This window comes from Cajanus cajan, chromosome 1, assembly GCF_000230855.2.
Source record: "Cajanus cajan strain Asha chromosome 1, NIPB_CcT2T_4, whole genome shotgun sequence".
Classification (NCBI taxonomy): Eukaryota; Viridiplantae; Streptophyta; class Magnoliopsida; order Fabales; family Fabaceae; genus Cajanus; species Cajanus cajan.
The window spans coordinates 85,832,832-85,904,920 of record NC_138517.1 but is presented as its reverse complement, the minus strand read 5'-3'; the positions used below and the strand labels follow the sequence as shown (position 1 = coordinate 85,904,920).

At 30.0% G+C, this 72,089-nt stretch overlaps 7 protein-coding genes across 8 annotated transcripts; all 7 read left to right on the top strand.

The window, feature by feature from the left end:
* Positions 1 to 5,130: 5,130 nt before the first annotated feature.
* Positions 5,131 to 12,558, top strand: LOC109812706 (AAA-type ATPase family protein). Its single transcript, XM_020376729.3, has 6 exons — positions 5,131 to 8,114; positions 8,249 to 8,468; positions 8,707 to 9,255; positions 9,988 to 10,549; positions 11,182 to 11,245; positions 12,181 to 12,558. The coding sequence occupies exons 1-6, from the start codon at positions 6,042 to 6,044 to the stop codon at positions 12,271 to 12,273; spliced, it is 3,561 nt and encodes a 1,186-aa protein (XP_020232318.1). The 5' UTR covers positions 5,131 to 6,041; the 3' UTR covers positions 12,274 to 12,558.
* A 5,729-nt stretch (positions 12,559 to 18,287) lies between these two features.
* On the top strand, positions 18,288 to 26,990 carry LOC114916796 (uncharacterized). 2 transcript variants are annotated; one of them, XM_029274263.2, is made up of 6 exons: positions 18,288 to 18,478; positions 23,569 to 23,616; positions 24,578 to 25,042; positions 25,339 to 25,431; positions 25,656 to 26,065; positions 26,151 to 26,990. In XM_029274263.2, exons 1-6 carry the CDS (start codon positions 18,439 to 18,441, stop codon positions 26,844 to 26,846), a joined length of 1,752 nt encoding a protein of 583 aa, XP_029130096.1. In that variant the 5' UTR covers positions 18,288 to 18,438; the 3' UTR covers positions 26,847 to 26,990. The 2 variants fall into 2 exon arrangements, with proteins under 2 accessions (XP_029130096.1, XP_029130095.1); XM_029274262.2 differs by having other exon boundaries at positions 23,533 to 23,616.
* Positions 26,991 to 33,410: 6,420 nt separating this feature from the next.
* On the top strand, positions 33,411 to 49,211 carry LOC109812698 (uncharacterized). The gene is made up of 6 exons (XM_029274255.2): positions 33,411 to 34,460; positions 38,140 to 38,202; positions 40,505 to 40,960; positions 42,985 to 43,077; positions 47,650 to 48,131; positions 48,213 to 49,211. The coding sequence occupies exons 1-6, from the start codon at positions 34,418 to 34,420 to the stop codon at positions 48,879 to 48,881; spliced, it is 1,806 nt and encodes a 601-aa protein (XP_029130088.1). The 5' UTR covers positions 33,411 to 34,417; the 3' UTR covers positions 48,882 to 49,211.
* Positions 49,212 to 49,657: 446 nt separating this feature from the next.
* LOC109812737 (fasciclin-like arabinogalactan protein 11) lies at positions 49,658 to 50,718 on the top strand. Its single transcript, XM_020376774.3, has one exon. The coding sequence runs from the start codon at positions 49,747 to 49,749 to the stop codon at positions 50,506 to 50,508; it is 762 nt and encodes a 253-aa protein (XP_020232363.1). The 5' UTR covers positions 49,658 to 49,746; the 3' UTR covers positions 50,509 to 50,718.
* Positions 50,719 to 56,900: 6,182 nt separating this feature from the next.
* Positions 56,901 to 60,195, top strand: LOC145955931 (uncharacterized). Its single transcript, XM_083071462.1, has 3 exons — positions 56,901 to 56,937; positions 58,542 to 58,631; positions 59,681 to 60,195. The coding sequence occupies exons 1-3, from the start codon at positions 56,901 to 56,903 to the stop codon at positions 60,193 to 60,195; spliced, it is 642 nt and encodes a 213-aa protein (XP_082927588.1).
* Positions 58,562 to 65,129, top strand: LOC145952896 (uncharacterized). The gene is made up of 4 exons (XM_083066004.1): positions 58,562 to 58,631; positions 59,681 to 60,518; positions 63,709 to 64,118; positions 64,321 to 65,129. The coding sequence occupies exons 2-4, from the start codon at positions 60,389 to 60,391 to the stop codon at positions 64,930 to 64,932; spliced, it is 1,152 nt and encodes a 383-aa protein (XP_082922130.1). The 5' UTR covers positions 58,562 to 58,631; positions 59,681 to 60,388; the 3' UTR covers positions 64,933 to 65,129.
* A 3,485-nt stretch (positions 65,130 to 68,614) lies between these two features.
* LOC109812721 (uncharacterized) lies at positions 68,615 to 69,742 on the top strand. The gene has a single exon (XM_020376751.3). The coding sequence runs from the start codon at positions 68,672 to 68,674 to the stop codon at positions 69,596 to 69,598; it is 927 nt and encodes a 308-aa protein (XP_020232340.2). The 5' UTR covers positions 68,615 to 68,671; the 3' UTR covers positions 69,599 to 69,742.
* Positions 69,743 to 72,089: the final 2,347 nt, after the last annotated feature.

The window sequence follows — 72,089 nt, the reverse complement described above, 5'->3', positions numbered from 1 at the left end:
TCTTAATGAATTTTTAGTTAAAAATAAATTATTTGAATGTTAACTTATAAATTCTTGTACTCAAATTTATTATTAAAAAATTTAATAAGTACTTTCTAAAGAAATTACAAATATATATTCTACGTATTTCAATTAATTATTATATTAAACATAAATTTATATATCAGGTAGTATGCACTTGTTTAAATAAAGTTATAAGCATTTTTAAGAATTTTTTTTACTGAAAATATTTCCAGTAGAGAAACTCTAAAAAACGTTCTAACTTGTATATAAAAAAAAACCTTATATCAATTTAAATATATTAATTATAGATAAATTTTAGTGTGGTCCACTATTATATGTGATTTACCATGGTGAATTGTTATCCATCATTAGATTGTGTGGTTATATCATATCTAAAAGTGGACCATATGTAGCAAAAACATTTTTCCATTTTTAGTTATTTTTTCCTTCTCCTTTCTTTGTTCTCACTAGCTAACTCTAAGAATAATTATTCACCCATCATCAAGGGCTTATGTTCAAAAGTTAAAAACAAAATATATATCTGAAAGGAATCGAAGGGCATGCATCTATCCCTCATCTGGCTATTTCAACCATTAAGGTTAGACACCAACACCATGAACAAAAGTAACATACCACACTACTATCCTCAGTCTTGGTCACTCTGAGAGTTGAGACAACCGATACACTCATGTTGCATAGTTTTGTTACGTCATTTACTAAACGCTAATGACAACCTAAATAGTTCACCATTACATGAGATGCCCATCTTGATGCAACCTTGGTCTTCTCGACCTCTAAGAAAGTTGAGATAAACCATTTGGGTTAACCTCGTCACTCTCTGTGGCTGAGCAAACTAAGATACTTAGTGCTATTAGGCCTCCAAGAACGTAATGAGAATCACGTAACGAGAATCATATAACTAATGAAGAAAGCAAACAAAATTAAGGAATAATCCATTATCAATAGTCATATTACCTAATTAGTAATTAGGAAACAAGGTCCACCAAACTCAAACCCATTATGATCAATATAAATAGTCATGCAAAATGAGGTAAAAATACTGTTTATTTATTACTCTTCAAGATATTTGAGTCCATCCTAACTTGAGCGTTGGAATGTCTTTTACAAGTGCCACAACCTTCGGAGTTCTTTGCCCGTGTAGAGAGCTTAGCGTCCAACATAGAGATTTGCTAGTGTGCTATCAGATTAGGTACAAAAACTAATGTTGCTAGATTATTTATTGTTATAAATTGATTTTGAACATCAAATTAAAGTAAAGAATATTGATGAGTTATATGGTGAATGAGTTCAGTAATTACGACAGGTTGGACAAACAAACGATAAATAACTTTTATATGGATGCGTGCATCAATATTGTACAAATGGAATAAGCTTAATGTTGGGAAGTGAATGAAGACATTACAATGATAAGTGTGTGACATTTCTGACAAGCCATTGGGGATCATGCTCAACATCACCACCTCCATGTTGTAATGATTCGTTATGATTTTTACACTTAACAGATCAACTACTAACAATAAAATTAGATACAACTACCTAAGGTTAACATATAAACAGTTCTTGAAAAACATAATAATAATATAAATATATGCGTAAGGATGAAACACACCTTAAATTAAAGTTTCTCAAAGGAACAACAACATATACATACACATATAATTACATATAGTGATCTAAAAGCAACCGTAAATATACACTTAAATTGTCAGTCAAACAACACTACAAAACTATACAAAAGTAGATTTTCAGTTATATCGCCATCCAACAGTATGACTCTCCATACGCTAGACTCCTCAAGTCTAACTTTGCTTAGCTCCCATGTAAACATGATCATTATAGTCCAATCACCAACAAACATATATGAGTTAACTAGTAAATAATAGAATAATCATTCTACAAGTACAAAAGTAAGACAACTATACTATCAACAATATCATGTAAATTACAAACACCTTATGACTATTACAACATTTTAACACCACAACAAATGTTACACATGACATTCAACAACTTAAAAAGATAACTAAGATCTCATCATACAAGATAATGTCATCCAACAACAAAATCAAGCAGCATATGAATAATACCAAAACCATTACATCATATACACAACACTTCAATTATATGCATCATCATCCATTTACCTTCTATAATAAAAAATTATTCTATAAAAGAAATAATTAATCCAATTTTAAAATATCTTACATCATAGTCACTTTAACATAGAATTCCGTATAGGATGGAATTCCGTATTTGAAGGGCCCGTCTACTCGCCAAAAAGAAAAAAGAATCATATATATTTGAAGTATTGAGTTACACTAATATAATTGATAATTAATGAATTAAGTGATTAACTCTTTTTGTTTTTTAGTATGCTGACAATCATGCTCCTTAGAAACACCAGCCACCATGATCAATTCGTTGAATGACAAGTGACGGGCGGCGTTGTTGTTAAATGCATGGTCAAATGTTGCTGAGAATCTCAGATACTCTTCTTTTTCTTTTCCAAATTATTCTATATCTCCTTTTCTCGGATAAACCTTAAATTGGGTCATTAGCTATCACAACCCTTGGACCACAAAAATGATGAACTTGTACAGAAAAACACTTAATTTTGTCATATCGATACGTTTCATATTAACGACGGGTAAATCTTTCTTGATTAGCAAAGCAACAACAAAAATTATGATAAAAATAATTAAAACTTTAAAAGGTTTTATTTACAAAACATTTTTAAAGTATAACGTTGATATATTATCAACATACTTTTTTATATTATCAATTAATTAAAAATAACTTCAAGTTATTATAAAAACTATCAGTTATCGAGTTGATTGAGTTACAGACGATACTAATCAATCCATTTTTTTCTTCTTCTTTTGATTTAGTTTGAATTGATTGAGTAATCAAGTTGACCCAAACTCACGATTACCCTACTCACATATTCTCCTCCTTTTTCTTCTTTCATTGATCTGCTTCATATTATTATTTGTAAAATAAGGACAATTGTGAAATTGTATTTTTCCAACTCAATAACCTTAATATAGCCCTCAAATACCATAGATTTTCCTTGATTAGTAGTGCGCTATTTGAGTATATTGCAATGAGATGCTTCAATGGTTTTCCTTGCCAATTTAATATATCTGGATCTAAACCAATTTATAAAGTGTTGCCTTTTTAATAAGATTTCTTACAATTTTTCTACTACTAAAAACAAAAGGGGGTAACTGGTCCCCTTTCTCTAATATTCTCCCATATTTTTAAAACAAGAGACATGATTGAATGAAATAGATACAAAATTATTAATTATGTAACTTTTCATCTTATTTCTCCTCCTCTCATAAAGGGTAAGATGTATATTCAAGAAAGTTCAAAATATTGAGCAACATGCTTAGTCAAAAACCACTTTGAATATTATTAGACAGTTACTCCTTTTTTCATGCTCCACCACCGCATTCATTATATTGAAAACATATAATCTAGGATTTGTCTATCTTTAGGGAAAGTGGATTGGGGTTGGTCAAGGATAATTATTGATCCTCTTACCAAAAACCTTAATATAATTTCATGAATGCAACAAATAAGAAAAACCAGTCTCTAGTACGTCCAAAACATTTTGTAAGCTATCTATCTCAAGTATAAAGGGAAAAAAATGTTCCTCCTAACACATGCTTAAGTTATCTCCTCCTTTTAATATTATTCCAGTTCACACAAACAACTGCGTGAGATTGTAGAAAGTTATGCTTTAGACATTTCGCATTAATTAATCTTCCTAAATAGTAAATCCTAATGGTGAAATTTTGTGTGTTTCGGTTTACGCAAAACAAAAAGAAATTAAAGAAAAATCTCTCTCCATGATTCCATGTATATTTTATATTATAAGGGTTGAAATGGGACAAAATGACATGTGCAGAAAAAGTATCCGATGCGTATAACGGTACAAGGATACACTACAATTTTTCTTATAAATAAAAAGACGATTTTTTTATGCGAAATTCGAAAAATGACAATGAGAGACGCAATAGCTTACCTATATTTTCGTTACGGCTAGTGATCAAAGTGCAATTAATGCAAACCTGCATAGTTCAGAAATCAGAAGCCACCCACCAATAATACATGCATGGAAATTGGCCAAATAGAAGAAAACAACTAAAGACATTTCATGTTATGATATGTTGGTTTGTTTGGATAGGGAGTTAAGGCATATAACTAGGGGCATTGAAAATCAATAAGAATCCTTTTAATACACGACATTTTCTTAGTGTACTGAGGTATAAATACTATTTATGATTTGAAATCAATTTCCTCCCCACTTAACTAATTTGCAATAGTTGTCGATATACTATTTGGTAATGTCACGATTTTAATTGATCTGTTTTTTTTTTTTAACACTTTTACCGTGTGTTTCACAAGAGAAATGAAATTGAAGGAAAAGAATAGAAGATAAAAGAAGGTAAGACAAGAAAAGTAGATAAAAGAAATAATTAGAAATTAAAAAAGAATGTTAATTTTAATAAATAAATAAATATAAATTATATATAAATAATTATGTAATATAATCAATTATATATGAACAAGACAAATAATGAAATGGGTGTCGCATTTGTGTGAATCATTTTATTTTATGAGGTGAGCTCAACCATAATTTAAGCACATTTCTACTCACTTATACCAAATATATTCTTAAAATTAACTTCTACTCTACCAAGTGAAGTGTTAAGATGACATTAAACATAAATAAAATTTAAAAATGTTAATAATAATAATATTATTATTATTATTAATTTATTAAAATTATAAATTTGCGTAGGAGTTAATGTGTAATAAAGAAGCGTGTGTTCCAGCCTAAATTATATGATAACAAACCCCAAATGCAAATAAAGTCCACTCTAAAAAAAATAGGTTTGGGAAAAATTGTCCAAGTGAAGCAAACAAGGGCATGGAATTTCAACGGGACGGGTTTGATCGGTCCCCTCATAATTCAAAATCCGGAAAAATCCAAGTATTATTTTCTTTTGAGATGAATAAGCAGTCAAAAATATTCAACGACCCCATCTATTTATTTTAAAAATAAATTCAAAATATATATAATCCTATTTGCATGCTTAGCTAATGGACACACCGCTTTATTGGCAGTGTGTCCTCTGTTCCCAGAATTGTGTCTGAATCTGTCTACAACGGATCTTACAACCCCATAACCTTTCTCTCTCCTTCTGCTATTTCAATACCTCTTTCTCTCTCTTCTACTCATCGGATGGAGTTTGGAGTTTGGACTATCGTTTTCCTGTTCTCGTGAAGTGCATGTGAAGCTTGCTGAGAGATCTGGGCCTTAATAATCCAAACGGGTCACCTTCCTTTTTCTGATTCAGGCGTTTGAGGTGTTTGCCTTCTACCTTTTCTTTTTCTCTCTCTTTTTACTCTCCCCTTTTCCAAGATGTTACATCATCCTCTTAATGCCTCTGCTTCATTAAACTCCCTCTCATTTTGTCACTCTGGGTGGTTGGTACTTTGAGTGAGTGCACTTGAGCTTTCAGATAATGCTCTTCTTTTTGCTTGGTTAGCGTCAAAATTGTGCCTTGTGGTGTTTAAAGTTATTGGGGTAGCAGCACTGTTGTGTGGGCCGCAAAAAGTTCCTTCCTTTTGCTCCTTTGGTGGGTTCAATGGGTTTGATTGAATGTTGGGTTGTATTTATGGTGTCTTGTGGGAGTTTCGGTGGTTGATGATTCCTCATGAAGGGTGTTTTATTACTGGCTCGAATCTTTGTAGGTTTTGTTCATGGGATAATTGACCATGAGAGTCGCGGTTTCCATTTTTGGCGAGTTTGAATTCTAGCCTTATTTTGGCATTTCCGGGGTGATTATTGGGGGTTGAGGGTTGAGCATTTTTCTTTTCCTTTTTTGTTTTTGATGCTATAATAGTGAAAGCTTGCCGCAGTTATAGACAAAAATGAGGGTTTTTATGATTTGTTTCATCAATTTGGAGGAGATTCTACTGTTAGAAGGGTTGCTGTTCTGATCATGACTAGGGCTGTCCGCAGTAGGATACTTAAAGATGCGAATGGTGATATTAGTGATCATCTACGCAACCACATCCACTTGACAAATTGTATTCACCTTAAGAACCATATGCACAAGAACAGCCCCATACTGGCTGATAGGTCAATCATGAGAGACCTAGTTGTGCTGCAGAGATCACGATCACTTAGAGACCCTTCTGCAAGTCCTCCATCATGGCACTCGCCTTCTGTAGTTGACTTGCTTTTCAGAAGAGTTGAAAATGATGCCGCGTCTCAAGGGGGAAGAAAATCTGTTGGTGTAGAGCGCAGGAAGGAAGGAAGAAGAAATTCTGGCACTTCACCACCCTTGGTGAGTATAGGTTCATCAAGAGTTGCTCCGGGTGAGGTTGGTAGGGGTAATGATGGGATGATGGTGCCTAGTGAACGTAGTAGCAGGAGTGGAATGGGAGATGGAAGGAGAGTTGGGAGGGAAGAATCCGGTAGGAAGAATGATAAGCCTGACCTTTTGGATGTTAATCATGGAGAGCCTCTCAATCAAGCTGGCAAAAGTTTGGCTGAAGATGTTATTTCAAGGCACTCTGAGTCTAAAGATAGAAAGAGCAAGCAGAGGGGGAAGAATGTTCGAGATGTTCAAGTTAAGACCCTTTCTCAGCAGCTAAATGATGTTCCATTGGATAGTGATGATTTAGCGTCATCGAACATTCATTTTCGAGGAAGGTTTCCTAGACAGGAGAAGATTATTGAGGAGGCAGAAGCCCGGATGCGCAGTCATGGTGGTGGAATGAATAGGGGGAAAAGGCGCAAGTTTCGAAGCACCCGAAGAACTCGGGTTGCTACAACATCAAGGGATATTGGAGCTGAGAATGAACTGTCTGTTGCTTCCAACTCATTAGCTCAGGCTTCAGCTCACCACAAATATCACTTGGAGGAGGCTGAGGAGTTTGCCGATGACAATGTTACTAGGGCTCCAAAAAATGGGTGTGGCATTCCTTGGAATTGGTCCAGAATTCATCATAGAGGTAAAACATTCCTTGACATGGCTGGAAGAAGTTTCTCTTGTGGTTTATCTGACTCAAGGTTGAAGAAAGGGATATTTGCTGCCAATGGAAGAAATATTTCTGAGATGCCGATGGCATCTGAGCGCTCAAGCTCTTGTACAAAGTCTGATGCAGAGGCACTGCCTTTACTAGTTGAGGCATCTGGATCTCACGCAAGCACTGAAAATGCTTGTTGGGATCATGACTATTCTGGGGAACTAGGTCTTTTTGGTGATAATTTATTCAAGCATGATATTGATTCTGATCTCGCTTCTGAAGCTAGATCTGGTGATCAGCGTAAGTTGAGAGGGAATCGTCATGGTAGACACCAAAGTTTAACACAAAAGTATATGCCTCGAACCTTCAGAGATATGGTTGGGCAGAATTTAGTGGCACAAGCTCTTTCCAACGCAGTTGTCAAAAGGAAAGTTGGATTGTTGTATGTGTTTTATGGTCCCCATGGCACTGGAAAAACTTCCTGTGCTCGCATATTTGCCAGAGCTCTGAATTGTAATTCTTCAGAACACCCAAAACCTTGTGGATTTTGCAATTATTGCATAGCACATGATATGGGGAAGAGTAGAAATATACGGGAAGTAGGTCCAGTTAGTAATTTTGATTTTGAGGGCATCATGGACCTACTTGACAATATGGTTGTTTCCCAGCTTCCGTCACATTACAGAGTTTTTATTTTTGATGACTGTGATACTCTGTCAATGGATTGTTGGAATGCCATATCAAAGGTCATTGATCGAGCACCTAGACGTGTGGTTTTTATCCTTGTCAGTTCTAGTCTTGATGTCTTGCCTCATATAATAATATCCAGGTGTCAAAAATTCTTTTTTCCAAAGCTGAAGGATGCAGATATTATATATACACTGCAGTGGATTGCAACCAAAGAAGGTCTAGAAATTGAGAAGGATGCCCTGAAACTCATTGCATCAAGGTCAGACGGATCACTGAGAGATGCTGAGATGACCCTTGAACAACTTAGCTTGCTTGGGCAGAGAATATCAGTTCCTCTTGTTCAGGAACTGGTAAGCTGTTTATATATTAGTGTGTTTCTTCCTCACTGCTTTTCTTACATTAGAGTCTATTGTTATTGTAAACTGGTGTTAATATTGTTAATTTGCAATGCATGAATTGCTCTGAAGTTAAATCCTTTCTTCAGGTAGGGCTAATCTCTGATGAGAAATTGGTGGATCTGCTTGATTTGGCATTATCTGCTGACACAGTTAACACCGTGAAGAATTTGAGAGTGATTATGGAAACTGGTGTTGAGCCATTGGCTTTAATGTCACAACTTGCTACAGTAATTACTGATATACTTGCTGGGACTTATGATTTCACAAAAGAAAGGCGAAGAAGGAAATTCTTCCGAAGACAGCCATGTGAGTCAAATAACCTCATTTTCAGTGATAGCATTCTAAGTTATCAATTTATTTCAAATTCTTGTCACTTTTTAAACACACACATCACACACCCAGATATCGTTTGGATCCTATAATTGGCTGTCTTAATAAATATTTTATCTAGCAAATTACTTGAGGTTTTACATTTCTGTCATTGTCATTGAGACTGGAAAGTCTTATTCTGGTTTAATATTGGATTTTTTTTTTTTTTTTTCAGTGTCCAAAGAAGACATGGAAAAGCTGCGCCAAGCTCTGAAAACCTTATCCGAGGCTGAGAAGCAGTTGAGGATGTCCAATGACAAGTTAACATGGTTGACAGCTGCGTTGCTTCAACTTGCTCCAGACCAGCAATATGTGTTGCCTACTTCATCTGATAATAGTTTCAACCATAGTCCCTTTGCTCTAAAAGATACAGATGTGAGAGAAGCAGCTAGACTGACTGGTAACCCTGTTGACATTTCTAACAAAGGGAGACGATTATCGATGGATGCTAGAATTGAAAATTTCCATGCTGGAAGCTCAGCAGATGGTATGACCAAAGGTCTTGGTTCTGAGAAAAAACGACATAGTGTGTCTGGTTTTACCCCTCAACAAGCGCATTTGCAAGCTGCTGATAAGATTAGGATGAGTGAGAGGCAGATTTTGGGTAAAAACCGTAGAGACATCGAAGAGATATGGTTAGAGGTGCTTGAGAGGATACAAGTTTCTGGTCTGAAAGAGTTTCTGTTTAAAGAAGGCAAGCTGATCTCTGTTAGTTTTGGGGCAGGTGAGTGTCAAATCTGCGATGCTTATTCATTATTCAATAATGCAATTAATGATGTTTTATATTTATATGTTTGAAATCTTTCCCTTGAAATTTAATTTTCTGTGTTAATATGATATCATGCTTTTTCGATGCATTTTAGATTTAGAAAAACTAGGGGATGAATTAGTCTTTGTATTTGATTGCACTAGCTGTTGTATCACGCAAAAAAGTCAGCAAATTCTGATCTTGTGACCTTGTTTAATGTTATTAGAGTTTATCATAAAGTTAAAATGGTAAAACAATCCTGTGACGCTGAGCTCTTAGTCATGTCATTATCAGTGTTAATATAACATGCATAAGTTTTCCATGAATTTCAGTTCAGGTCAGCAAGAATTAGGGGATAAACTGATCTTTTAGTAGTATCAACCAGATGGCCTTGTATTGCTATTATAGTGGATTGAAAAATCAGTCCTGGCATCATTGTTTATGTTTTAGAATTTACCTTTGCTAAAAATAACTACCGGCTTTCTATTTTGAGTGCTTTTATTTCACGCCATTCTCGTGTATATTTGATGATTTATCTCATTAATCATTATTTTGCTATTTTACTGGTTGACCTTTCCCTAAATTAAATTTGCATCTTGCTTAATGTTGTTATTATGATAGTTTTGCTTCTTTGTCTCTTCAACGTTCAATTTACTCATTGACATTCACCATTTATCTAATGATATAGTTTGATTCTTTATTTTACAGCTCCAACTGTGCAGCTAATGTTTAGTTCTCAACTGACCAAATCTACGGCTGAGAAGTTTAGGGGCCATATCTTGCAAGCATTTGAATCTGTACTTGGATCTTCTATAACAATAGAAATTAGATGCGAGTCAAGTAAAGATGCAGGCTCAGCTGTTCAACTGCCTCTCAATGATAGTTTGTCTCAGATTGGCGACTTTAATGGTGTTGGTACTCTAGCTCATCCATCACTAACTGGTTCTGTTGAAAATAGAATGGGTGAAATTGTAGAAGAAGCAACTTCTCAAGTGGAGCACAAGAAAAACGAGCAGCAGGTTGATGCTTGTGGAACATCTTATAAAAGTTTAGAAGGTACAGGTGTAGGACAAGCATCAACATCGCAAAAAAAGCCAATTGTTAAGTCACATTTAGACCAAAGAAAGCTTATGGAGCAAGGTCAAAGTCGAAGTCTTGTAAGAAGCAAAGTATCTCTTGCTCATGTAATCCAGCAGGCAGAAGGTCAGAGAAGTGGGTGGTCAAAACGTAAAGCAGTTTCTATTGCTGAGAAGCTAGAACAAGAGAATCTGTATGTTGATATTCCATCCTTTTCTCTTTTTACATTATGGCCCATAATTTGCATAGTATGAATGGTACGGGGATGGGAATCTCAATTTCAATTAGCCTGTGTTGGGAAACTGCCTTAATTGTGGCCACTCCCTACCCTTTGTTATAGCCTCTAATCTCTATGGAGCTACCTTAATTGCATCCTCAAGGGTGGTGTGTAGTTCCACATTGATTAGAGACATGACTTAAATTAAGCTTATAGAGTTTGGAAGTTCTTGCTGTACAAGTAGATTTTGTAGTGTTGAGTTAGATTCTAAGTTCAAATTCTAAGACTGCATTAGTAGTATGTTGATTTTATGGGGTTGAATTAGTCCCAAGTCTAGCTATATTACTATTTCACCTTCGGTAACAGAGTTGGAAGTTTTATAAATATCAGGTTTTGCATGCATGTAGAATTGAATAATTATTGAATAGTAGTTTTGTAGAATTATATTCTTGGTTAAGAATAAGATTATCCCTCCTTTTCAATTATGAGGCAGTAGGGGATAGAGATTGTTAATGCGAAAATTTTGGATATCTTTTTCAGTAATACGATAATGTCTAGAACTTATAAGCTATAACTGCCTATTAATTCTAAAATCATTTACTCCTTAGGAGACTGGAGCCAAGATCAAGGAGCTTACTATGCTGGAAAGCATCAAGAGTGACCCGGCGAAAGGTAACTCAATTTATTGTGATTCTAAAATTTATTTTTATAAAGAATAAATAATTAGAAAAATGAGTGATCTAAAATTTATTTTTATAAAAAATAAATAATTAGAAAAATGAGTGTTAGTTTTTTGTATTCCTATTTTTTTCATAAGTCATGCCACAATGAATGCACAACATTAATGTTTTGCTTCATTGAGACAGTATTTTGATACAATTTGAAATCTTATGGAAATCAGAACTGTGTTTTCTCTAGATCATTAGATCTAGAAGGGGCATCCTTAATATAGAGGGTTCTGTTCCGCATCATAAACTACATCAATCTATGCTTAGACACATAAGATTCTGGGTTGACGTGCCTAACATCTTAAAAGAAAGCTAAGAACCAAACATGCTATTAATCTAATCCTTTTCTTTTTTCCTTTGGAGATATTTGGGTTTTCTAACTTTAAGTTTCTGGCTTTCAGAGCTCTAGCTAAAATTGGTTTCTATTGTAACTGACTGTCTTCTTATTGACTTTGTAAACTGTTCATAAAGGCATGCATTGTGTAGCTTGATGCAGCAATGCCCTTAAGATTGCAAGCTCTAGTTAAGTTCCATTATAGGGCCGATATTTTGGAACCTGTTGTGATTGCTCGCCTTTGAGTCCCTTCGATAATGAGTATCATATGGCCAGTGGTTGTTTTTCACTTTATTTTTTTGTTTGCCATGAATAAAAGATTTGATTGGGTGTATGTGGGCATGCAAGTTCATCTTTGTTCATTTTATTAGTTTGGTAGTGATGCAGTGATGATATATCCTGATATCCATTACTTTCATGGTTTAGCGATGAGAAATCTTCGAAGTTCTTTATGTTAAATATAATGTTAGTTTGGCAATTTATTTATTTATTATTATTATTATAATATATGAGGACATTATTGATGTATTTAATTGCATTGGCAGCTGTCACGCTTGAAAATTCGAACCCGAAAATCACGTGCACTGCTGAATCTTGTCTCATGTGGGAAATGTTTGTCTACAAAATCTCCAAGGTAGTTTTGGGAATGTTTAGGGTTCATTCAATAGCCAATTTGTATTTGCCTGTATTTAGGCTTTTTCCTGACGTGTTATAGGGTCTAATTTTACAGGGTCAAGCCTTTTCTTTCTTCTTCTTTCATTTAATTAAATAAAAGCATGTAGTTATATATCAGGTGAAGAAAATGTAGGAAAGTAATTAAACTAGTAAACTCCATTTTAGTGATAAGATATTGTATATTTTTCCTTCGTAGCATAAATTTGATGGAAATTTCAAATTAAGATACAGTTGACATTTTTTAGTCACTACTATTGAAACTCTAATGTTAAATTATTTGTGGCAATACTCCAAATGCAGTAAATATGTATGGATAAAGTTAGTGTAAAGTGAAGAGTGCACTTTGCACATAAGGGAGTTGATGAGCGTGTACGTGTTTTAAAATTCCAAGTAACCATCAATTGATTCATTAATGTGATCAATATCCTGCGTCCGAGCATCTTTCTGCTTAGTGCTATTGGGTAATTAATAGGTCGGTGCAGGTGCAGCATCACATACTGTTTTCTAAAGGGTTTGTTTGTGTAGAAGAGAGAAAATAAATAAATAAATAAATAAACAAACTTTTTATAAATTAAAAGTAATTTATACGAAAGTTAAATTTTTTAGAGAAATTATATAAGAGAATTTTTATAAATTAGTTTATATTTAGAAGTTAATTTTAATTTATGAATTATTTTTAAAAGTATTTTTAGAGAAATTTATTTAGACAGGTTTTTACTCGAACCAGTAGTTTTGTAAAATTGAATGTCAAATTTTGTCATTTCATAAATATACAAGACTGTCATAAGAGTTATTTTTGTTTTGTAGTCATGTGGTAATTAAAGTTTGTTTAGTTGGTATGAATGAGACTATTTCACATGGACACGAGTTTAAATTTCGTTGTCAATATTAGGAGTCTTTTTAGTAAATAATTGAAAGTACTTTTTTAAGTGTTTTTTTATTTTTTATTTTTTATTTAGCCTTGATATTTATCCCCATGTTGGTGAGATCTCGGAAGCTAATCTACTTTAAAAAAAAATATCACTAAAAAACTTCCATTTACCCCAAAAATGTAGTCCTTCAACTAGGTGTACCATTGGTCCTGTTCCAAATAATATGCAGAATCAGCAAATGGGTACACAATAGAGGGAATGGAGGCTGTTCTTATATACATTACTGAAAAAGTGAGATTTTATGAAATGTGATATTAGGGTTTAAAGAGGGGAAATTACTTATTTGTTGAAATTAGATGTTTTAGCTTGTGAATTTTTTTAATAGAAAAAAGTTCAAAACAATTTGATCAATTCAATTTATGTAGATTTTGCTTCTTAAAAAAAATATGAAGATTTTAAGTACATAATAAGAATTTGAAGTCCAGGTAGAATCAAATTGACAAAGAAATCAAATTTAGAACTTCATCATCCAATGAACTTAAAAGGTTGTCTATGCTAAATTTATAGGTGAAATTAACATTGTTTGATAAACGTCGTCTAAATAAGCTAAAAAAAAGTTGTTAGGAAAGAGTACGAATAGTATTTAATAGATATTTTCAATTTTTTTGGTCTATTTAGATGCTTATATTTTCAGTTATGTAAAATTATTTCTTTGTTGGAATTAAATCAAATTTTGAAAACTTTATTTTATAAAATGAAATGTATTTTTTTTTCATTTTTTAACTCATAAAATTCATAATTATATCAATTAATTTAATTTTAACTAGAATAATTTCATGATTTGAGCATTTAATTATTTTTTATTAATCAGAATTACAAGGATAGCTTCAAAATTAAGATTATATATTTACTATTTTAACTTCCTACACTAGGTCGATTTTAATAGTGGTTTGATTTGAGCATTTTAAATTGATAACCATTATAAATTCTATTTTCTTAATACACCACTAGGTCAATCTTATGATAACAAAATTCAAACATAAAATTTTGTGCATCCTTACTTCAATAATTTATTTATTACTTATTTATTATGTTTCAAATTTATAGTGAATTCAAATTAATAATTGTCACAATATTTATTTTAATTGCATAATACAGATATATAATTAGAAATTTAATATATATACATATATATGTTTTGTTTATAAATTTTAGAAACTATAATTTTAAAACTTTATAAATTGACGTAAAAAAGTGAAAATTGTGGCACAACAAATTTCAACTTAATTATATTACTTACTTGTTTTGGCCATTTCAACTTTTCTTTTATACTATGATAAATGAGGATGAACATGAACATTCTGCTATGGAGAATCCAACATAGTAGGGTCACCAGCTGGGATTGGACCAAAATTGCAATTTTGGAGAAGAGATAAGCCCAACAATTATGGTTTCCTGTTGGGCTCTGATTTTGGGTTATAATCATTCCATATTTTTTTACTGATTTCTGTCTGTCGTTACCATAATATATTTATATATATTAGTGGAAAAGGGGATCGTGTCTTTATATATTTATTTTTTAAAAATTCTATAAAAAAAAAGGGAAAAAACAAAACTGTATATAATTAAAAAGTGGTAGTGATTAGTTAAGTGAATTGTGTCCCAAAAAAGGGTTTGTATGAAAAGTAAAAATGACTAATTTTTTTTTTTTAAAGATAGATACATCCTCTAATTTGCTTAAAGAAAACTTATTTAATTAATGTATATAAATATACCTTATAGGAATGTTATTGTTAATTTGATATTTTTTACATGCATGCAATTGTTGTTTCAAACTTATATCAATTTTCAATTAAGGATCCCATTAGTACAAAGATTTAATAATATGTTTTATTTCTCTTTGTTTCAAGATCCCACATACATTTGTAATGAATACGAAAACTACTTTAAAAGATATGTTTATAATTGCGCATACAAAATTTTAAGCATATTATAATGTTCTTTTATATACATGTTAAACATTTTCTTATTACATTCGATGTTAGATTTCTTATATTTGTCTTTATAATTGTGTTCATTTTAAAATTTATATTTGTTTAATAAGACATAAACAAATATATTAATTGTCCAGACTCTTAACAATCCATTGTCTTACATATGCAAATAAGAAGTTAGGTGTCCTTTAGTTTAACTATCTTAATTTTATTTTATAATAAAATATAAAATTGTTAGAAATAAAAAGTTTTTTAATAGTATTTAAAAATACAAGACATATTTTCCACTCAAAAATATATAATTAGAGATTATTTTTTAAAATATAAAAATTATCAAAATAAATTTCATTTCTTTGGACAATATATCTTTTTTGTACAAGTGACTAGTATCTAATCTTGGACAACATGCAAGACCTTGTTGGCTGGAAAAAAAAAATGCAAGACATGATAAAAATAAAGCAATATTTTTATAATGAAAAGTAAAATTCAACACAGAATATTTTTTTCAAATCAAAACATCTAGAAACGCTTTTTTAATAATAAAATCCCCTTGTTCGACACTAAGCATCATGAATCATGTGGGTTGAATTATTAATGGTAGGTAGAGTTTAATATTTGGAGTTTTGCTGTTTCATCCCTAATCTCAGTGATGTGGGTCCCACGTTTCATTTTTCTCTCAACTTTTGCATCTGCCCATAAATTCTTTTCCCCTTCGTTCGGATTCCAAATTTCAGACAACAGAAAGGATAACGATTAAGGAACAAAGGATTAGTGTATCTTAATTAAAAAATATATCTCAGTCAAAAAAAATTAAAAAAACTTAAATAAGATATTTGAGTTTTAATTATATTTTTATTCATTGTCACAATTTAATTGGTTATATTAAATAATAAATTAAAATTTTAATTAAACATATAACTGGGAATTAATTCAGAAAATATTTAAGGTATTTTAAATGTGATTATAAAGCATTACAATTTTAACATAATAACTTTATTAAATATAATTACACTAATTAATTCTAACCATTAAATTATAATATATTACTTAATTCTTTTTCTCAGATTTTATTTAAATTGAACAACATATATATATATACTTAAAGAGTTCTTATTATATATTTTAAAAATATATATCATGTCAATTTTTATGTATATTGATAAAGTATTAAATCATTTTAAATTAATAAGATTTTGTAAAATGGTTTATAAGACAATATCTTTTAATTTAATGATAAGTTTTAATATTAAATTATATAATAAAATATTAAACAATGTAATACTTGGTTCCAGAAGTTTAATTTAATTAATCTCCTTATAATATTTTTCATGAACAAATTCATATATGTATAATGTATGTATGCAAATAGGTACCAAGATAGTGATGGTCGCACTTAGGAATATTTGCAGCATGGTTTGGTGTTTTTCTTGTATATATATCAAAGCACCGGAAACAATTTTGTTTAAGGAGGGTAACAACAATATGGTTTTGTTTGACTTTTGATGGTAAAGTTACTTATTTGAATTAAATATAAAATTAACACGCATATTACTTTTTGCTTAATACTTGTTCTGAGTATCATAAAAATAATTAAATTGTGGAACTCAACTATAAAGTAAAGAACATTATAAATCAGTTTAATTGTTGCTAATTGAACATGCAAGAAAAATTACATATTACAAACCAATTATATAAAAATACATTATGGATCACATAATATTACTATTAAAACTTTAAAGTAATACGGTATATATAATATAATGATAAACATTAGTTAAGTAAAATCAATACAAGTACAATATATGGTTTGATTTGGCTTTTTTAAGAATCAAAATTTGAGAATCAAACCAAAATTTATAAATATTCAACATGTCATTTTATTTAATACAACGCAGTTACAATATAATAAAATTAAATTATTAATGTTTAATAATCCTAGAGTTAATAATTCTAAATAGTTAATACAATTTTATATATATCTAAGGATAGAAGAGGAAAACAGTTCTTGTATATATGAATGAAAAGATAAACCCTCTTATGAGGTTACAGATAATATATATCCTAGACACATATTTAGATCTACTCAAACTATATAACTATATACAAAATAATCATAGTCGTCAATCAAACATCTAACTAACATGTTATATTAGAATAACATCACCAAAACTAGGCCACCACTAGAGTGACCCTCCACCAGCTAATCAAGTCATCTTGCTAATCATGCTGTACTCTCGTATTTGATATGATCATTGCAATTTCAACCACAAAAAAATATAATACAGGACAAACTTGTGAAAGAATCAACATATACACAACATAAGATTACATATCAATACAACTTAGACATCATAATTGAGATTCATGTTTGAAAGCTTTTGAAGCTTGGGATTAATTCTTAGCTTCGGAAACTTTGAACTACCACTACTTAAATCTACTTGGTTATGGGGGAAGGGTTTGAGGTCTTACAAAATTAGAAGGTTAGAAGGGGAAGAAGTTATTCTTCAATTTTAAGAGACTTTTCTCTAACTTCTTCCTACTTTTCTTAGAACATAAACTTATAAAATTCACGTTTTAAGAAAACTTTATATTCCATAAGCTAAATTAACTTATAACTCTTATTCAAATTACTTCAAAGACAACTTAACTCTTAAAGATTCTCTTTAATTCTTGGAGATTTATAACAATAATAGTAATAATAAAACAATAATTAATCATATATAATATGTAATTAATTAAAACACCTAAAGTATATAATGTTATAATTTTTATAAAAAAAATGTTTAATTTTTTAATTTTCAATTTAATTGATTTTTTTTATAACTTTCGCAGTTGTAACAGATTGAGTTGATTCTGAATACTCTTTCCAAATGGCAAGTAATCATTCGTTGATTTTCAATGTTAAACAAATAAAAAAATTATTTAATAGAAATATTTATTATACTAAATTATAAAATAGCATTTAACATATGTTTAAATATTTATTTGTCATAGAATAATTGATGTGTTGCAAATACTTTGGACCGAAGTGTTTAGTGAGTCGCACTATCTTTTCTTTTTATTATCTTAAAGAAAGTGGTGTTTCTCACTTTAAAAAAGGAGGGAATTAAATAAATTTTATGCACTGTCCCATATCTTGAGCTGCGTGCTTTAGTCCAAATTTATAGGAGATTAAGTTGATAAAGCATGACAAGCAGCTGCAATTAAGGAATTTCTTCCCATCAGAAAGAGAAGAAGGAAGAAGGCACAAGACTCAGATGCAATGACATCCTCAGCTGCAAATAACATTCCCAAGCCCCAGAGTAAGTTTAACATTAATCATTTCGGTAACTTTATTATTGTATATTCCAGATGCGTGCACGGATGAACATGTTTTATGTTTTTCCTTATCATTATCAAACTTATCTCCCAGATTAAAGTAGTTTGTAAGTTTTTTCCTGTATTTCTATCAAACGAAGAGAGACTTCTACAGTTCTGCTGTTATATTTTCTCAAACACAACGTCTTTACATTTTTTTTTTGGAAGAAAAAGAAAATCTGTGAATGGTATTTCATTTTTGTGACAGTCCTTGTGCCGCTAACTTCTATGATTTTAAGCGTATAAAGTATATTAAATATTTATTATGAAAAATGTCAATGCCCTCTACACTTAAAACTATAGTAATGGACGTCAAGAAATGAAGAATGAAGAGGATATAAACTCAAACTTGACTCTCAGTTTTGCACTGCATGGTTCACAATTACAGTTGCACCTTTAAACTTCCACACGTTCTTCTTCCAGCTACTTCTTGCAAATGTCAAGTCGAATCAATAAAAATTTTGAAATCAGATTAATTAAGGTTTAATACCTGAGTTGTATATGTTCGGTCAATATGAAAATTCATAATATAATTAGTATGGATTATAAAATAACTATTATAAAACTTAATAAATTTATCTTACGTGGTAAATTAGTTGTCATTTGACAACTTATCAATGTAAATGATAATTTTTAACTAATTAAACCTCTAGTTCCCATGGTTGTAAAGCTTGTTTTGAAACATGGATCAATCTAATACTTTTAAATTTAATTTATACAATAATAAAATGATGTTTAAAGTCATATTCTTTAAGTATAGATTAATATTTAATTATCAATTTTTAAATATTATTTAAATTGTTTATAGAAAAAATAACTTTCTCTAAATTTATAATATTAAAAACAAATTAAAATTCCATGTTATCGATTTTTATGCATAGAAATTCAAATCAAATATATCATAATACATTCATATTTAAGTTTCAACAATACACTTTGTAAAAAAAACAAACTAATAACACACAACAAATGTCCGCTAACATTAATAAGTTCACATCTTGAATTGAAAAATGATAAAATACTTTAAAAATATTTTTTTCCAGTTTTTAAAAGTTAAAACGGCGTGGTGTAAAAAAAAATGTTTAAAACGGCTTTCCATTAAATATATTTTAGGAAGTTGCTACTGTACTCCTGATAAATGAGGGGTTTTGGTACTGTAGCTAATGTGTATATGTACACATCATCTAAATACCATGTCAAATGCCATGTCAACCTTTTAAATAAAAATTATTTTATATTTAAATTTTTACATTATTTATTTTTAAGTTTTTATTAATATTTTTATAATTATACGATCTCCTCTCCCCTCCCTCCGTCTCCCACCTCTCCCTCTCCCCTCCGTCTCCCACCTCTCCCTTGCCCCTCCGTCTCCCACTCCCCTCCCCTCCCCTCCGCCTCAACCTCTCTCCCTACTTCTTGAACTCCCTCGCCACAGCCATTTACCACTCCTCCCTCCCCTCCTCCTCCGCCCTCCACTATTCCCTCCTCTCCATCGTCGACCATGACTCCTCCAAGGTTACCTTTGTCTCTGACGACATCCTCGTCCTCCGCGGCACCATCGGCGTCAACCTCGGCTCCTCCGACGCCGACGCCGTCAACCAGAATCTCGTGGAGGAGACCAACCGCATCCTGGCCGAGATTCGCTCCGACGCCGACCCCAACGACCCCGACGAGCAAGCCCCCTTGAACCCTAACGTGACCTACAGCCTGGGCCCCAAGATCCGCAATTGGAACGAAGAACGCAAGGCTTGGCTCCTCCAAAACCCCGAATACCCTAATTTCGTGAGAGGTAAACCCCGCATCTTGCTCCTCACTGGTTCCCCTCCCAAGCCCTGTGATAACCCTATTGGGGACCATTACCGCTGAGAGAAAGAAACACGAAGCAAACATTTCGAAAAAAAAAGAAGAAGAAACACGAAGTAAACACTCTGAAAAAATATTAAAAAACGTGAATTTCATTATAATTGACGTGGATATTGAATTGTAAATAATTATAAAATTATAAGTGATTTGGATCACACATCATTGACACGTCATCGACAGTACCGGTACCCTTCTTTTACAGAGGGTACCGTAGAAATTCTCTATATTTTATTGACATGTTGTAAATCCGGTGATCGTGGATTTTTTGTTTTGAATTTTTCAAATAAAACGCATTCAAGTTAAATGGAAATCGGATGATTTTTAATTTAATTTCAAAATATTTTTTATACAATTATTTAAATTTTTTTTACTGATGATCAACTCGATCAAAATAATGCGTTTGAATAAATTTTTTTAAAAATATAACAGAATTAAAATTTTAAAATTTTAATTACTTGTATTTCAATTTTCATTATTTTTTGAATATTTCATTTTATTAGTCAATTCAAATTTTTGAAATTTAATTTTTTTAATTTGGATAGAACAATTTAATTTTCATCATATATAAAAAAATTAAGCTCTTAAGATTAGATTTTATAAAACTAAATATTAGTCAATTTTTATAGATATTAATTTTATAAAACTAATAATTTTAAAAATTATTAGATAATATTTAATAATTTTAAAAATAATTTATATATTTAATAGTTTAAAATTATTGATATTTTTTGTGTTGACTTTGAAAGAAAAGAGAAAAAGATAAGAAAAAATGAAAGAAGGAAAAATTTCAAATTCTTACTTTTTTTTGGGATAATTTGAAATTACACATCAAGCAATTTTACAAATACTTAAATTTTAAATTCTTTATAAATTTTTAATCTAAATAAAATATTTTACACCAAAATATTTTTAAAAATGTTTAAAAATTAAATTATTCTATTAAAATTTTTCATCTAAATACATCTTAATTGTATAATTTGATATTATATATATATATATATATATGTATTAATTAAAATATATTATTTTAGTGATATATATCAATTGAATATGTTGATGCATTGGTAACTTAACTTTGAAGTTTTCAAAGGCACATGGAATCAATTTTCATCCCAGAATGGTAGAAAACACATCCTTGGCGTAGATCTAGGGATGCATTGCTGTAGTGTAGCCTGTTGAGAGCACATGGGCTCCTCGATTCATCATATGCAGTCGCAACAAATCTCACACATTACAATACTTTGCTTTATGATTCTTTTATTTTTATATAAAGTTAAGAATGTGATGCATCACTAAGGATAGAGATACCAACATCGTTGCTATCTCAAAACTTATCATTTATAACACACTCAAATACACAAAATTCTTGGAAGATGACCATTACTTGGTTTATATATGAATTTGATTTTCAGTTTTTTTTTAAATATAATTTTACTATATTTTACATTACTTTTAGAAACTTTAATATAAGGATTGTTTTTATATTCTTATGAATTTAATATTAGAAAGTTACTTTTTTTTTTACATTTGGTTTATTAATTAAAAAATAAAATTTTTAGAAAAATTGTTTCATGAAATTTTTTCTTATCTATAATTCTCGCAAAATTGGTTTTATAAAGCAAATGAGATAGTGAGAATCTAATATATGAGTTAAATGAAAAATTTTATGTTACTTTTACTTGTCTATTTAACACAATAATTTTTTTTATAAATATAATATTATTTTTAATTTTCTATTTAATAAAATAAAAATATTAAATTTTCAATTACTTTTTTTAATTCATATATAAGTAATAATACTTAAATTCAAATATTAAGGAAGTTAGTTAGGTTTATTTATCTCATATAAAGTTAAATTTTAATTTTTAAAATATCTTTAATAATATTTATTAAAAATAGTAATCATATTTAATTTAAAAAATATTTTGTCAAATTAGTTAGAATTTTTTTTTATATTTAAGTCTACAAATTTTAAATACTCTTTTTTTATTATATATAAGTTCAAAACGAGAAACATTTATAAATATTTTTATTTTAAAATTTACGATTTTAAGAATTGAACATAATTTTTTTTCTTCTTTTTTATGTAACAATGACCACTAATATGAATCTACACTATTATTACTATTAGTATCATTATCGAGATTCGAGACGACTGCAGCCGTTGGCATCGTCATCGCCGGTGCTGCCAACACCAGAGACAATGCGTGTAGCAACTCGCTGTTGCCATATAATACACCTCTAAAGTAATTTTAGCATAAAATTAAATAAAAATAAATCTGAAAATATTATCTTGCTTTTTATTATACTTATTATTGTTAATATTATTATTACATAATTATCCTTAAATATCGTTACTTTTTATTATAAAAAATAACTAAAAAATAAGACATTTTTAAAATAAATGGGACATATCACTAGGATTGAGGTTGTATATATAAAATTTAGAGTTAATCACCTATATACTACACTGTCAGTGTAAAATTTTTTCACACTGGTAACCAATTATATTTTTTAACTGTGCCATGTCACTTTTACAGTGTCATGACACAATTAAAAGATATAATTGATTATCAGTATAAAAAAACTTTACACGAGCAGTGTATAGATGATTAACTCTAAAATTTATATCATCATTGATAAGAAAAAGAAATTGGGTGGAAAGAGTAAAAATAACATAATGAAAATAAGTGAGGTTGTTTGGTTGAAGAAAAATAAAGTGGAAAGAAATTAAAAGGTGGTGAGTTTCACCATCTTATTTATTTTTGCTTATTTATTTATCTTTCTTCTATATTATATATACCTTATTTCTCACTTGTTTTTTTAGTCAAACAATTAAATTTTTCTTTATTATTTTATCTACTTCTACTCACTTTTTATTTATTTTTATTCTATTTCTTTCCTCTCAATCAAACACACACTTAAGGTTCAAATTTTAGTGTTATCATTTAAATTCTGATAATAAAAAAAAGAGAAAGTACTCGGTAAACAAAACAAACGAAAGGCTAATTGAAAAATTATATTGGGAAAAATCGCAAGAACTTACATTACAATTAAATTTTAATTGTTGCATGAATAAAAATTCATTTTTATTTATTTTCCGTTTTTTTTTACTTCTTTCTGTTTTTATCTACAGACAGTAGTAACCTGGGTATTATTGTGGGTGGAGCAGAAAATCTACAACCACTAGGACCAGGAAGCTGTTCTTTGGAGCTAGACAGTAAGTTCTTTTAAATGGTTTCTGTTCAATTCTTATATCTGAAAGTTATTTAATTTTTGGTGACAACATTTGGACATATTAATTACTAATCACTACAACACAAATAATATTTAGCAACATTTGAAAAATATTACTTAATTATGTATAAATGTTGCTAATTTATTTTAGCAACATATTATCAAATGTTGTATATAGTCCATGTTGCTAAAGACTTTTAATAACATTTTTGCATAATTAGGTAACATTTTTTAAAAATGTTATCAAAGTAATATTTTTGTAACATTTTAATAATTTTTTGTAACATTTTAACGTTGTTGCCAATATTTTGTTAATCTTATAAAATAATAATTAATTTTAATTTAAATATTAAAATCAATTATTATATTTTTATGTCTCTTAAACTTCTAAGAGTTTCTTAAGTTTTTAGGTGAAAACATTTTTAGTTAGTCACCACTAATTATATATAGAATATCAAATTTCATTTATCTTAAATATAACTATATGAGTATATATACTCTTTATAAGTCATTAATTTATTCGATGTGAGACTTTAATTATGGGTTACAATTAGATATAAGAGAAATATATTTTTTTTTACTCGATGTGGGACTTTGATTTTAGAAGCAATTATAGTAACATTTTTCAAAAAAATGTTGCAAAATAACTTATGTAAATTTTTTTTACTCAATATGGGACTTTGATTTTGAAAACAATTAGAAAGAATAATATTAAAATAAAAAATGTTACTCTATCTATAATGACATTTTTCAAAAAAATGTTACAAAATAATATTTATTTAATATATAGTAACATTTTAATAAATGTAAATAAAAAAATGTTGCTAAAAGATTAAAATCTAGTAGTAAATAGTAATGGAGATATAACATTTTAGGATCACTGATCAGACAGAGTTATACTTGCTTGATAAAAAAAAAAGTGATTGTACATATATATGGTGCAGGAGGTCAGAAAAGGCACATATATATGGCAGCTGCTTCAGGAAATTGGAGTGAGGCTTCATCCTATTTCGAAATCAATCCTGATTGGTTGCGAATTCCATTGACTTCTCGTGGAAATACAGCCCTTCACGTTGCAGTTAGCATGGATCAAACAAGTTTTGTTGAAAACTTGGTGAATTGTATGAACATGCAAGATGTCGAAATTTGCATGGCAGATGAGAATACAGCCTTTTGTTTGGCTGCAATTTCTGGAAACCTGAAAATAGCTGAAATACTGTTTGGCAAGAATCCAAAGTTGTTATGTATGAGAGGGCACAATGATATGCTGCCAATTCAATTAGCATCTTCTGCAGGGCATATTCCCATGACAGAATTTTTATTTCAAGCTACAGATGACCTACACAATATTCTACCCTTCCCAGACATCGTGAAGCTATTTTTCATGACCATCACCAACAACATTTTCAGTAAGTTGATCCACATTTTTTTTTTTGGCATAACAATAAGTACAACAAATAATAAGTTTAGTGGTTATATATAATTTTTTTTTTAAAAAAAATATTAAAATTTTTGTGACCCTATTATAATTACTCATGGAAAGGGTTTTTGTCATTATGGTATTGGTGACTAATACATTGATTTGTTTTTTTGTACTTTCAATTTTCTCCAGACAAGCTAGCTAATAACCTCATGTAGCTGAAGCACATTTCTTTTGCGGATTTAGCAATAATTTTTCTCTTGACTAATGATTTGTGCACGACAGCCGTGACATCAAAGTTGTTGGATCGCTATCCAAAATTGGTTACCATTGAAAACGAAGAGGGATTGACAACTTTGCAAATGCTTGCTCAATTTTGTGAGTTCTCACGATCCTTACAAAGTTGGTTTTTCTAGTTCAAAAATGTTATTTTAATTTTAATCTGACTCGAAAGCGAGCAACTCATTTACAACTTACAAGGTAAAGTAAATTACCGTAGTTGTTAATAAAAATAAATTAGTCAACAGTTAATATTATATATACATTCATATTAAATCCTACTTTGTATGTGTACATGACTAATTTTTTGAACTCAATGGTAGCCTGGTGCAAGGAAACTGTTGGTCATCAAGATATTATAAATTCGTTGTTTAAGGGAATGGAAGAAGAGAAAGAGGCTCTCAACTCTGAACAATTGTCAAAAGCATTGTTCGATGCAGCAAAATCAGGAAACATTATGATTCTAGAACGTCTTTTTATGTACCATCCAGATTTGCTTTTTGAAGTGGATTCCACAGAGCAAAGAAGCTTACTTCACATTGCTATTCTATATCGACAAGAAACTGTATACCGACTAATATTAAGCAAGGGGGCTTCCAAGAATGTTATGATGCAGTTGATTGATTTTGAGGGGAACAATGTTCTTCACTTAGCTGGAAAGTTGGCACCTGAAGAAAGATTCGCATTATCAACAAACCATGTTATCATGCGTTGTGAAGAGAAATGGTTTAAGGTATATATGCAGTCGATTCACATTCACTATTTCTTAAGCTCTTCATGTTCCTAATGTTTTTTAGTTTTGACTTTTAACGAAACAGGAAGTGGAGAAAATAGTTCCAGGTGCAATGAAAAGAATGAGAAATAAAGATGGTTTGACTCCTAAAGAATTATTCTATTGGTCGCACAAAGGGTTGCACAAAGAATCAGAATCTGAAGTGAAAGTTACAGCAAATACTTTAGTAGTGGTAGCAACTCTTGTGATCACCTTAGGGATCACCGCAGTTTTGACCCTTCCCGTTAAGGATATTGAGAGTAAAGATACTCCTATTTTTGGGAGGAAGACATGGTATACGTTATTTTATCTATCAATTACATCTGGAACATGCTTATGTGCGGCATCTATGTTCTGCTATGCTTCAGTTATTCTTCCTTCAAGTTGGGAACCAAAAGAAGAGTCTGTGTTCTCGCGGCAAACAAAGTTGATATTTGGGAATGGGACACTTTTTGGGTCCATTGCACTCATGTTTTCTTCTATTGGTTCTGGTTCCATATTGATATTTGACTTCATCTCCAATTGGATCCTTTTTTCCATTTCTGGACTTGGTTGTATCGTATTGCTTTTGCATTTTGCACTTGACCATAAACGATGGGATAGCTCTCTGCGCTTTGTGCTATCCTTTTTCGTGCTACCTCCGGAGAAGCGACCAAGATTGTTATGGCCAATCCATAACATCTATGAAGCCTGCCACCCTTTGCCAAAGGAAAAAAAGAAAAAAAACAAGAACTTCAATTAGTTAGAATTAAACTAAAATACAAGGTTGTGCTCAAGAGCTCTGGCTGTTTTTATATAAGATGGGTAGTTTGTTTCTTATTTTAAGACAGTAGTTTGTTGTGCATGTGATTCGTTTTCATATTATGTACACCTTTTATTCTTTTCACATTTACATCTTTCCTCGATTGACCAACTTGTGCATGCAATGTGATAAATGGTGAATGGCAACAAACTCTATATCTTTGAATGTAGACCGCGTATGTATAGCAGCATATTCTTTTAATTTAAGAAGTAACGTAAAATACATAATTAATTACACTAATTATTTATCATAATTTTTAAGCTACTTGCTTTACTTGACCTAGTTAAAAAAAACCTGCATTTAGTTGAGACCTATAATTCTATAATTTAAGGCATTTCTTTTTGTGCAAGTTTATTTTAGAGGGTATCAAAACCCTCTGTGACTAGGACTACATAAAGGATGACATGTGTTAATTTTGTCAGAAGTTGTATTTTTTAAGAATGTTTTAATATTTACTATTTAACCCTCATTAATTATATCCTTTTATATAATAGTCCCAGTTTATTTAAAGGTGACATCTCTAATACACCATTTTAACAAGTGGTGCATGATAAACCATTAATTTTGACCATAAGATTCATTTAAACTAATAACTTATAATACAATCGCACAGGATAAAAAATTTCGATTTTTCTACTAAAATATTTTTTTAAAATTACCAAAAAAAAACACGTGTTACGACTGCTACTCACGTTCAGAATGGGTCGTTCTGATTTCAGAACGGGCCGTTCCAAATGAAACAATAACACATGAATAATGGATCAGAACGGGCCGTTCCAGATGAAAAAAAAAAACGCATGAAGAATGGATCAGAACGGGCCGTTCCGAAATCAGAACGTCCAGTTTCAAAATCAGAACGGCCCGTTCCAGATTCAAAAATAACACATGACTAGTTAAACCAGAACGGGATGTTCTGAATTCGGAACGGGCCGTTCTAACTATATATTTGTCATAAGACTTTTTTTAAGCAAAATAATATTTTTTTTTCATTATACTAAATTACATTTAAAATTTAAATATAGTTTTTCAATTGATAATGCTTTTCTATTAGAATTAGAGGTTTACATTAATTATATGCGTAAATTTCTAATTCTAATTAGAAAATAACACCAAACAAAACTTTCTATTATAAATATAATTTTCTCTCATTTAAATCATTGCAAAAATTTGTTAGTTTTAGTTATATATCTCGACATTTTTGTCTTAAAAAAATGATGTTACCAAATATTTTTAAATTTGATTTACATTAGTTTAATTGCTTTTAAGGTGCATACACTTTCGTGGTTTTGTTGCCAATGCCACAAACATTAGGCGTTGATTAAATGTCACCTAGTATGAGGAGAGATACTCATTTTCTTTTTGGATTTGCATTGGGTGCTAATGTATGTGGCGTTAAACATAAGTTAGACAAAGGCCCTCTGTGTAATTAGGGTCAGACATGAGTTTTGTCATACCAGACACGAGAGAATAGGAGACTCTTTGGTTCAATGACATTAAGTAAAGAGAACCCTAAGCCCACCAAACCCATTGAGCTTGCTGAGCTCAGAAGCAAACAAAAGTCCAAAGGCCCATGAAGCCCAAAACTAGGCTCAATAAGCTTAAAACCCAAAAAGTCTTATACTAAGGCCCATAATACAAGACCAAACAATATAAACTCCTATATTACCAAATATATGAGAAAGGTGGTCATTCATGTAAAGTCCAAGTAAAGAGAACCCTAGGCCCACCAAATCCATTGGGCTCACTAAGCTCAGAAGCAAAGAAAAGTCCAAAAGTCCATGAAGTCCAAAACTAGGCCCAATAAACTTAAAACCGAAAAAGTCTTGTACTAAAGTCTTATACTAAGGAAATGGCATAATTTAATTAAGGTTTAACATGCATGTAGTGCAGGTTTTGCCAATGGTGTATTCGTTGACCTGCGTGCTTTACGGATCCAAAATATATGGGAGTAATAGTGTATTGTTCTTTCTAGAATACCGGAGGTGACATATTTTATCTGATGTCATGAAATGCTTTTAAATAATTTAATTCCAAGTAATGTTAATTCTATTCGAGCGCAGTATTTCTTTTAACAAAAATAAATAAATTATACCCTTACAAAACGAGAATCAATAACTAGTCGAACGTAGTATAATGAATCTATTAGAATATCATCACTCGTCAGTCATGATCACTGTCCAAAATTGTATTTAATTAACTAATATTAACATATTTTCACTGTCTTATTTAAAAAGTTGAAGAAACAAAAAAACATGCGTGTAAATGTAATATATATATTGACAGTTACATAAAAGTTATTAAACAAGGTGACATCGTATTGATGTAAAACATTTGTTATAATCAGAGAAAATAATTAACCACAAATGACGATGATAAGTTATTTACTTTTATAACAAAAAAATTATATGATTTCGACGGTAAATTGAAATGAAATAATGTTGATCTAAAATTGTTATCGTATTGAATATATGAAATTCATTTCTGATTGTATATGTAATATGGTGCAGGAGGTCAGAAAAGGAAAATATATATGGCATCTTCTGCAGGGCACATTCCAATGACAGAATTTTTATTCAAAGCTGGAGAGAACCAACACCACAATCTACCCTTCCCAGACATCGTGAAGCTATTTTTCTTGACCATCACTAACAATATTTTCAGTAAGCGCATTTTCACTTTTCTCTACACAGTCACGCTTTCATTTGATTTGTATATTTGTTATATATTCATCAATTTTTCTCTCGTCTAATGATATCATTTGTGTGTTTTTCATTTGATTCCGGGCATTAATTAGAGACGTTGCATCAAAATTGTTGGAATGTGTTATCTCTCTTTACAAGTGTACCAAATTGTATAAGTAGTTCAATGAAAGTATTAGTATCGTCTCCCAAGGGACTTGCGCAACACTTTGCAAATTTACTTATTATACTAACTAAGCTACTCGAAAGCAATAAGAGTTTGATTTGCTACAGTAAATAATGTAAACAAACAATAACAATTCTTTTTTGTATTTTGGTGTAAACACTTAGAGTGTAAAACTTGATTCTAATGCAATATTAATAAGTTGTTGGGGTTTGATTTCACTAAACCTTCCTCTCATGTTTATCACTAAGCTCACAATAGTTATTATTCAGAATTTATTAATCACTCTCAAAAGTAACCAACCCTAATCTCTTACAAGTTGGTATCTAAGTTGCTAACTTAAACTATCAATCTCTTGCATAGTTTAAACAAGAAACCAGCTTTAAAAACCATAGCTTAAGAAAGACCAATGACATTTACTCTATCTCTAGCAATAAGCACCATTAGCTGCTCTATTCCAAGTCAAAGGTTTAAAATCATTTATCAATCTCTTAAAAACCTCAAGTTCAAGTTAAGGGTGATCAAGCCATAACAAACATTATGCACAGAAACAGAGCAATAAAACTGAATAACAATTAACATTGATCACTTAGAGTTTACACATGAGAATGAGTTTAGTTACATCAAACCCCAACAAGGGTGAGATTAGCTACACATAAACATGTAGAACTCTACAAAATGATGAAGAAAGGAAGAAGCTTGATCTTGAAGGTTCCAAAGCTCTCCAGCCGCCACACAAACTCCAAGAATGATTCTCTTTCCTTCTCTCCTCAAAAATCCCACTTTTAGGTCATAAAAACTTTTGTCTTATGTGAATAATGACATGTCAGCACAATCCACGCTATAAGCGTGAGATGCCACGCTAAGCTTGAGGATGGGTCTGGAATGAAATGAGGTTCTGGAACTCCCACGCTCAGCCCCAATTTCACGCTCAGCGTGAGGATTGAATTTTTGTTCCAGTGATTCTCTGCTAAGCTAAGGCTAAGCGTGGATTTGAGGCTTAGTTTGGGGACTAACAAAAAATTTCCTTCAACTTCGAATTCACCACTTTGTGCTTGACTTCCTTCCTTCTTTCCTAGCTTTCTCCTAAACTACAAAATAACAACCAAATACTTGTAAGTTACCTAAAAACATGATTCAAAAACAAAATGTGATCACCTAACAATTTAGATATATTGTGTTAAAAAACAAGGTCTAAAGCAAGGAAAATTGATATAAGTACTTCAAACTAGGCCATAAACTTAATGAAATCATAGCACTTATCAGAATGTTATCCAAAATTGGTTACCATAGAAAACGAAGAGTAGGAGTGTTAAGTCTCAATTTTACCTCTTTTTGGATGAGACTTATACAAGATTTAATGATCAAATTCTTCCATTCTTTGTATCATTGCATATAATTGTTCTCATTTTGGTTTCTTTTGTATATGCAGGTATTCAAGTAGAGAATTGAGGAAAAAAAGGATTAAAGGAGTGGAAAACAAAAGAATTAAGGAGCAGAGCAGGCAACCGCGCCAGGCGCCGTATTAATCTCGCCGGGCGGGCATAAAATAGAGTACTCTCAGCCTTTGGGAACCTCGCGCCGGGCGCAATTTATAATTGCGCCGGGCTCAATTCAAGGCCGAGAGCACATTGAGCATCAGGGGAAGCCCGCGCCGGGCGCGAAGTGTAACGCGCCGGGCGCAATAACCCTAATTTGTCTCCTCGGGCTGCATAAAAGGAAAATGTCGAGGGTTTTCTCCCTCATTCGCCCAGGGGCGCCTCCAGGAGCTCTGCAGGAGGGATTCTCAGGCTTCGGAAGCCTCCCACGGTGGATCATTCCTTCGGTTCTTCCTTTCCTCTTCCATCTCTATTTTAGTTTTCCCCTCTTTGTTTTGAGAGGTTCTATCCATTGTATTGGGGTTTTGATGTAACCAACAAACTCTATTGTAATCCTTTTGTGTTTAATGTTATATATGTTTTGTTTCATTCCTTGTTGTGTATGATTCTATGCTTAATGCTTGCTTTGGCTTGATCACCCTTTGCATGATTTAAGGTTTCATTGAGTATTGGGAAATATCCTTGAAACTAGTTATGAACATATGCCTAGTGGGAATTGTACCTAGGGATAGGGCTTGACCCATTAGTAGTCTTAAAACCCTAACCGGTAATGCGGGTGGAGGTATTGAGTACTCAAGGGATTGATATTCAATATTTTGCACCTAGGCTCTTTCTCTAAGGAATTAGGTCTGAGTAAATTTATGGTTGACTGAACAATGGTTGTAACAAGAGACATAGGATTCACTAGTGTTTGTTTGGTGAAATCAAACCCCCACAACTTCAAGTGTCCATTTTACCATTTCTCACCCCATTTCATTTCTAATTCATTCATTTGTGTTTTAACAATTCCAGTAGTTTTGTTCTTAAATTCATATTCATATTTATTGGGATTGTTCTCAAGTCACAAGTAGCCAATGAATGCTTAGTTTACCTTCTAATCCCTGTGGATACGATATTTTTACTACTTGTACGGCCGGTACACTTGCCGTGTTTGAGTCCGTTGAGGGAAGTAACCTAATCTATAATTATAAATAAAAGTACTTCAACGGAAATATCAACAAGGAGTTGACCACTTTGCAAATGCTTGCTCAATTTTGTGAGTTCTCCTAATCCTTATAAATTTGGTTTTTCTACTTCAAAAATGTTATTTTTAATTAGGAATGAAAATAAGTATCACAGTTTCACATGGACATATGATACTTTCAAAAGATTTCGACAAAAATATTTTAAAAAATAAGGACCAAAACTTTAATTAAAAAAGTCAATTTTAAATCATTTAAATAGTCTTTTAAACTTAACAGAGTAACTTATTTAAATAATTTAAATAAATATTTATTTTTGTTAAGCATGGTGATTTATAAAAAAAAAAAGTAAAACTTATAAATTTAATAAAAAGTCAATTTATGTATATTTATAAGTCTTGTTGCAAAATAAAAAAGACTTATTACAAAATATACTTTTAAATAAGTTATCTATTATCATTATGAATGCATGTTAGATTAAGGGTTTAGAATTTAGAATTTATTAAAAAGTCAAATCATGTCATAATTTAAGTCCTAATGTAAAAAGGATTTTTTTTATTACAAAATATATTTTTAAATAAGTTATCTATTATCATTATGAATATTAAATTAAGAGTCGGTTTTCTTAAACTTAAAAAATATTTTTAAATAAATAACTCTTTAAAAAGTAGGTAAAAATTGTTTATTAATGAAAAAAAGTAAAAAGTGCTTATTTTATTAAAATATATATTTTTATAGAAAAAAATTTAAATGACCGAGCCCTAAATTTTAAAAACATGCTTATATTCACATAAATAAGTTAAATTCAATAAGGATAAAATCTTAACATATCTGATAATATAAATTGCAGAAAGAAAGGAAAAAAAAAAAACGCAAAGTAAAAACCTATAGATTTGAATGGATGTGATTAAAAGAAATATGATGTTTAAGATCATTTTAATTATAATATGAATTAATAGTTAATTGACTACAGACTTTTAATATTTTTGTATATTATAATTATGACACTCATTTTATTCCCAACAAATAATATAAATATTTACGAAAATTTCAATTAAAATGACAGGTAAAATAGGCTCATATAAGTATTATTTTTAACATTCAACCAATTTGAAACAAAATTATAAAATATAGACCTTATAATAGCTTATAAATAAAAAAATATATATATTTAAATAATATATAAATTTATAGAGCATTGCTACAGCGTGCAAAACAAAGGCCGAAATTTCATCCAAATTTTTAAAAAATAATTTTTTTAAAAATTTATTATAGAATAATTTTTTTTAATAAATTTATTATAAAATAATAATTTTTTTAAAATTCGGTCGAAATTTCAGTCTTCGTATTGGAGAATACAACATTTTTTAAATTTATAATCTAATTTCATTGTCTCAATGTCACACTATCACAATAATTCATAACTTCAACTTTTGCGCTTATGCTATCCTTTTTCGTGCTACCTCCGGAGAAGCGACCAAGATTGTTATGGCCAATCCGCAACATCTATGAAGCCCGTCACCCTTTGCCAAAGGAAAAAAATAAAGAAAAAAAAAACAAACAAGAGCTTCAATTAGTTAGAATAAACTAAAATACAAGGTTGTGCTCAAGAGGTCTGGCTGTTTTTTTATATAAGATGGGAAGTTTGTTTCTTATTTTAAGACAGTAGTTTGTTGTGCATGTGATTCGTTTTCATATTATGTACACCTTTTATTCTTTTCACATTTACATCTTTCCTCGATTGACCAACTTGTGCATGCAATGTAATAAATGGTGAATGGCAACAAACTCTATATCTTTGAATGTAAACCGCGTATGTATAGCAACATGTTCTTTTAATTTAAGAAGTAACGTAAAATACATAATTAATTACACTAATTATTTATCATAATTTTTAAGCTATAATCCTATAATTAAATTAAGGTTTAACATGCATGTAGTGCAGGTTTTGCCAATGGTGTATTCGTTGACCTGCGTGCTTTACGGATCCAAAATATATGGGAGATTAAGTTGATAAAGCATCACAACCAGCACAAAGGAATTTGCCAAAAAGAGAAGAAGGAAGGCACGAGACTGAGATTCAGACGCAATGACTTCGGCAGCTGCAGATAACAACATTCCCAAGCCTGAGAGTAAGTTTAACAATCTTGCTTTGTATATTTGATTTAAGTACTATTGCAATAATTAATCCCTGTAGTTCTGCTGTTATATTTTCTCAAACACAACGTCTTTAAACTTTTTTTTTTTTAGGAAAAAAAAAACTGAGTACATGGTTTCGCATTTCTTTTTCTCTATTTTCTGTTTATTTCTTACGATTTTAAGTTTATAAAGTGCCTATCATAGTAAGAAATCTATGCACCTAAAATTATAGCAATGTACAACAAGAGATGAAGATCGATCTAAACTCAAACTTCACTCTCGGTTCTGCACTGCTTGATTCACAAGTACCTTTTAATTTCACACCTTTTAGCTACTCCTTGCAAATGTTTAGTCGAATAAATAAATATTTTAAGTTTGGATTATTCTTTAAGTTTTAATACTTGAATAATAGTTTAAATGAGTTCAATTATAATTAATATCAACTAATTATAATTAATATGATTTTTTAAAATAATTATCTCAAAACTTAATAAACTTACCATACACCGTAGTTTGTGATTGATGACCTATATATCAATGCACAAATGACTTTTTTTATTAAAAAAAATTATAATATTAAATTAAAATTAGACATGTTACAAGTTCTTATACTTAAAAATTTATAATAAATATATCATAATATATTCGTATTTAAGTTTCAAAGGTACACACTTTGTAAATATACAACAATGTCCAATGATATTATAATTAATGAGTTCACGTTTTGAATTCAAAAATGACAGGTCGATATTTTAAAATTAATTATTCATTTTTCAAATTAAAATGACATTATATTAAACATTTTCCATTAACATGTCGTAATGCCGTTCAAACTTCAAAGTGTGTGAGTTTTTGATTTTTAAATGTAATTTTTAAGACAAAACGTATTCAACTAAAATGAAACTGAAATTATTATATTTTAATTAAGTTTAAAGTATATTTTACAGAATATTTTAGGACCAATGGTCGATTTTGTTAACACGACTAGTCACTTATTAAATCACGTGAATCGATATATAATGTAAATTTAAAGATATATTATATAAATATTTTAGTCATATATATTACACACGTTGGTTGAGTGATAGTTAATTTTCAAGCATCCATTTACATGTGTTGAATTCAGTAATGCCAGAATATACATATCCTACAAAGGGATATGTTATATGGATGTAGATCGAGGAATGCATGGTGCAGTATGCAAAGTGCACAATGGGGCAAGATAAAGAGTTTTAATAAATAAGTTAAAAATTAAAACTGATAATTGATTGTAATTTTTTTAAAACTGAAAATCACCCCAAACTACTTTTAATTTTTAATCATTTCTTCAATGCAATGCCAGTTTCTCGTGATTTCTTTATATCAAACAATATATTGATTAATGGCTTTTTCAATCCAACTCGCCGATTTAATTTGATTTTCAAAATATTGGTGACAATTAGCAGTTTTGGAAATATTCTATAAAAGATTATACATTTATTTATTATTTAATATTATTAGCTAAATTACATTTATTTCTTAAATTTAGACTAATTTAATCATTTTTAAACAATAATAGTTGTTTTCAATTTTGAGACTTGATTTTGAATTCTTTTTATACTGATTTAAGTCTTTAAATTTGTCTTATTAAACTCATTTATATAAAAATTATTGAATGAATTAAAATTCGAATAAAAGGTGTAACTATAAGTTGGTGAAAAATACAAAAAATAAATTCAAAAGGAAATTGAAAATTTTAAAAATATAATTTTATACTATTTTATAATTGGTTATGAAACATTTTTCACACAATTTTTATTATATTTATAATCTTTGGATTCAAACATCAATTGAATTTCATAAATTTTTTATAACTAAATTTAGTGTTATAAGTTTTATGTCATAATTTATTAAAAATTGACTCAAAATTATATTGTAAAACTAAAAATTATTATTATTTTAAAAGAATCCAATTGATCCAACATAAAAGATGGGTAATGAAAATAAACATTTTAACTGGTAATGGACTAAAATAAATCTAAAAAAATAAGATAAAAAACTGAAAATGTAATTTAATCCAATATTATATTAACTTCTGTAATTTTTTATTTACTTAAATACTAAAATTATATTATTAATACATAATTATAACTTTAAATTGAGAATATTGCTCGCTGTATTCCGTTGGTGAAGCTTTGAATTTTGATCCTTTCCTTAAGGGGTACTCTGGTCCATTCCTCTGAGCATGGATGGGCGCAAATAAACCTTATTTTCTTCATGAAAATACAGCTTGCTTTTTTATTAAAATTATTACTAATTACTAATATTTTGAACATGTATATTTCACATGTTAAACATTTTTAATATATAACTAAAACTTATAATAAGTTATATATACAAATAAGTAATATGATTAAACTTATAAAATATATTTAAAATTTATATAAATAGATAGTTTTAAAAAATATAAATTATATTTTAGATTTAAAATAATAATTTATACTGTTATACAAAATTATTTTTAATTATTGATAATTTATTTTAAAAAATTAAAACTTAATTAATAAATAAATATAAAATAAAAAATAAAATTAGATAAAAAAAAATTCTTAAAAATTCTTAAAAATATTCCTGTCAAATAATAGTTTCTAAAAACACTCTTTCATAATAGTTCACATTTAATATATAGAAAATGATTAATCATTGATATTATTATTATATTATTTATTATTTTTTTAAATATAATGTGTTTGGCCACGTCCAGTGAGGATAGAGTAATTTTTTATCGTCAATTTTGGATTACTATATTTATCCTATTTATGGACATAAAATTCCCTAAATATTGTAACTTTTTTTTATAAAAAGAATAAGTAAAAAATATGACATTTTAAAAATAAATGAGAAAGTACTCAGTAAACAAAACAAACGAAAGGCAAATGGAAAAATGATATAAGGGAAAAATCATAAGAACTTACATACAATTAAGATTTAATTGTTGTACGAATAAAATTTCATTTTACTATCAGTGAAAATTGTAGTGACCTCCTTTGAGATCTTTTTAGATTAAATGTATCTTTTTTAATTTTTAAAATAAATATTAAAAAATTATTTATTTATTTAAATAATACATATTTTTATATATAAGATAATATTATTTATGTACTATTAAGAAAGAATAAATTATTAATATAAGTGCTAATAATTAATGAAACTTAATCTTTTACTTAATTTTAACTTCTAAATTATATTATAAATATTATGTGCATTATGATTTAAAAAATATATCAACTGTATTAAGTAATTTTAAAGAACAAATTAAGAAATTATTAATTTCAAAATTGAAGAATAATAAGTTTTTTTATAAAAAGAATAGCATTCTACATAATTCAAAAATATATAATAAATGTATATATGATTGACAGAATACGACTTAACATTTCTTTTTTTTCTTTTTTTTATTTTAACTTATGATATTATTTTAAGTGAGGTAAGTGATTTAAAAAAAATAGAAAAGATATGTGTGTTATTTAAACATACTTCAGAGGAAGGTAAATGTAATTTTCCCTTGCTATTAATATTTTCGCTGTTTCTTTATTTATTTTCCATTTTGTTTTATTTCTTTCTGATTTTTCCCTGCCTGCATTTGTTATGTTTATATTCTGATATAGACATATCATTTGGTAACATCTGCAGATTGTAGTAACCTCGACCTGGGAATTGTTGTGGCTGGAGCAGAACATCTACAACCACTTGGCAGTAAGTTTTTTAAATGATTTAGTTCCTATTCTTATATTTGAAAATTATTTAATTTTAATTAGTGACAACATTTGGACATGTTAATTACCAATACTAATGGAGATATAACATTTTAGCTAGGTTTTCTCTAGCTAATTATTTTCAAGTTATTGTAATTATCTTTTATGTTTTTAGTTTAGGGATGAAACTTCGAGCACATTTATACGTTGGATTAAATCTCAAGTCGAAAAAAAAAAATTACATTGCATGGTGACAATTGATCTAAATACAATACGTTTACTTGTCGACAAAGTGTGACTGACATTAGTAAATTACCTTATTTTTTAAGCGTGTGCTTAGGAGTTGGATTCTTAGTTAGGAATAATAATAAACACGAGCGAAAAAAAAAACTAAAATGAATTGAACATTTAATAATAAAAAAACTAAATTGAACAAATTAAATAAAAAAAACTTAAATATTTTTTATTCTCTTAAATTTAAGATAAATATGTTTTGAATCTCTCAAATTTAAAATTAATTTTTTAGTTCTTATAATTCAAAACATATTTTAATTCTTATACTCAATTTTTTTTAGAAAATTTGTCAAATATTATTGTAACAAATCTATTATAAGTATCTTTGTTGGTGAAAATATAATATTAAACCTAGCTGATATTGTATAATTATCTTAATTTATCACTTTCAGGTATATTATTAGTGATTAGAGGAACTAAAATAAATTTTTTTAAAATTACATAGACTAAAAAAATAGTTTTTAAATTTGAGGAACTAAAAAAAATTACCTTAAATTTGAAGGACTAAAAACATATTTAAACTTAAAAAAAGATAAAAAGATTAATTTAGCCAAAGATTTTAATTATTCAAATAAAAGGTAAAATATAAAATATTTAATATCTAATAAAAAGTAAAACTATATATTGAATACAACAAATTTTAATTATTTTTAAAGCTATTATATATATATATAAGGCATTTTTTGGTTCTTACCGGATTAACACATTCTTAATTCGATTCTCCATATTTAGGAACTACATATAATGTTTGTTACATCTATAAAGATTAAATTAATAATGTGTAATGAAGTTAACCATGTTGAAAATTACGTCAATAACATATAACAAGTATAGAGACTCATTCAAAGACTAAATTGAGAATGTATTATACGTGTAAGAACTAAATTATATATTTAACTAACTTTTCTCTCCTTATTAAAAAAAAAAAAAAAAAAGTTGGACTCCTCCATCCCTTTAATGGAATAATTTTGTAGGAAATATGAGCTAACCTATTTATAAAAATCTATGTTTGTTGTTAATATATATATAAACAAAATCTCCTTTTATTATATAGTGATAGTATATATTGTTCTTTCTATAATACAGGAGTTGACATATTTTATCTGATGTCATGAAATGCTTTTAAATAATTTAATTCCAAGTAATGTTAATTCTATTCGAGCGCAGTATTTCTTTTGACAAAAATAAATAAATTATATAAGGTACGACCCATACAAAACGAGAATCAATAACTAGTTAAACATAGTATAATAAAGGCTTAAATATATTTTTAATCTCTTAAATTTAAGATAAATTTATTTTTTGTCTCTCAAATTTAAAATTAATATTTTTAGTCTCTGTAATTTTAAAAAATCTTATTTTATTTTTTATATTTAAATTTTGTTAAAAAATTTATCAAATATTATTACATAAAATTTATCTATTGGTGTCTTTAGTAGTAAAAATATCACATTAAATCTAATTAATATTACATAACCGTCTTAATTTGTTACTTTCAAGTATATATTATTGGTGATTTAAAAGACTAAAATAAGATTTTTGAAAATTATAGAACTAAAAATATCAATTTTAAATTTGAGAGACAAAAAATAAATTTATTTTAAATTTGAGAGATAAAAAACATTTAAAATATCATCACTTGTCAGTCATGAATACTGACCAAAATTGTATTTAATTAACTAATATTAACATATTTTCAGTGTCTTATTTAAAAAGTTGAAGGGAAAAAAAGAAAAAATAAAGCATGCGTGTAAATGTAATATATATATATATTGAAACTACAGTTACATAAAAGTTATTAAACAAGGTGACAACGTATTGATGTTAAACATTTGTTATAATCAGAGAAAATATTTAACCACAAATGACCATGATAAGTTATTTACTTTTATAACCAAAAAAATTATATTATTTGGACGGTAAATTGAAATGAACTAATGTTGATCTAAAATTGTTATCGTATTGAATATATGAACTTCATTTCTGATTGTATATGTAATATGGTGCAGGAGGTCAGAAAAGGAAAATATATATGGCAGCTGCTTCAGGAAAATGGAGTGAGGCTTTCGAAATCAATCCTGATTTGTTGGGAATTCCATTGACTTCTCGTGGAAATACAGCCCTTCACGTTGCAGTTAGCATGGATCAAACAAGTTTTGTTGAAAAGTTGGTGAATTGTATGAACATGCAAGATATCGAAATTTGCATGGCAGATGGGAACACAGCCTTTTGTTTGGCTGCGATTTCTGGAAACGTAAAAATAGCTGAAATACTGTTTGGCAAGAATCCAAAGTTGTTATGTATGAGAGGGCACAATGATATGCTGCCAATTCAATTAGCATCTTCTGCAGGGCATATTCCCATGACAGAATTTTTATTTCAAGCTACAGATGACCTACACAATATTCTACCCTTCCCAGACATCGTGAAGCTATTTTTCATGACCATCACCAACAACATTTTCAGTAAGCTCATTTTCACTTTTCTCTACACAGTCACGCTTTCATTTGATTTGTATATTTGTTATATATTCATCCATTTTTCTCTTGTCTAATGACATCATTTATATGTTTTTCATCTGATTCTGGGCATTAATTGTGAGACCCCCCTCCCGTGGTTCTTTCTTTCTCCCCCCCCCCCGACACTCTCCACTCACTCTTTGGCTGAATCACCTTCCACTTCCATATCTCTTTCTCATTTTTCCTTCCTCACTCTTTCCATTCTTGCCTTGGAACCGTAGGTGCTGCTGCTGAGTAAGGACTCAGATTTTCGTTCAAGCTCTTCTCCGTTCTTCCCCGTCTTAGCTTTCTCCTTCCTGGAACTCAGACCATTGGACGGAGGTAAGGGAAGCTAGTGTTCTTTTGGTTCTACTTGGCTAAAAACGAGTTCTTTGAGCTCTTTTGCCGCTGATGATGATGACTAAGGCCTGTTTGAGTTGCTGAAAAATGGAAGTCTTGGGGGTTTTGTGGTTTTGAGTCAAAAGTTTGGAATTTTCTTTGATTTGTGGTTGCATGCATTTAAAGTTGGTATCTTTGAACTCCTTGATGAAAATGTGACATTTTGGTTGGATTGCATGTGAATTTTCTGTGAAGAATTGCATGTTTATTGAGGATTTGAGTGAAAACGGAGGTGAAATCCATGGAATTTTCGAAAGATCTGAAACCTACAGCTATAGCCGTGGAATCACAGCTATAGCCGTGGATTTGCAGCCATGGGTGGAAGGGAAAACTGATCTGGCCGAGAGTTGCAGCTAAAGCGCTGGATTGAGCGCTGCAGCGCTGGGCCTAGATGACCGAATTTGGTCTCAAGGTCTTCATGGAAGTTGTAGCCTTGGATGTTATCTTTCCAATGGCGCTGGAATCACCCAAAAAGGAGTTCTAGAACTCCAGATATGGCCGTTTTAGTGAAGAGGGGTCAAGCTGCCAGCATTACTTGTAGCTGTTGCGGTTTTTGGATTTTTTAACAAGGTAGATGAAGGATTTGAGACTTGGTGTCTTCATGAGAGTTGTAGGAAATTTTATTATCTTTCATATGAGATAAGGATGAGCATGGTAGGAGTAGTATAACTCCCGATGCGCTGTTTGTTGTGATGGTTGCCCTTTCACATTTAGTGATTTGGTTAAGTGGAAAGTTGTTTTAGGTACTTAGGTGTACTCTTGTTGTTGGGGGAGTAATTTGACAAGATAGATGAGTTGTAAACAAGATGGTTGGGTCAGATTAGATGTTGTTTATGTTGATTTAAGCTGATAAAATGATGAACGTGTTTAGCTGTACTAGATGTATACTGTTGGGTTGAAATATATGTAATTAGTAAACCTGTTGAATGGTTGTGCCGTGTTGTACCATGTTGAGCTGTGTTATGCCATACTATACTATGCCAAATAGTGTGGTACTGTAGCCGTTAAGTCGGTGCTGTTGTTTGCCACATACGTGGTGCTGTAATAACCGCTAGCTGGTGCTGATGTGTGCCTAAGTGAGAGGCCATTCTAACCACTTGAAGTGGTGTTGTTGTTGTGTTGTTGCTGCTACTAAGCAGTGTTGATGTAACCGCATCGCGGTGCTGATGTTGTTGAGCAGTATGAGTTGTGCAGATGTGCTGATAATTATAGCGATGAATTTAATTACCTTATTATGCCTTTGCTGATATGTTTGATTAAAGAATACTAGCTTACCCTTTGTTGTTTTCCATGTTGTTGGACTGCGATGATCATACTATGTATGGGAGCAGAACAGGAATAGGTGGGCGTCTTGGGATGAGTCTCCGGTGGACCTTGGAGCTGTTTTGCTTGTGTGGATATTTTGATTGTAGCTACTTGGGATAGTAGCATTTGGTTGTAATTTTCTTTGGTGCACTTTAACCCTAGTCAGACTAGAACTTAGTATATTATATATTCTAGATCCTATATTTATATACTTGTTCTATCTGTCTGGAGTTTCTAGTGTGCGATGCCGTGTGTAGTGACTAGCCGGGTCGTTACATTAATTACAGCCGTTGCATCAAAATTGTTGGATAGCTATCCAAAATTGGTTACCATAGAAAATGAAGAGGGGTTGACTACTTTGCAAATGCTTGCTCAATTTTGTGAGTTCTCCTGATCCTTATAAATTTGGTTTTTCTACTTCAAAAATGTTATTTTTAATTAGGAATGAAAATAAGTATCACAGTTTCACATGGACATATGATACTTTCATAAGATTTCGACAAAATTATTTTAAAAAAATAAGTCGGACCAAAACTTTAATTAAAAAAGTCAAATTTTAAATCATTTAAATACTCTTTTAAACTTAACATACCAACTTATTTAAATAATTTAAATAAATATTTATTTTTGTTAAGCACTGTGATTTATAAAAAAATTAAAAAAAAATTAAAAAAAGAGTAAAACTCATAAATTTTATAAAAAGTCAATTTATGTATATTTATAAGTTTTGTGGCAAAATAAAAAAAGACTTATTACAAAATATATTTTTAAATAAGTTATCTATTATCATTATGAATGTTAGATTTAAGGGTTTAGAATTTAGAATTTATTAAAAAGTTAATTCATGTCATAATTTAAGTCTTAATGTATAAGAATTTTTTTTTATTACAAAATATATTTTTAAATAAGTTATCTATTATCATTATAAATGTTAAATTAAGAGTCTGTTTGCTTAAAATTAAAATATATTTTTAAATACATAACTCTTTAAGAAGTAGGTAAAAATTGTTTATTAATTAAAAAAAGTAAAAAGTGCTTATTTTATTAAAAAAATTATAGAAAAAATTTAAATAACCGAACCCAAATAAAAAAAATGCTTATATTCACATAAATAAGTTAAATTCAATAAGGATAAAAACTTAACATATCTGATAGTATAAATTGCAGAAAGAAAGGTGGAAAAAAACGCAAAGTAAAAACCTATAGATTTGAATGGAAGTGCTTAAAAGAAATATGATGTTTATTGTCATCTTAATTATAATATGAATTAATAGTTCATTGGCTACATACTTTTAACATTTTGTATGTTGTAATCAAGATTGAAAAACATTTTTTTAACAATTATATATCAGCAGAAATTATGATCTAAAAAATATTCACTAAAGTATAATAAAAGTACAAACTTTTATTTATTTATTTAGTTATATATATATATAGAGAGAGAGAGAGAGGAAGAATTTATTTATTCACGAGTAAGTTTACCTAGACTGACTTTGTTAAATAATTAATGTTTTACATCAAATTTTAACGATCCAACCATTAAATTAAAACTCTTAATGCATAAATTAAATTTGTAAATTTTTAAAAAATTTGAAAACTATTTGATATTTCGTTTCATTACTTTAAATCAATATATAAAATGATTTTATGATTATCCATCAATTTGAATTAATAAAACGGAGTATCAAATAATTTTTAAATTTTTAAAAATTTACAGACTTGATCTATGCATTAAGAACTTTAAATTCAACGGTTGGATTGTTGAAATTTGATGTGGAACATGAGTTATTGAACGGAATAAGTTTAGGTATTACTCCTAGAATAAACGGATCCTTTATATATATATATATATATATATATATATATATATATATATATATATATATATATATATATATATATATATGATGAGGTTTTTGATAACACTCCACTTGGCAAGTGGACCAAGTTTCGTTATAGAAATACAGTATTGTCCTCAGGAATTTGGGACATTAGTAATTCTTACTCTAATGATTAATAAAGAGACGTTGATATAATTTGGAGTGAAATAATGTGAGGTAAAATTTAAGCGAAAGTGTAAAAGTTATAAGAACAACTTGGCAAACGGGCCAAGTTTCGTTGTAGAAATACAGTATCGTCCTCAGGAATTTGGGAGATTAGTAATTCTTACTCTAATGATTAATAACGAGACGTTGATATAATTTGGAGTGAAATAATGTGAGGTAAAATTTAAGCGAAAGTGTAAAAGTTATAAGAACAATTATATGAAACAAAGTTTGAACCCTAGAGCACTTGCTAACCCTTAAATTTCCTTAAAATAAATATGATTTCAATTTCATGACTTACACGTTCAGTTAGTAATTCAACAAGATTCCTCAAAGTTGAATCCTAAAGTAATTAATCTAAAACATGATTCCTCTATGTTTTGAGATTAACACTTTGCATTAATAACAATGACTTGAACAACAGTGACTAATCATATCAAGTTTATCCCTAGAACAAGAGATGATTAGGTGCAAGATTCAGTTCAAGTTTTCAAAAACGTTTTCCAACAGGATTCAAAAACCAAAAATTCATACAACGGGTGATCAAGCCGATATAAGCATTAAAAGTATAATCAAGCACAAGTAATGAGGATGAAATGCATATATAGATTTAAGAAATAGAAGAGTTAGTAGTTACACCAAGATCAATCCTCAAAAGGTTTAGCCCTTCATGGCCATTTACAAGATCAAAAGAGTAGAAGAAGAAATTACAAAGGAAGAGATGAAGAAAATGAGTTGATCCTCATTCCCAAGTGATCCAACCTCCAAATCTTCGTTCCCACTCTGTTCTTCCCCCTTCGTGTGTGCTCCTGATCTTATTTTTGCTCTTTTTTTTCGTCCTCTTCTTTTCTCCCTTCAATCCCCCTTTTATATTCGCTTCAGACAGGGGAGAAAACATGATTTTAATCCCACTGCTGCAGTTGTAGTTTCACGACTATAACTGTGGAGAGTTCTTCAAGATGAAGTAAGTTTCACCACTACAGCTGTGGTTTCACAGTCTTAGCTATGGAAACTCCTTCAAGCTTAACAGCTATGGTTGTGACTCTCTGGTGCTTTCTCTTGAACCTTAGTGCTCCATGGCTCTAGCTATGAGCCCACAACTTTAGCTTCAAGTCTTTGCATCCATAAATTTGCATTCCAGATTTCCACAGCTATAGCTGCAGAACCACAGCTATAGCTACAACTTTCTGACCTTCTGATTTCTCCCCAGATTTCCACAGCTATAGCTCCAGAATCACAGTTATGGCTGTGGAACTCTGTCTTTTCAAATTTTCTGCAAAAAAGGAGGGAAATCATTAAAAAATTTCTACTACTCTTCTATCTATTTAATATAACTTGATTATTCCCATTTATGGGTAAAATATCATATATATATATATATATATATATATATATATATATATATCAAACCAATTCTTACTTCCCTTCTTGATAATGAAAAATAAAGACAAATTTTCATGGTTATTTAATTTATTTATTTTTAATATTTCTATTTTTTATACACATAAATTAATTATGTAAATTTTATTATTAAATTTTTATATGTTAAAATATTATTTATTTTGTTTAATTAAATTAATATTTAATTATAATCATTACATTTATTTTTTAACTTTTCAAAATTTGAAGTTTAAATAATATATTTTTTAAAATATGGGTTATTTATAAAACCCCACCATTGAAACAAAATTTGTAAAAATTGTGAAATGAGTTGCTTAAAAATAATATAATATAATGGACTCTATTTTAAATAAAATAAGAATCTTAAAATTACTTATAAGAACTATTATTGAAGATATTCTTTATACCACATAAGTGCAACAACACTACTATACTACACCATCAATCTTACATTACAGTAGTTTTTTAATGTTATTATATTATAATATTAATATATTTTATAATATTTATTTTATTAATTTTCCCACACTCACTTACTGGTTACTATATGATTCATATTTAGACGCACACTTTGACCATTGACCTCATCACTTTCTAGCTAGTTTCAAAGTCATGTTTATTTTGTCTTAGTCCAATCATTAAACTAAATACTAAAAATTTTCTAACATTTATTTTCACTTAATACATTATTTTCATGTTGACATTCAAGTTGAGAAAAAAAAATATGAAAACTACTTAGATAATAATTGTTGATTGGTTTAGATAAAACTTGATAATTAACGTACTAGTTTAGTTATGTTTGAGTGACTAGTTTAGTTTTAAATGTTAGAATACTTTAATTTCAAATGTTAAATAATGTTTTACTACTTTAATTTCATATTTTCTAAGTTACTTTTTTATTCACACTTGAATGTTACTTCCACTCTTTTAGAAATAGATTTTTATTTAATTTTTTGGATAAAATAATGTATTTTTTATGTTAAAAATAAATATCTACTATTTTTTCTTTCAAGAAAACCACTTAAACCAAGTCAAACCAATTCATAATCAATTAATTTAGTGTGGTTTGGATCACAATTTTTTTTTAAAAAAAATATCTAACTGAACTAATCAAAATTGATTGTTTTGAACTTTAGGTTTTCTCAAATCCGAATCAAATTGGTCCATAAATACGCTAACATTATCTAGATATTAATAAGGAAAATACTAAATGTTCACCTATTTTGAATGGATTGAAATAAAAGGAACATAAATATATAGGAAAAAAATAGAAAAAAGTAATAAATGTGATATGTAATTTGATGAAAAACAAAAAGAAATGAGTAATCAAATGAGATTGAGGTGTAAACGCGGTCCTTAGAAGATAAAATTAGTATATACATACTCTATAATCACCATAACTCATTAATTAAAACAGGTTACTGCTTATTCTTATTATTATTAACTTGCACCAATTTAACTAAATATCTTGTATGTACATGACAAAATATTTAAACTCAATGGTAGCCTTGTGCGAGAAAAGTATTGGCTACGAAGACACCGTAAGTTCGCTGTTTAAGGGAATGGAAGAAGAGAAAGAGTCTCTCAACTCTGAACAATTGCCAAAGGCAATGTTTGATGCAGCAAAATCAGGAAACATTATAATTTTAGAGTTTCTTTTCAAGTACCATCCAGATTTGCTATTTGCAATAGATGCCACAGAGCAAAGAAGCTTACTTCATATTGCTATTCTATATCGACAAGAAACTGTATATAGACTAATATTAAGCAAGGGTGCTTCCAAGAGTTTTATGACCCAATTGGTTGATTTTGAGGGTAACAATGTTCTTCACTTAGCTGGAATGTCAGCAACCAAAGAAAGATTCGCAACAAACCATGTTCTAATGCGTAGTGAGGAGACATTCGCAACAAACCATGTTCTAATGCGTAGTGAGGAGACATTCGCAACAAACCATGTTCTAATGCGTAGTGAGGAGACATGGTTTCAGGTATATATATATATCTACTCGATTAGCATTATTTACTGTATATGTTGTTACGAAATTAAGTTTTCAATTTTGATGAAACAGAAAGTGGAGAAAATAGTTCCGGCTTCAATGAAAAGAATGAGAAATAGAGAAGGTTTGACTCCTAAAGAATTATTCTATGAGTCACACAAAGAGTTGCACAAAGAATCAGTATCTGAAGTGAAAGATACGGCAAACACTTTAGTAGTGGTAGCAACTCTTGTCATCACTCTAGGGATCACCGCAGTTTTGGCCCTTCCCATCAAGGATATTGAGAGTAAAGATACTCCTATTTTTGAGAAGAAGACATGGTATACAATATTTTTTTTATCAATTGCATCTGGAACAAGCTTATGTGCTGCATCTATGTTCTGCTATTCTTCAGTTATTCTTCCTTCAAGTTGGGAGCCGAAACAAGAGTCTGTCATCTCGAAACAAGCAAAGTTGATGATTGGGGATGTGACACTAATTGCCTCTGTTGGAGTCATGATTTTGGCAGTTGCTTCCGGTTCCATATTGATTTTTGACTTCATCTCCAATTGGATCCTTTATTTCATTGTTGGACTTAATATTACCGTAGTGCTTTTGCATTTTGCAGTTGACTTTGAACGATGGAATACCGGTAAGCGCACACTGCTATCCTTTTTCCATGTACATCCAGAGAAGCGAGCACTGCTATCCTTTTTCCATGTACATCCAGAGAAGCGAGCAGGATTTGTATGGCCTATCTAGCCTGTCACTCATTTCCAAAGGAAGAAAACATTCTGTTAGTTGGAATAAACTAAAATATAATAAGCTTGTGCTCAAGTATTCTGGCTGTTTAGTTTGCAGGAACATTCGAGTATGATGTCGCTGTGTCATTCGTTATCTTATTATGTACACATTTACGTCTTTCCTCAATTCAACTGCTTCTGCTTGCAATATGAAAAAACATTTCACAGAAAATAAAGCTTTGATACAATATTTTTTTCTATTTTAAGTATCTTAATTAATACACAGTCCCAGTGTTTGGAGTGGTATTAGTGGGTTATATAAGTGACAGTTAATTCAAAAAAAGTCTAGACATTCTTAGATGTAACAACCCAACATTTATATACTCTTTACTTCATTCTAGGTTTTCTAGCTGAGTTAGTAGGACTTGTATTTTCTCACACTCTCTCTCAAGCGTAATTGGATTTTTTTTTCTTCTATTGGCCCAATTCTGATTTTTTTTCTTCTCATATATTTTTTTTTTGTTTTTTAGTTACGGAAATGATTTGACAATTGACATCTATCTCTTAAAAACGGGGGGTTCCTTAACGTGTTCATAATCGAGTTATCTTTCACTAATCACTGCATTTCCAAGCAAAAGTTAGTGGCTACATTACAGAAGACAAGTCCCCCTTCTTTATCTACCTCGACGTTCCACCTAAATCTCGATGACAGATAAGATATAGCCGCATACTATTGGCCATTTTCTTATCACAGACCTTTTACCTACCTATCATTCACTTATAAAAGCACTCTGCTCCACTACACTTTCCACAGATTGCCAAAACAGTTAACTTATCATTCCAAAAAGCAACAAAGAAACCTAGAATTTTCAACTACCAATAAGATGATGAAGCAAATCATCTTCCTCCCTTTCCTACTACAACTCTTTGCTCTCATAGTATCTACCCCACCAGCTCCAGCTCCAGCGAAACCATTAGTCCCCTTATTACCCCAATCTCCCACGTCAGATTCATCTTCTGGTCAAGACATCATCAAAATTCTAAGGAAGGCCAAATCATTCAACACACTAATCCGCTTGCTCAAAACCACCCAAATTATCGACCAAGTCAATGCACAACTTGTTACCACAAAATCTGGAGGCCTAACCATTCTTGCACCTGATGATGGTGCCTTCTCACAACTCAAAGCAGGTTACTTCAACTCTCTGGATGATCGCCAACAGAAAGAACTGATACGGTTCCACGTTCTTCCGGTTTATGTCTCCAGCTCCAACTTTGATTCTCTTAGCAATCCAGTGTTGACACTGGCCAGTGATAGCCCCACAGGGTATCAAATAAATGTGACGGCTTATGCGAACAATATGAATATTTCAACTGGGGTGGTGAATGCAACTCTCACAAGCGTTGTGTACTCCGATAAAACTCTTGTCATATATCACGTGGACAAGGTGCTTATTCCTTTGGATTTCTCGAAGCCTAAGGCTCCAGCTCCTGCTCCAACTCCAACGTTGGCCAAGGCACCTAAAGTTGATAAGGGAGACACAAACAAAGCCACTTCTGCTTCCAACGCCATCAATTTAATTAGCAGCCATGGAACAATGTTTGTGTCACTTGCTGTTGCTTTAGTCTCAGCAATCTCCAGTTGAGGAAAACCCTTTTGTAGGCTATTCCCAAATTTTAGGAACAAGTTTTTACGTTACTCCTTTTGTGGAATGCTATTCATTATGCTCTTTTTCTGGTTGTCCTGGGAAGAGGGCTATGTGAACCTTTTCCTTATTTTCTTGTTTAATTACTTTTATGTGTAATATAAACTTAATTATTCTGTTGTAACGAAAAAGGAAGGCTTTTGAAGATGACTCTACCTCATTTTATTTTTCGTCTTCATCATTCTCATTTTGTTGTTGCATAATAATATAAATAAATATATTATTATTAAGTAATTATATTATTATATTAATATATAATTATTCTGTTGTAACGAAAAAGGAAGGCTTTTGAAAATGAATCTGCCTCGTTTTATGTTTCGTCTCCATCATTCTCATTTAATCTGTCATTTTGTTGTTCAATAATAATATAAATAAATACAATTATATTATTATATTAATATATATATATATATATATATATATATATATATAAAATTATGGGACAGGGCAAGTTAGTTATCATAGTATCCATATAAACGGATATTTACCCATCCCACATGCGGATGTTTTTGCGGCTTCTCCTAGGATGCAAATTCATTTTGTCATCTTTATTCGTGTTTAACATATAAGGATTAATCAAGTTTAGTCTATCTTATGATATTATATATATAGAGAGATTTGTTTACTCCAAGAGTAAGTCTATATAAACTTATTTTATTCAAAAATTCGTATTTTACATGAAATTTGAATGATTTAATCTTGAATTTAAAATTCTTAATGTATAGATCAAATCTGTAAATTTTTAAAAAATTTGAAAATCCTTTGATATTTCGTTTCATTAATTCAAATTGACAGATTATCATAAATGGTTTTCAAATTTTTTAAAAATCATTTTATACATTGATTTGAATTAATAAAACGAAGAATGAAATGATCTTCATATTTTTTAAAAATTTATAAACTTGATATATGCATTAAAAAATTTAAATTCAACGATGGAATCATCAAAATTTGATGTAAAACATGAGTTTTTGAACTGAGTAAGTCTAAGTAAAGTTTATGATAAACTTATTCTTAGAATAGATTGATCACTCCTTATATATATATTTAATTAGTAATGTTAAGAATGCATGAGAGAGTCACTCCGGTCTCCAAATTCTATATTTTAATTTATAATATGAGTGAATATTTATTATATTAAAAAACTGATAACATTTAATGATTTTTAATAATTATAATTTTAAATAAAATTTATTAATATTTTTTTAACTAATATTTAGAGTGTATTGTTCTTTTAAGGTTAAACAATCAATTTGGCCTCGAATGTGCTTGAAAATTTCAATATCAATACCTAAACAAGAAGAATATAAAAAGAAATTGAAAATCCTTTGATCATTTACATTAGCTAGTCTTTGAATGGATAATTATTAATAATGTTGTTAAGAACGTTATGTCACATATTAATGGTCAAATATTGTCTTAATTAATTGTCATGCCATATGATGTTCACGTCACTGGGAATTAAAATGAAATCGATAAGGACAAATAAAAATTCTCTTTGTTTGTAAGTTAAATCGTTACTTTAGGATGTTTTCACTTTGTTCCTTGAATGTGTGTAGGATGTTTCTCAACTCTTTTTCATCCTTCTTTTGTCTCCTCTCTCTTTCTCTTTCTTAAACTTCTCTTTTTCTCTCGACTCTCTTCTACCTATTCTCTTGTATCCTCCTATTTTCTCTTTTATTCATAGTTTTGAAATTTGGATTGAATCATTCTATCGTTTCTAACTGAGAACTAGCCTGATGACCAGTCATATATTCAATAAGAACGAGACATGTTAAAATTGACGTGAACCAGTTAAGAATCAGTCAAGTCGTAGAAAAAAAAGGGTCAAAAATTGGTGCAGAAAACCGATTTGAATCATTATTGTTCAATTTTTTAAATAATATTTTTATGATAAATGAAAACTGGATTAAAAATTTGAATAAATTGTTTTATCAATCATTTTAATAATTTTTTATAAAAATATAATTATTTATTTATATAAATTTACAATTTTATACCATATTATAATTTGGCATTTTCTACTTTAGATATAAGTTTATTATCGTTAATGTTAATAGATATTGTTACATTTTATTATAATTTAAATTTAAATATTATATTAAAATTTAAGTGTACTTTGAACGTTAAAGAACTTATAATTAAAATGATGTTTATTATTTGTGTTTCCTTGATTTTTTTTTTGAACGGCTAAGAAAATTTTCATTAAAAAGGTACCAGTGGTACCAAAAGAGAAATAAAATAATATACAACATAACCAAACATACCAGTCTCGTGAAAGGAATAATTATGTCAAGGAAACTACATACCAAACATGTAGATTATTTTAGTGAATATACCTAGACATGCATAAACCAGGATTATAGCACCATTGTGAAAAAGTATACCGGAATGTCTTTGCAAATGATGACAGCCACCTCCAACTGTAAACCTGAATCTCGTTCACCAATCTTTCAAAAGAGAAGCTATTATCATTGAACCTGTAACGATTCCTTGTCCTCCACACTGTCCAAGTAGTTGCCAACCATATGGAACGCCAATATACAACCTGTTCGTAGTGTTGAATTGGTCCAGGAATGAAGTTGAAATGATCCAAAATGTTGCTAGGTAGGGGGGCAGGACAGCTAATCCAATTGAGACAAACTTTCCATACCTTGTCCACCACCGGGCAGGTACAGAACAAATGATAATCAGATTCAATATCCTTCTTACAAAATACACATAATGCATCATTATCTGAGAGGACAATTCTCCTCCTAGCCAGATTATCCACCGTCGGGAGACCCCTACTCATCATTCGCCACACAAAAATTTTGGCTTTTGGTGGTGCTGGGATCGACCAGATACAATTAGGTACATCATTATAAGATCCTGCTATAGTTTCAGAGGTGATAGCATGATAAGCATACCTTACTGTATAACTTCCAGACGGTTCACTCTGCCACCCCCATGAATCATCCTGTTCCGGCCTAAGACTATACTCTGTAAGTTGTTGCAATAATTGTTGCTCCAATGATTTCTCCCATTCAAACCTTTCTCGTCTCCAATGTAGCTTCCAAGTCCAACTGTTATTCGTCCAAGAACCCATATCCTGAACAAGACTATTTTGCTTCTCAGAAATGTTGAATAACCTCGGAAAAACCTTTGCTAGGCAGACTGTTCCCATCCAACTATCTAGCCAAAATCTAACTCTAGATCCTGAACCAATTTTCCACTTAAGTTGCCTTTCAAACCAATTGTCTTGTTCTATACCACCGCATACCAAAAGAAGATCCCTCCACCATATGGAATCACTTCGAGAACTACTTTGAGCACAAAGATTTGTGCCACCTCCATATCTCGAATATAATACCCTAGCCCATAATGAATGTCTTTGATGAAAAATTGACCACCTCCACTTTGCTAGCAAAGCCATATTAAACCTGGTAATATTTTTAACTCCCAATCCCCCCATCTTCTTTGGTAAAGTGATCCTATCCCAGCTTATCCAGCAGATTTTTCTTTGATCTTCCTTACAACCCCATAAAAAGTTTCTTTGTAGACGAACGATTTGTTTGCTGACCTTAACAGGCATTCTGAAGAAGGAAAGAAATAATAATGGTAGGGAAGTTAAGACCGAGTTAATTAAGCACAGTCTACCTGCCATTGATAAGACCTTGCACTTCCAAGAAGATAACTTTTTTTGAATTTTGATAACAATAGGTCTCCATGTCTCAAACTTTCTTGGATTGGCACCAATGGGAATCCCAAGATATGTAAAAGGAAAGGATAGAAGTGAGCAATTCAATAATTGGGCAAAACCTTCCTCCATAGTAGAATCGATTCCCATAGCTCCGAACTTGCTCTTACAAAAGTTGACTTTCAAACCTGAAACCATCTCAAAGCATCTCATCATACTTTTAATTGCCATTACATTCTCTAATTTAGCCTCACCAATAAACATGGTATCATCAGCATATTGGATAATACTGATAGGAACCTGTTGAGATCCAACTTTCACATCACAAAATCTCTTTTGACTAACTGCTTCCCTCATCATTCCCGTTAATCCTTCAGCTACAATTGTGAAAAGGAATGGAGACAATGGATCACCTTGTTTAAGCCCCTTTTTGACACCGAATTCCTCTGAAGGACTACCATTCACAAGTACAGATACTCTGGATGACATGAGACATTCACTTATCCAACTAATCCAAAGGGTATTGAAACCAAGACGTCTTAGCATATACAGAAGATATGTCCAACACACTGAATCATATGCCTTTTCATAATCCACTTTAAAAAATATAGTTGGTTTATTAAATCTTTTAGCCTCATCCACAACTTCATTTACAACCAATGCACTATGAAGAATATTTCTACCCCCAATAAAGGCACTTTGCCTCTCATCAATAACACTTGGCAAGACACACTTCAATCTATTTGCAAGGACCTTTGATAATATCTTGTACATACAACCTACTAGAGAAATAGGCCTATAATGACTGAGGCATTGAGGATCATTTCTCTTTGGGATTAGAGTGATGAATGTAGAGTTTGATCCCCTGGGTAATTTTCCATTATTGTGAAATTCTCTGATAAAACGACAGATATCCCCACTCAATGTATCCCAGAATTCCTTTATGAATCTAAAACTAAAACCATCAGGACCTGGACACTTGGAACTACCACATTCCCATACTGCTGACTTAATCTCCACTTCCGTGAAAGGAGCAATAAGCAAGTTATTTTGTTCTGAGGATATGACCTTGAAACGGACACCATCTAGTACAGGTCTATGTTGGTACTGTTCTTGGAATCTTTGTTTGAAAAATTGTCTTACATGGTCTTTGACCACCATGGTTTCATCTGACCACACCCCATTTATAAATAACCCCTTCAGTTCATTCTTTCTCCTTCTCCAGTTGATCATTAAGTGAAAAAACTTAGTATTCATGTCTCCCTCCTTGAGCCACGAAACCCTTGATTTTTGAGCTAGAATCGATTCATTTCTAATAGCCACCTCCCAAAACTTATTTTGAAGTTCTAGTCGATCCGACCGTTCAGTTTCATTCAATCCTGTTTCCTCTTCCTTCTTATCCAGACTACTAAGAATATTCACAATCCTTTTCTGTGACGACACTGGATCCTCGAACTTGACAGAATTCCATTCTCTTAACTTTTGTTTGAGAAGTTTAAGTTTCTCTTTCAATACATAGGCCCCCCATCCATGAACACACAATTCCTTCCATGTATCAACAACAAATTTTTTGAAAGAAGGGTCTTGAAACCAGTGATCGAGCGAGCGAAAAGGTTTCGGTCCCCAGTCTGAATTTGAAACTTGTAGTTTAATTGGACAGTGATCTGAAATGCATCTATCCATGATCATTTGTATACTACCTGGCCATGCTAAGAACCATTCCCTGGAGACCAAAATCCTGTCTAGCCTGCTCCTTACTGTACCATTTGTCTTGTACCAAGAAAACCGTCTCCCTACAATCGGTAGATCCTCAACTTCCATCTTCTCAATGAAATCATTAAATGCACGCATATCAGATTGACTACAATTCATTCGTCCCATACTCACTCTCTCTGTTTCGCACCGTATACTGTTGAAATCTTTGTGTTTCCTTGATATATAAACAAGTTTTTGTGTATCTCTTGTTGTATGTAAGAAGATTTGATCTTTGGGTCCAGACTCCAGATTGTGCGTTGTAAATACCATTGTGGGAAAGTTGATGTGGACTCATCTGACTCCTACTTTTGGAAAGGTATCTATATCGATCAGTCCCAGCCTCCCAGGGCCAAGTGCAAAACATGCTGGATTGGAATATTGGCGATGGGAAAGTGGTGTATCTTGATGGGGGTGGATGGTGGAATATTGTGTTGCGCAGATCTACCAACCATCAAGCTCGAAAGTATCAAGTAAAGACTGTGTCCTAATCGCTGAGATCGATGTTTATCCCTCCCTTACAAGAGAAAAAAAGAATGAAATTTTTGTAGTAGTGCTATTAAGAATGACATGAGAGAGTAAGACTCACTCGTTCACTCCAAAGTCCAAACTGTATATTTATAATATAAAAAATATTTATCATATTATAAATATAATAATATTTAATTCTTTATCTAATTCTTTGAGTGCATTGTGTAGCGATACTTTTCTTTTATATGTCACTTTAAGTGCTTGTCTTGTACGGTTCTTCCTTTTTTCTTTACTTGCGTGTTTTGCTCTAAATGGAAGAAGAAATCACTATATAAATAATCACAACCAGTGTTTCTGTTTCCTTTTCATAACAAAAACAATATCATCACAACCAGCAATCGAGGAATTTTCCGCCATAACAACCAGAGCTATGTCGGACTCAGATGCAATGACCTTGCCAGCTGCAGGTTTAATATTAAATTATTAATGACATCATTAATATGAATGTGTACTTTAGTTTTGTATATTTCATGCCTATAGACAGATATGGGTTTGATTTTTGTTTTCTTTTTACAACATGCATCTTTGGAGTCTTTGGACATGCGTTTGGGGCTAAATTTAACATCACTTTTCACGTCTGTCTTGAAGCAGTTACTTATAGTTTTAGCATCTTTTATTGATTGGAGGTGTTTCATTTTTTTTTATGTTTTTATTGCATTTCCAACCACACATAACTATTAAACATATTTTCCCCAAAATGGAGAAACTTCTGCTTATCTTTTAAACTGAGTAATTTACTTTAAAAATTGGCATAAATAATTATAATATTGATAATAAAAAAATTAATAGCAAATAGTAGGTGTAATGAATCTAAATAAATATAGTAGGATCGGGAAATTTATAAGAACTACTTTTTTTCAACAACCATGATATATATATATATATGCTTAAAGAGTTCTTATTATGTATTTAAAAATACATACAGCGATTTTAAATAATGTACATTAATTACTAAGTATTAAATGATTTTAAATTAATATAAGGTTTTGTAAATATGATTTATGAGGCAACATCTTTCAATTTAATGGTTGATTTTGAGATTAAATTATATAATAAAAATATTAAAAATTAATATTTGGTTATAAAGTTATAGCAGTGCAATTTAATTCATCTTTGTTATGATAAAATTTCATGTGTATTTTTGTACACCACACATGGGAGTGTGAGCGCAAACATGATAGGTAGCAAGATACTCATAGTCACACTTAGAAGTTAGAAGTATTTGCATCGTGGTTTAGTTTGATTTTTGATAGAAAAGTTATTCGAACTAAATATATAATTAATTAACATGCAGTTCGATTATTTATGCACGTAACCTAAAAATAAACGGTGGACCTCAATTATAAAGTATAAAACATTATAAATTAGTTTAATACTTATTACTAATTGAGCAATAAAAATTATGTATTACAAACCTCATGCAGCACTAGACATATGTGAAGTATCTGATAATGATCTGATAGTCAACTGAAAAGCTCAACAAAGTATTTGGTAGAATAAACTTTAATATATTTTAATATCATCTTAAAAAAAATGAATTGAAATTTTAATTCAATCTTATAATTTTATTTCAAACCTCTTAAAAGAATACATTTTAAATCACCTAATACTACTATTAAAAGTTTAAATTAATATAATATGATAATTATTAATTTAAAATTAATATAAGTACAATCTGTTGTACGATTTGAGAACCAAAATCAAAATCGATTTTTTTTTAATTTTTGACTTATATTAAAATTAAATAAATAAATCAAAATTCAACTTCACTATTAAAAATAAATGAGATAGGACTTAGTAAACAAAACGAAAGGTTAACAGAAAAACTATGTAAGGGAAAAATCACAATAACTTACATCACAATTAAATTTCAATAGTGGTATGAACAAAAAAATCACTTTGCAATTATTTTTTTGGCTGTTTCTTTATTTATTTTCCAACTTTTATTATTATTATTTGTTTCTGTTTTTGCCCCGCCTAGCACCACTTATGTTTAAATTCTGATCTACAGAGTCTAGTAGGCTGGGTATTGTAGTGGCTGGAGCAGACCGTCTACAACCACTGACTCTGAAACCGGGAAGCTCTTCTTTGGATCTAGACAGTAAGTTTTTTAAATGTTTATTTTCTATTCTTATATCTCAAAATTAATTCTTTTTTAGTCACAACCATTTGAACAAGTTAATTACTAATAGTAATGGATATATAAGCTGCCTTATATATAAATTAATTGAAATTCATATAAATTAATTACAAGTTTAAAAGATATATAAATTAGGAGGTAAAAAATTGATACCCTCAAAAATTGATATATAAATGTGAATGTCACATTTATGATCCATTGAATGATCGATACATAGGTGACACTAACTTCACCCTAAACTTCAGCTAATAGTTATAATTAACGGAATAACTAATAACAATCCTTTTAGTTAAATAATTACAAAATCAATTACTAAAACAACAGCCTATAATATAGAAAAAGAAATTTTAATTGAATTCATTTTTATAAAGTTAGATCATAAGCTAGTTGATAAATATAAAATGATATAATTATTTATTTGATAAAAACTATATATATGTACACATATATATATATTATTTAATATTTAAATTTATTTCTTAAAAATCATAATTTTATATTATAAAATAATGGTGAAATTTTGATGATTTTGCTTAACCCTTCTCAAATTTGCAATTTGTAAGTTTTGAAAGTAAAAGATAGTTATAGTTGTTTTATTATTTGTTTTTTGTTATTGTTTTTTATTTAAAAAAATATAAATTAAATAAATAAACTTATGCTTGTAGGCAAAAAATAATAATAATTTACGAGTAAAGAGGAATTTCACATAAATTAACCGGAAAAAATGAAAAAAGTTTATAAGGATTGTTTTTACTTTTCAGATTTTAAAGTTGAATAGGCTAGTTTTTTTCATTTAGTTTATTATTTATAAAATGACTTTTGAAGAAAACATTGTTTATTTGAAAAAATATTTATGATTAACCAAACTCAATTTATTATTCATAGAAATCAAGATTTTAAAAATTTATCAAGAATAATGATTATCAGACATAAAAAAAATTCCTTATAAACTAGTTTAGGAAATGAAATTATTTTAGGTAAATAATAGATATATCTGATTGTATGGGCAGGAATTCAAAAAAGGCAAATATATATGTCAGCTGCTTCAGGAGATTGGATTAAGGCTTCATCCTATTTCGAAATCAATCCTGATTGGTTTCTAATTCCACTGACTGCTCGTGGAAATACAGCCCTTCACGTTGCAGTTAGCATGGATCAAACAAGTTTTGTTGAAAACTTGGTGAATTGTATGAACATGCAAGATATCGAAATTTGCATGGCAGATGGCAACACAGCCTTTTCTTTGGCTGCGATTTCTGGAAACGTAAAAATAGCTGAAATACTGTTTGGCAAGAATCCAAAGTTGTTATGTATGAGAGGGCACAATGATATGCTGCCAATTCAATTAGCATCTTCTGCAGGGCATATTCCCATGACAGAATTTTTATTTCAAGCTACAGATGACCTACACTATATTCTACCCTTCCAAGACATTGTGAAGCTATTTTTCATGACCATCACCAACAAAATTTATAGTAAGTTGATCCACATTCTTGTGCATTACAATAAGTACAAGAAAGAATAAGATTAGTGGCTAAATAATTTAATCATATGTAAATTCTAATAAAATTAGTGACGAAATGGTTTTTTTTCCCACTAAATTGGGTCCTCATTATGTTGATTTTTTGTACTTTCACTTTTCTCCGGATAAGCTAACAGCATGTAGCTGAAGCACGTTTCTTTAGCGTGTAAGTTTAATTTCTCTTGCCTAATGATTTATGCATGCTTTTCTTCATTTTATTCTGGGCACGACAGCTGTGACATCAAAATTGTTGGATCGCTATCCAAAATTGGTTGCTGTAGAAAACGAAGAGGGATTGACAACTTTGCAAATGCTTGCTCAATTTTGTGAGTTTTCGTGATCCTTATGAATTTGGTTTTTCTCTCATTCCTCAATCTTCTTTCTATAATTTGGAGATTTAAATAGATTAATTAGACTCCTCCATATATATCAGATAGTGAACTAATAACCTACACGAGACTTAGACTAGTAGGACAATGGATCATGTTAAAGTTTTTATCAAAGTTTATTTACTTAAAAAATTGAACTTTTGTGTTATTTAAAAAGTCTTTCAAGTCTAACAAGCCGGTCTAGTTATTTAAATAAAATAATATTTTATTTATTTATTATTATTATTATATTAAATTCGTGACCATGCATCAAAAGCATACATTTAATTATATTTTTAAATGCATATAAATCATTTGGATTTAATTACCACAAAATCTAATATTTCACTTTTATCTTCATATTAAATTATTACAAAATAAATCCTTTAATAGATTTATAAATCATGTATGTCAGGTAAATTTTTAGAAAAGGCTAATAATAGGTAGAAAGACTAGACTTAGGTCATGCATTTTTAACTAACATAATTAAGTTAGGTTTTTTTTTTGAACGACAAAGAAACTTATATATATGATGTTGGTACCAAGGTACCAAAAACCCTTATACAAGATTTGGTGTGCCTAATATAATTGATATAGCCTCAAACATATCCTCCACATCAAGTTACCACAACACACATTACCCCCATTTAATATAATACCTATGACCCCTTGGCAAGTTACCCACACACTTGATCACGTTGGTCATAACAGGATATGATATTGGATACCCTTGTAGCATCATTATGTCAATACTTAAGTTAGGTTTGACTAAGAGCGTATTGACAATAATTAAGTTAGGTTTGACTAAGAACATATTGACAATAATTAATGACTAATTAGTTTTATGGAATATCAATCAATATTTGTTGATGAAAAAAAAACTCCTACTTAAAAACAAATATATGTAGAAGAAATTCACACTTGAGCGAAAAATTGTTGGAGTGTATAAATAAGTTCCATGTGGAATAGAAATGGACAAGTTGAGCAATATATAAATAAGAAAGACTCACAAATCTCATACATTAAGATTTTGAATTAATTTTGTAATGTAAAATTCATTTGGTTTGCTTGTAGTGATTGATAAAGATCTCTTAGGACCTATTTATAAGAAAATACTAATATTAAAAATAAAAATATTATAATTTATAAATTTTAATTGAAATAAAAAAAACATAACATACTTGTTGTAAAAAAAATAATGTTGTTCCTTTCTAGAAGTCGATATAACTAAATAACTCTCAGGTGGTATTATTCATATTGCACGTCAATATTTTCTATTTAATTTTGGATAATATTTTTGTAATGGATTGATATTACTTAATTTAAAAATTAGAGACATTGAATTAGCAATAAAAAAAATAGATTCCAAAATTACACATTCGTAAAATTTAAAAGATAAAAAATTTTGTTCACTAAAATGGATTTAAACCTTTATAGTTTTCTTCAATTAGTAGCAATTTTCGTAAGAACATTAAAAAAAGAATTGTAGAAAGAAAAAAATGACAAAGTAAAAACTTATATATTTGAATGGATGTGCTTTAAATAGACTGGGTATACAAGATAGATGATGATGAAAATGATAATATACGATGTTCATTGTTATCTTATAAAATGACACTGTTTATAATGGTTAAAAGTGATTTTTTTAATGATGATTTTAAACTCATAATAAATGCAAACAACATAGGAAATTTTAAATTTCTATGTCGTTCAAAGAACTAACATAAAAAAATTAATTTTCTATATGATTATATGAATTACTAACATAAAGAGTAATCTTATTTTTAAATTTTTGTTACACCCAACAAGTCTTGTTTTCATATGGGCTTATGTGTAAAACGGACTCATCAAGAATATGGAAGTTGGAACATATTATTCTGATCTAATCATTGAGCATGTAGATTATTTACACCATTATAAGTCAAAACTTTCTCTTTGTAAATATGAGTGGCACCCTAGTGCCCAAATATTAATACATTTTATTTACTGTTTCATCCTTTTTACTTCGTATCCATCGTTATTGTCAGTGTTGCCCAATAGTTAACGTGTTCTTCTCTAAGGTGGTTAAACACTTCAAGGTTTTGTAGATTTGAAAAATGCTTTCCCAAAAAAAGCAATGGAGGGTGAGAGTTCTTCCTAAACCAGATAAAATGTTACAAAGAAAAAATAAAATACATAACTACAAAACGTTCTTACCCACCCGCTCCTTTATGATCTTCTATGCTCCCTTTGTCATCCTTAGAACTTCCCTAAACAACAAAACTAGCAACATTCAACATATTGAAAATTTGAAAAATGCAAATAAAATAAAATGAAATGAAAGCAACAAGTAAAAGTAATCTAGTTGTAGTTGGATGTACGGAGAGGAGGAAGGGAAAGATGTGTCATATAAAGAGAAGGAAAGAGATAAGAAGAGGAGAGCGTTGAAAAATCAAAAGAACGAATTGTGTGTTATAAAGTTATTATGTTAATGTAAAGTATTTTTTATGTCAGTTAAAATAATTAACATAAAAAATATTCACTATGTCATTAAAACAATAATTGGCATAAAAGACAATCATAAAATGTGTTATCTTTTTTCAAAATAGTGATAGTTCATTTACAATAGATTTTAACATGTTGCAATGACAGTTTGAAAATTATTTTTTTTTTAATTGCACATTAGCAGAAAATAATATCTAAAAAAAACATTCACTCAACACTATCACAAAGTAGAAAATTTATTTTTTATTTAACATGGAGTTTCGCTTTAATTTTTTTTTTAATTGTATGTACTTAATGCATCCAAACAAATTCATGCATAAAATATAACTATGTGATTTTAGTGTATCAAACACGATATAAATCTAGCTACCATCTAGATATTAACTAAGGAAAATACTAGCGGATTTTTTTATTTTATCATAAGAATTACAATGAGAACAATAAAATTTAAACTTAATTAAGACCATGTAAAAATATATGAAGAGGAAAAAAATAACTAAAGTGATACATGTAATATATAATAATCTGGTGGGAAAAAAAAGGTAAAAAATGAGGCCCAAATATGATAGAAGACGAAATAAGTATATATATTTACACTATATCCAAGTAATCCAACGTGTGTACCTTGAATTGTACAAGACTATTTATTTAAACTCAATGGCAGCCTTGTGCAAGGAAACTATTGGCCATGGAGATATTATACGTTGGTTGTTCAAGGGAATGGAAGAAAAAGAGACTCTCAACTCTGCACAATTGTCAAAAGCTTTGTTCGATGCAGCAAAATCAGGAAACATTAGGATTCTAGAAAGTCTTTTTATGTACCATCCAGATTTGCTATTTGAAGTGGATTCCACAGAGCAAAGAAGCTTACTTCACACTGCTATTCTATATCGACAGGAAACTGTATACCGACTAATATTATGCAAGGGGGCTTCCAAGAATTTTATGATGCAATTGATTGATTTTGAGGGTAACAATGTTCTTCACTTAGCTGGAAAGTTGGCACCTGATGAAAAAAGATTCGGATTTTCAACAAACTATGTTCTAATGCGTAGTGAGGAGAGATGGTTTCAGGTATATATATCCACTCGATCGATTAGCATTTTTCAGCAAGAATAATATTGTTTTTCTCTTTACTACCTTTTTATTTTTCTAGGCTCCCTTATCCATTTTTATGATAAAAAAAAAAATAGATTAAAATATTTTTTAGTCTCTATAATTTTATTTACTTTATATTATAGTCCCTATAATTAAGTTTTGAATATTAACGAAACAGGAAGTGGAGAAAATAGTTCCAGGGTCCATGAAAAGAATGAGAAACAAATATGGTTTGACTCCTAAAGAATTATTCTATGAGTCACACAAAGAGTTGCACAAAGAATCAGAACCTGAAGTGAAAGATACGGCAAACACTTTAATATTGGTAGCAACTCTTGTTATCACCCTAGGGATCACCGCAGCCATGACCATTCCCGTTAAGGATGCTGATAGTACAGAAACTCCTATTTTTGGGAAGAAAATATGGTATATGCTATTTTTTATATCAATTGCATCTGGAACATGCTTAGGTACTGCATCTATGTCCTACTATGCTTCGGTTATTCTTCCTTCAAGTTGGGAACCAAAACAAGAGTCTGTGCTCTCGCGGCAAACAAACTTGATGTTTGGAAATGGGACACTATTTGGGTCCATTGCACTCATGTTTTTGGCTTTTGCTTCCGGTTCCATATTGATCTTTGACTTCATGTCCAATTGGATCCATTTTTTCACTGCTGGACTTGCTTGTGCCGTATTGCTTTTCCAAATTGCACTTGCCTATAAACGATGGAAACCCGTGTGCGCACTCCAGCAAAGGAAACAAGCTTCGGTTCGAATGAACTCAAATTAAAGATTGTGCTCAACTGTTCTGGCATTTTATGTATAAGATATAGTAAGTTTGCAGGAACATTTCTTATTATAAGACAGTTTTACATTAGAGTTTGTTGTGCGTGTGATTCGCTTTCTTTGTAAGAATAGATATTCTTCATGTGCTGACCCTGAAATTGTGAATGTAAACTCTATATTTCAAGTGCTAGATGTTCTGCATATTTTGGTGAAACTAAGGGGGGTGTATTGGATTAGGATTTTAAAGGACTTTTTTAGTTAAAAAAAATCCTGCGGATTTTAAAAGACTTTGCAGGATTTTCATGACTTTTAAGATTTTGCAAGATTCTACGAGACTTAAAATCAGGATTTTAATGGATTCTGCAAGACTTTTAAATTAGGATTTTAATGGATTCTGTGGGATTTTGTGGAGTTTTGACATTTGATAAGATTTAAAAAAAATTATACATTCAAATTTAAAAAGAGTCAAAGATAAAAATAATAAATAAAAAAAAATAATGTCTAGATAAATAATAATAATAATTCTCTATAATATTCTATCATCTTTTTATAGCATCCACTATCAATTGTAACAATTCATCGGAATCATCCTTAATCCAAGCTTCATAGTTTTCTTTCTCTTTTCATTTTTCTTTATTATTTCCTTGTGAATCTCCCATTTGAATTACTAAAACAATATATGTTAAAAAATAGTTATATAAATAATTACGGATAATAGACAAAATCAATAAAATTATATTATTATTTTTAGAAGCACACCATCATACAAGATCGAATATATTTTTGCTATCCAAATGGATCAAATACCTCAGTTATTATAAAAAAAATGTAAAAACGAAAATATAGAAACATAAGATAATTTTTTATATAAAAAAATTAGTATATTCGATACTGAAAAAATATTTAGATATATAATTTTTTTTATATAAACAGAAGTATTTAAATATAGAGAATATATATATATATATATATATATATATGATAATTTTTAACGATATTTATAAATATAAATTATTCTAACAAATATTTTAACAATATTTTCTTTTTTAAAAAATAAGTTAATGAAGACATAAATCCTAAACCCTAAAAAATTAGATATTGCAATGTCTTATGTTAATTTTCTTTTTTTAAAATATAAAAAATCTTAATTTCATAATATAAAAATAAAAAAGAAAAATTCATAGTAAAAAAAATAAAATAATTGTTGAGTCATAAAAGGAGGAGGGATAAGAGTAACAAATTCAAGGGAAAGAGAGAATTCGCAATTTTTATGCTAAGAGGGTTCTTCCCCCTACTAAGATCCATTTTTATCTCATTCTACTCACAAAAATCCTAACAAATTCATCTTATATATATATATATATATATATATATATATATATATATATATATATATTGTTGAGATTATGATATCAATTTCATCTTTCACCTTTTTCTTTTCTTAACGTGTGTCATAAAAAAAATTACCACTTAAAAGTTAAAATTTCAAGTATTTTTTTGTGTTATATAAAGGAACAAATTCAACTACATAGAATAAAATAAAGTAAGTCAATTAAAGAGAACGAACAGAAAAATAAAACAAGTCAATGACACTATCATTTACATATTAGAGTTTCACAAAATAGGAGAATGGTATGAGAATAGTATTATATATGAGCAATGAACAATAGTGTAGTATTATTAGTAGAGAAAAAATGGAGAAGACAGGAGCATAGAAAAAAAAAGATGAAAAACTCACTTGAAAATTCTTAAAACACTTGAAAAATCATTTCAAACAATCCTTCAAAATCCGATGGGTTTGGATGGGATTGTTTTATGAATCTGGTATTTATAGATAACACTAGAAAGTCTTTCAAAATCCCTCTCACACAACAATCCTTTAAAATCCTTAAATTTTTGAATACCAATGGATTGTTTTTAAGTTGTAAAAAATCTCAAATGAATACCAGTGAATTTTAATGGACTCTTTAAAAAATCCTAAAAATCCAGATTGAATACCACTGGATTATTTTTAAGTGACATAAAATCCTGATTGAATATCAATGGACTTTTTTACTCAAAAAAAGTCTTTTAAAATCCTACGAAATCCTAAACCAATACACCCCCCTAAATATATCCTCTACCATATCTAATCATGTCCAAGCAGAATATATCGTTATATAGGTTACAAAACTTTTTTTTTCTAAATATTTAATACAATTGTATGATAAGAGTTGAAGTCTAAATCATTAATTAAGTTCTATAGATAACATATGAATAACAACATATTTTTTATTTCAAGTATTTTAAAATATATAATTAATTGCACCAATTATTTTCTTTAGATTGTTTATCTTCATGTTTACTTTTTTTCTAAATAACATGTAAAAATAATTATGATCGAGTCAAATAAAATCATAAATGGTAAAATTCTTCTTATAAATATGAAAGATAATTATATACCCAATTTACTTTGTATAAGACAATTTTAAAACATTATTTTCTTTAAAAAGTTTATTCTCATATTTACTTTTTCTTTTGTCTATATATATAATTAACCATAATTTCTAGTACTCTCTCTCAAGGCTAATTGGATTTATATACCACGATTCTTGTTTAGGGTTTATGTTTTCACATATTTATTGATTTCCCATACGTCAAAAAAAAAATCGATTATAAACAAGCATAACTGATTATCTGAATATAAATTGTGCATCAGATTGTCCAAAACAGGCAAAGCTTTAAGTTTTCACATATTTAATTTTTTGTTTACGCTTTGTTCAAGATGTGAGTACGTTTACTTTCACTTTGTTGTCTTTTCAGAAAATCTAAAGATCATTATACCTTTTATGTATAAATTAAATATGCCTACTAAATTAATAAAACATTAAGATATCATTTTTTGTTAAAATGATTATCGGAAGTTACCATAAACCAAAACCAATTATCAGACAAACAACGGAGAATCAATTATTTTCAACATTTTTTAACAATTTAAAATCAATTCTATTAAAATGAATTGGAAAAAGATTTTTAAACACTCTTCGTATATAAACACCTTGAGAGAAATGGAAAAACAGGAAAGATAAGTGAGTAATATAATTAGTGATCGATGTGACATGAAAAAAAAAATTGAGAGAAATTTTAAGTGTCAATTCACTGTTTTAAAATTAGATATCTAAACAAATAAAACCCAAATTAATTCTGTTGAATAAAATATCTCAAGCTGAATAAAATGTCTTCAAGCATTGTGTTCATGCAGATATGGAGAGTTGTAGGTACACATGAAAGTATGGTAGGTTTTAACTTTCAGGTGTGATTCTTAGCTCCAAAGTCCCTATTACCAAAACTGACAGATATAGCACTTGAGGATCAAATAATTTGGTTTCCTTTACTCCTGATGGATGGAATAACTCAACCTCTAAACAGATCACACACCAATATCCCCAGGGACAAAATAGTTCCATACATGGACACATTCTAGTGCACCTCGGACTCCAACTGCTCTATCACTGCACACAACAACTAATCAAACACGATGCACCACCTTTCCATGTCCCATGATAGGTAAAGCAGATTTCCCACTTACTATAAAAAAAAGTTGCAACATACCTTTCTTTTCTAACTAAACCCTACACCTAAACACAAATCACACTCCCAACCTCAATAAAAGGGCAACCTCTTCCACCTCTTTCCTCACACTGATCACAGCAACACAAGTAGCAGCACCCTCAAAGCATCCTACCTCTCACTTGAACACCAAAATGAAGACACAACAACAATCTCTTATCTCAGCCTCAATTCTACTGGCTCTAACACTCACCTTCTTCCACATCACTTCAGCTCAACTCTCACCAGTTCAAGCCCCAGTTTCATCACCACCACGACCACAACAACAAGCACCAGCGTTCTCACCACCCTCTCCTCCAGCCACTGCTCCATCACCAGGGTTCAACACAGTGCCCTTAGTACCCGTGACACCAAGTGGGGCCCCCACTCCCACAGTCCCAAAAGCACCCTCCATTGACATAGTCCAAATCCTTCGAAAAGCAAAGAGATTCTCCGTCCTCATAAGGCTCCTCAGAACCACACAACTCATAAACCAACTCAATTCACAGCTTCTAACCTCAGGCTCAGGAGGGTTAACCCTCTTCGCCCCAGAGGACTCTGCCTTCTCAAAACTCAAAGCTGGATTCTTAAACTCCCTCAGCGACAGACAAAAAGTGGAACTTCTTCAGTTCCACACCCTCTCCTCCTTCATTTCCATTTCAAACTTCGACACCCTCACCAACCCCGTTCAGACTCAGGCCGGCGATGACCCCCTCCGCCTCCAGCTCAACGTTACCACCGTCGGCGGCAGCCAGGTCAGCATGGCCACCGGCGCCGTCAACGCCTCCGTCACCGGCACCGTCTACACCGACAACAAGCTCGCCGTGTACCAGGTCGACAAGGTGCTTCTACCTCTTGACCTAGTGCTTCCGGCTAAGGCACCGGCACCGGCGCCGGCCAAAGCTAAAGGGGCATCGCCTAAGACTGATAAGACGAAGGGTGGCGGTGATGATGGCGCCGGCGGTGGTGATAGTGACAGTGGTGATAACAAGGACTTGCCCGCTGAAGCTTCTTCTGCGGGCTCCGTGAGGTTGGAGGGAATGTGGGTTGCGATAGTTCTTGGGGTGGCTTTCATGGTGTGATTGTGATATGGAGCGGGTATTTCGATTCTTCTGTTTGCGGTTTTGTGATTTATGAGTCATGAGTCATCTCCATCGTTATGTTTGCTGTTTGTTTGCATGTAGCATTCAATTTCACTAAAACGTATATACGCTGGATTTCTTTCCCTTTTCTTAGTGCATCATTGGTAATATTGGTTAGGCATGGCAGCCGGGCGCGGCCCGCCCCGTAGATTTCAACCGTCCTCATCTCTGTTCCGATACTCGTCGGGGGAAAAGTCACTATAAGAATACAATGAAATAGTTGCAAAAAAAATAAGCGTGGATTAATAGTTTCACGTAAATATTATCGGAAAAGCAAACGCTGTTTTAATACGTAGTATCGATTTTTTCGACACTAAATTTAAATTGAGTTTAATATCAAAAAAACTAATGCTATATTTAAAAAATAGCGTCTGTTTTACCAACACTAAACTTAAATTAAGTTAGTATCGACAAAGCCGACGCAATATTTAAATAATAGCGTCGATTTTTCTGACACTAAACTCAATTTAAATTTAGCGTTAGAAAAGTCAGCATTATTTTTAAAGAATAATGATTTTTTTGAAATTATACTTTCTTTGAAAAAGATAAAGATGATTTTTTTAATCTTATATATGCATAATGTATGATAGTGCAGTTGGTTATCAAGTTCTCTTAACACGTTAAGGTTCCAGGATCGAGTCTTGGTAATGTTAAAATTAAGAATGAATAAATGATAAATTCAACAAAAAAAAAAGATGAAGAAAAAAAATAAAATAAAATTTGTGTCAACGTAGTGTCGACTTAACCGACAATAAAACATTAAAATAAATAAAATTATTACCGACGGCTTAGCTGACACAAAAAAAATTGAGTCGACTTATTTAGCGTTAGCCAAAAGCCGACGAATGACCGACTCCGGGATTTGAGTTTTCCCATCCTCGCTCCTGGACTTTCTTTTTATTTTTTTATTTTTTTATTTCTAATAAATATGAAAAAAAAGAATAAGATAATACAAACTTTTACATATAAAATTTTTTAAATTTAGTTTATATATATATATATATAAAAATACAGGAGCAGGACCGAAAGATATATAAAGAAAATATAATAGGAAGATACATAAAGAAAATATGTGGAATGTTATTAATTATTTATTAGTGTGTTTAAAATATTTAGATGTTGAAATACTATTATTAAAAATTTGTACGACTAATAAATACATGATTTTTAGAAACCACAAATAAGGGTAATCCAGCGACGCATTACATGATCTTGTCAAGTCTTAACACAGATTTTGGAACTTGAAGATAAAGACGGCTATCAAGTTGGAGTAACTATTTGCAAAGAAATAAAAATAATCATTATGATATATTTAACTAATAAAAAATATTACGTAACAATTTTATTTTCAAGCTTTTAAAGAGGTTTTCAAAACTAATGTGTTTGGTAGAGAGAAAAGAAATAGGTAAGAAATTGAGTGAAAAGGTAAGAAATAAAATAAAAATTTAGTTGTTTAGTTAAAGAAAAATATATTAAAAATATATAAGAAATAAAGTATGTATATGAGAAATGAGAGAAAAATAAATAACTGAAACGTGAGAGCCAACACCTTTTAATTTATCTTCTCTTTATTTGTCCTCAACCAAACAATCTCTCATTTTCACTATCCACCTTATTTCTTCTTACCAAACACAAGCTAAAGGTTTAACTCAATTCAAGACTTCTTAAAAAAAGTAGTTTAGATGTGTGAAAAAAGTTATGCACGGAGCAATTCAATACAAAGACAAAAAATAAAAATTAAAAATTAAATAAAAAGCCAAAAACGTACAGCAAGGAATATGTCACAAAGATTGTACGTGAAGGAATCTAACAAGAAGAATAAAAAAATAAAAAACAAAAAAACTACTTCCAAAACTATTGCATGGAGGAATCTAACAATAAGATGAAAAACTACTTCCAAAAGATTGCTACAAGAAGGAATCTGTAAATCTTTTAAATATTATAATAAGTTATCGTGTGTTGGGGTTACTATTGTAACATATTTCTAGTTCTCCCGTTGTGAAAGTTTAATCATGTTCTAAACATGTGTAGCGGAAATAAAAAGATCTATTTTATGCTAATACTACACATGATAATTAATAGGATATTCATGAAAGTCAATAAAGTTTACCCGGTTGAAGTCTGAAATTTAAAAAAATTTCCTTCAAACCTCTTGACTGAGCAACTTTTCAGCACAGGATATAAGAGAGAAAAAGAACTAATTTTTTTATGGTTTCTTTGTGTGTTTTTCTCCACAATAGAGCTGTATATTTATAAATATGTAAACATATCTATTCACTTAGCAACAACTTTCATATCCTATCTTCTAAAAAATAGGAATTATCAAATATCCAAAAGAAATTAGTTTTTATCTTTTCTTATCAAAATCACTTTTGACTAGGTCAAAATTCAAATTGAATCTTTCAATTTGAAATTGAAAAATTGACGTGCT

Excerpts from the sequence above, each read along its gene's own strand:
- LOC109812698 (XM_029274255.2), top strand. The coding sequence starts at position 34,418 with ATGACTTCGGCAGCTGCAGATAACAACATTCCCAAGCCTGAGA. Across the intron at positions 34,461-38,139 it reads CAACATTCCCAAGCCTGAGA|ATTGTAGTAACCTCGACCTG; the intron begins GTAAGTTTAACA and ends TAACATCTGCAG. Across the intron at positions 38,203-40,504 it reads ACATCTACAACCACTTGGCA|GAGGTCAGAAAAGGAAAATA; the intron begins GTAAGTTTTTTA and ends AATATGGTGCAG.
- LOC109812737 (XM_020376774.3), top strand. The coding sequence starts at position 49,747 with ATGATGAAGCAAATCATCTTCCTCCCTTTCCTACTACAACTCTTTGCT.
- LOC114916796 (XM_029274262.2), top strand. The coding sequence starts at position 18,439 with ATGACATCCTCAGCTGCAAATAACATTCCCAAGCCCCAGA. Across the intron at positions 25,043-25,338 it reads CATCACCAACAACATTTTCA|CCGTGACATCAAAGTTGTTG; the intron begins GTAAGTTGATCC and ends TGTGCACGACAG. Across the intron at positions 25,432-25,655 it reads GCAAATGCTTGCTCAATTTT|CCTGGTGCAAGGAAACTGTT; the intron begins GTGAGTTCTCAC and ends ACTCAATGGTAG.
- LOC145952896 (XM_083066004.1), top strand. The coding sequence starts at position 60,389 with ATGCATGCTTTTCTTCATTTTATTCTGGGCACGACAGCTGTGACATCA. Across the intron at positions 60,519-63,708 it reads GCAAATGCTTGCTCAATTTT|CCTTGTGCAAGGAAACTATT; the intron begins GTGAGTTTTCGT and ends ACTCAATGGCAG. Across the intron at positions 64,119-64,320 it reads GTGAGGAGAGATGGTTTCAG|GAAGTGGAGAAAATAGTTCC; the intron begins GTATATATATCC and ends TTAACGAAACAG.
- LOC145955931 (XM_083071462.1), top strand. The coding sequence starts at position 56,901 with ATGTCGGACTCAGATGCAATGACCTTGCCAGCTGCAG. Across the intron at positions 56,938-58,541 it reads AATGACCTTGCCAGCTGCAG|AGTCTAGTAGGCTGGGTATT; the intron begins GTTTAATATTAA and ends TCTGATCTACAG. Across the intron at positions 58,632-59,680 it reads CTCTTCTTTGGATCTAGACA|GAATTCAAAAAAGGCAAATA; the intron begins GTAAGTTTTTTA and ends TTGTATGGGCAG.
- LOC109812721 (XM_020376751.3), top strand. The coding sequence starts at position 68,672 with ATGAAGACACAACAACAATCTCTTATCTCAGCCTCAATTCTACTGGCT.
- LOC109812706 (XM_020376729.3), top strand. The coding sequence starts at position 6,042 with ATGACTAGGGCTGTCCGCAGTAGGATACTTAAAGATGCGAATGGTGAT. Across the intron at positions 9,256-9,987 it reads CTCTGTTAGTTTTGGGGCAG|CTCCAACTGTGCAGCTAATG; the intron begins GTGAGTGTCAAA and ends TTTATTTTACAG. Across the intron at positions 10,550-11,181 it reads AAGCTAGAACAAGAGAATCT|GAGACTGGAGCCAAGATCAA; the intron begins GTATGTTGATAT and ends TTTACTCCTTAG.